Raw genomic sequence first — 69,140 nt, 5'->3', positions numbered from 1 at the left:
CTCAAGAAGCTGTAAACCAGCACTTAAAACAAATCTGGGAGCTGATTCTGTTAACCCCTCATTAACTGGAAAACAGGACAGAAAAACTTTGGAAGGGAGATAGAAGCCGATGCTGGTGAGGATTTTGCAAGAGACCATTTGCTCCTGAAGCTGACGGAAACAAGACCCAACACAGATTTTGATTATTGCTGTTGTGGAAAGCAGTCCCCAAGACCATGTAGGTATTAGAAAAAACAAAGCATTCTAGTACAAACTTAATATTTCCCTTCTGGGTAGTTCTCTACTCTTAAGGGCTGCCTCCACTGCTCCTATTAAGAGCAGTACTTGAAAGTTGGGAGCCACAGCACAGAAACTTCTAAGCCACTTGCAACAATCGGGATAGTACAAGGGAAAAGGTCAGCCTTTGAAAGCAACATCTCCTTCTCAGAATGACCCGTGTGTGTGTGTGTGTGTGTGTGTGTGTGTGTGTGTTTGCAACTGAGACTATCCCCGCCTCACTCAACATGAGTGTCTCTTGCTCTAACACAGGAAAATATGAAGTGGAACAGAATAAGCTTTCGTAGAGAGGTTATCTGCGGAGAGGGAGTCCTCAAGCACTGGCCAGGGTCATTCCGTGTTGTGTTCCCATCTCATTTCCATGTTCTAGCAAATCCAGGAAGGTCAAGATGAAAGCTGACGATGGGAAACATTTGATAAATAGTGCCAGTGTTTTCAAAAGGGCTAAACCAGTTTTTTCGCCTCGAAGAAGCTCTTGAGATGTCTCATCTGCCAAATACCTGTGAGGATGAGGATGACTGTCTGGGCGATGGACCACCACAACACCCGTTGATTGGTACTCTCACTGGTCATACGGAATCTCTCCTCTCGGTACTACAAAGCAAACACAGCAGTTAGGAGTCAGAACTGACAGCCCACCCTCCCCCATCTACAAAGCTGGGTCTGACTTGCAGATGTAGGGTGGGAACTAACCAGAATGATACTCGTGGATGCCCCATTCTGTCACTTCCACCCACATATATTCAAGTTTTATGAGAGCTTCTCACTCTTTGGTAGTTCTGCTCCTTCTGGATCTGCTCCACCTGGTCCAAAAGCTGCCTTGCTCTCAACTGCAGCTCTGTCAGTTTGTCCTTGGCTGCAATCTCAGGGTAATTATTGGTGTGCTCCCCAACTTGGATATCCAGGTGCACTCGCTGAACACAAAACAGCATACGGTCAGCAACAAGTCCCTGGTCACTGCCCTTGCTCCACAGTCCTATCTGGGCTCTTTCCTTCCCATCCCAATTGCTCAGTAATAAACAATACTCTGGAGGCCTTCCAGGATTTTTTAATTGTTCACTGCTCTGGAACCTATCTAGATGTGGAATGGTATACAAATGTCATAAATAAATAAGAGTGGCTAGAAACTGGATAAGGTAAAGAAAGCAAACCAATGAAACTGGTGTTCTACACCAACTTGCATAGCTCTGTCAAGCATCTCTTGCTTTAATCAAGAAATAATAAGGATGGGGGAGGAACAGAGTTGCTTGAGAAGATAAATGGTGTCTGAAAGTCCTGCTGTGACTGAGTAAGATTGGCATGATAAAGTGCACTGAAGGCAGGCGCTTGCTTACCAATTTCCCCCCTGCAAAAAGTGCCATGCGGGTAGAGTTGGAGTGGAGGCAGATCTGGTGCTCCCCGGGGGTGTGCGAAGTGAAGGTAAAACGGCCCTCTGAGCCATACTGTCTGGAAAGAATCACCTGAAGCATTGAAGGTCAGAAAAGAAACGTCTCAACTGCAGCCTCTTGGGAGTCACAGCAGCCTTCTCCCCTTGGGATCCTGGGTGGACCCATTTCCTCTGGGGCAATGGCTTACCCCCACCACTTGAGAGGAGGGTGGACAGGGGCAGGGCTGCAACCCAAGCCCTCCACGGCAGGCCAGCGGAGCGCGTCCACTCGCTTTTACGCTTCCACGGGACAGGTGTCGGTCCAGGGAGAAGGAGGCTGAGGGGAACAGAGGCTTCCCTACCGAACCAAGGGGGAGGGGGCTGATTTCTCCGGCTGGCAGCAGCCGAGGCCCTTCCTGGCATGTGTTGGGCCCGGCTCGGTTGGCAGCTGCCCTCACATTGCTGCAGCCGGAGAAACGCGAAGCGCTGCACGGGCGGCCGCGCTCGCCTGGCGGCGGTTTGGGCTAAGGCCGCCGACGCCGGCGCCCTCCTCACCTTCCCGTCAGGGTCCTTGACCTCCACAAACATGCCCAGGCCCGGCGTGGAGGGCAGGAAGGCCTCGGACTGCTTGTCCCACATCTGCGTCCGGTAGTTGCCTGCAAGAGGAGAAGGGGAGGCGAGTCAGCGGGGCCGGGGCCAGCCGGGGCCAGCCAGGGGCCACCCGCCCACCCGCCCGCCCGCCCGGCCCCGCCAGCCCCCAGCCCCTCACCGATGACCATGGTCTCGTCGGGGATCTCCTCGATGAAGCAGCGCTTCTCGGTCTCCCCGATGTGGAAGTAGAGCGCGAGGGCCCCGCGGCCCGCGCCCAGGAGCAGCAGCAGCGCCAGGCGCCGCCAGGCCCAAGCGGGCGCCGCAGCAGCCGCGCGGACCCCCGAGCGCCCTCCGCCGCCCGCCATAGAGGCCAGTCGCCGCGCAGGCCCCGAGTTGGGTGAGCGCCGCGCAAGCGCAAGCGCACGTCACGAGGCCCGACCCGGAAATAGAAGCTCGCGCTTGCGCGCCAGCTCGGAAAGCGCCGGCGCCCGTCCCGCGCAGGCGCAGAAGGCCTGGGAAAGCCGCTCCTCCAAAGCGCGCGCACCTGCCCTGCTGCGGCGGCGGCGGCGGCTCCGGTGCATCGCGGAGCGCCCGCAGGACACGTGCGGACGGCAGCTGGGGCGAAGCGCCCCCAGGCCCCGGAGAGGCCCCGGCCCACCCGCCGAAGGAGCCAGGCCTCCCTTGGGGCGAAGCCGGGAAGGGAAGGGAAGGGAGGAGGCGGCCCCGCGAGGCTGCCGGGGGCTCCCAGGGGAGCGGGGGCGCAGCTGCCTGCTTGGCGGGCCCTCGGCGGCTGGTCGGGCTGTTGCCGAGAAGCTGGAGCAAGGGCTGCTGCTGCTGCTGCTGCTGCTCGCGGGATGTGGGGTGGATGCTGTGGGGCAGCCAGGGCGGGCAGAGAGGAAGGGCCCATGGCAGCTGGTCTGAAATCAGACTGAAATGGGCCCAGGTAATCTGTTTCTTCCAAGAACGTCTGGAGTTGCACGGCCACCACACGCGCAAGCACCTTGCCCCAAAAGGGGATATTAGCGATGGGATGGTAGTTCTCACATACCTGGGTCCAGAGAGGGCGCACTGCAGCCTCTTTCAAGGCTGCAGGCACTGCTCCCTGACGGAGGCGTTTACCACCCTCTGGACCCACCCAACCAATCCACCTCTGCTAGGTCGAATTATTTATTTATTTATAATATTTATATACCGCTCCCCAATGAAAATTTTTGGAGCGGTGTACAAGATAAAATGGAAATAAAAACAGAATAAAACAGTTAAAACAAATTTTAAAAGAAGCAAATACAGAGATTCAAGGCTGCATATTAAGGAAAGGCTTCCTGGAATAAAGATGTTTTCAGGAGGTGCCGAAAGGAGTACAAGGTTGGAGCCTGCCTGACCTCCAGAGGCAGGGAATTCCATAGGAGGGGAGACATCACACTGAAGGCTCTTCCCCTGGTGGACTCCAAATGGATTAGCCAGGATGGGCAAGGGTCAAGCATACATGTGATGGGACGGACTGATTCAAGCGTCTTGTCCACATCATCAGGGCTGCAACAATATATGAATAACTCAAGGAGTTGACAGCCCCTTTTACTAATCTTAGGGGATTCTAGTTTGCTTTCCTGAACTTGAAATTGACACTGTCTGGTGACCTTAGAATCATAGAATAGTATAGTTGAAGGGGCCTATAAGGCCATTGAGTCCAACCCCCTGCTCAATGCAGGGATCCACCCTAAAGCATCCCTGACAGATGGTTGTCCAGCTGCCTCTTGAAGGCCTCTAGTGTGGGAGAGCCCACAACCTCCCTAGGTAACTGGTTCCATTGTTGTACTGTTCTAACAGGAAGTTTTTCCTGATGTGTAGCCGTAATCTGGCTTCCTGTAACTTTAGCCCATTATTCCGTGTCCTGCACTCTGGGATGATCGAGAAGAGATCCTGGCCCTCCTCTGTGTGACAACCTTTTAAGTATTTGTGGAGTGCTATCATGTCTCCCCTCAATGTGGTGCCCAGAACAGGATGCAATATTCTAGATGAGGCCTAACCAGGGCTGAATAGGGAAGAACCAGTACCTCACGCGATTTGGAAGCAATACTTCTATTAATGCAGCACAAAATAGCATTGGCCTTTCTTGCAGCCACATTGCACTGTTGGCTCACATTCAGCTTGTGATCTACAACAATTCCAAGATCCTTCTCGTTTGTAGCCAAGTATCCCCCATCTTGTAACTGTGCATTTGGTTTCTATTTCCTAGATGTAGAACTTGGCATTTATCCCTATTAAATTTCATTCTGTTCTTTTCAGCCCAGCACTCCAGCCTATCAAGATCACTTTGAAGTTTGTTTCTGTCTTCCAGGGTATTAGCTATTCCACCCAATTTTGTGTCACCTGCAAATTTCATAAGCGTTCTCTGCACCTCCTTGTCCAAATTATTAATAAAAATGTTGAAGAGCACTTGGCTCAGGACTGAGCCCTGCGGTACCCCACTTATTACCTCCCCCCAGTTTGAGAAGGTACCGTTGATAAGCACTCTTTGAGTCCGATTCTGTAGCCAACTGTGAATCCACCTAATAGTTGTTCCATCTAGCCCACTTTTAGCTAGTTTGTTAATCAGAATATCATGGGGCACTTTGTCAAAAGCTTTGCTGAAGTCAAGATATACGATGTCCACAGCATTCTCACAGTCCACAAGGGAGGTTACCCAATCAAAAAATGAGATCGAATTAGTCTAACAGGATTTGTTCCTGACAAATCCATGTTGGCTTCTAGTAATCACTGCATAGTTTTCAAGGGGCTTAAACCGCCCAGAGAGCTTCGGCTATGGGGCGGTTTATAAATGTAATAAATAAATTAAATAAATGCAGATTGACTTCTTTATAATCTTCTCCAAAATTTTCCCAGGGATGGATGTCAGACTGACTGGTCTGTAGTTCCCAGGTTCCTCCTTTTTGAAGATAGGGACAATGTTAGCCCTCCTCCAGTCGTCCGGCATTTCACCCGTCTTCCATGATTTCGCAAAGATAATAGACAGTGGTTCTGAGAGTTCTTCTGCTAGCTCCTTCATTACTCTAGGATGCAGTTCATCGGGCCCTGGAGATTTGAACTCATTCAAAGAAATTAGGTGTTGTAGTAAATACTCACGCACACATCTGAGGGTTGATGGTTGAAGTGACTTGAAGCGACCGAGGCCACTCAAGTCCCTTTATTGAGCATACACAGAGTTTAAGTAGGAAAATCCCCCCTCCCTCTCAGCCGAAACCCCTTTGATCACCGTGCTTGTATCCTGAATCCACATCTTTAATCCCCTCTGTTTGCTGAGCTAGTCTGCCTTGGTTGTTGATTCTATGTTAGTTACTGGAAGGCAACAGGACATGTCTAGCATTTGAACAATGGTCAATTAACAGGGAGGAAGATAACAGCAAAGCCCTGCTTTGCCCGGGCAGTCTTCTGTCAACGTAACTCCACAGGCCTGTGCTGTAATACTTCAAGGTGTTCCTTGACCATTTGTTTATCAATCTCAAACTGCAATCCTGCTTCCTCAACTTCTGCTTCACTTTTTCCATGGGGGTCACAGACCAGCTTTTGGGAGAAGTCTGAGCCAAAGTAAAAATTAAGCACTTCAATCTCTTGTACTTCTTGTTGCTGTTGCAGTTCCACCATTCTGTCTAAGAACTCGCCTTCTCTTATTCCTTGGAGGGTGGACACTCGCCGCTCAAGTCCTCTCACTTTTTCTTCCAATAGTACCACCAGCTTGCACTTGTTGCAGGTGTACGCCATGTCGATCTCAGGCAGGAACACGAACATTGCACACACTTTGCAGGTCACCACCACTAGACACTCCTTTCCGTCCATATTGTCGATTTCTGTTTTGTTTTTTCCTTTCTGATTATAGTGGAATTGTCTGTGCTTTGTCCTGTTCTCTCTGAAGATGCACAACTATATGAGTATGTCTTAAGAGAAGAAAAATATATATTTTGGTTTTTGTTAGAGACCTCCCCCTTGACCTCCCCTGCCGAACTCCACCTGTCAAACTCCTGTTTACCCGCCCTGCTCGCTCACTCTGATTGCTTGCTCTCTGGGAGCTGGCTTCCTTTTCTAGTTTCGAAGTTCGAACAGTTTGAAATTCCGCACCGTATATCTTGCTTTCCCTCTACCATTTACTTTCATAATCTGCCCTTTCTATTTTGTCAACATTGCAACCGCAAAGATCTCTCAGGGCATGATCTGGGGTGATTTTTGAAAGGGGGTGCTTATCTTCCTGAAAACTGATCTAACTGGAAATTAGCTCAATTCCCACAGCTCGTGTCTGCATTCCTGAATCATACAGGGCCATGAGTGGTGATGAAATACTTCTCAAAGCATCATGTACCCTCTCAGAATGAGCCAATCTCAAGTTCCTTTATTCTCAGAAGTGCAACTTCCTCTCAACTGAGCTCAGACTGTAGTGTGGGTAAACATACAGTTATTTGATATTCTGGAAAATCCTGAGGCCTCTGGCTTTTATTTCACCTTTCCCAACTTCACTAGATTTGATTCAGCTGTTGGCCATTGTTTGTGTGGCTGCCCAGACCTATGTGAGAGGCTGAGCTCAGACAACGTTCTAGTCAATGGTGGGTTAATAGTCAACTCACAGCTGGTTATTTTGCGGGTACTCCCTACGCAATGGCCAGGTTCGGATGACACGGTAATCCAATGGGGGGCAGGGAATGAGGCAACTGTCGGTTGAGTTGATGATTGTGTCGTGTATCAGTACCTTATTTTCTTAGTGCAGAAAAACAACAGGCTGCTCTGTTGCTTATCCATTAATCAATTGATTAAAATGTTGTTCGGAGGGATCCCTCTGCCCATCGAGTGCACTATTCCATTGATCATAGAATTCTCTGGGTGCTCCTGTACAGTTAATAGAACTCACAATGGCTGATGGGACATGGCCGGGAGGAGGGAGGGAGGAGCACCAGCAGTCCAGAAGGACGCCGGGACTTTCAGCCGCGTGACAGGGGGAGAGGCAACATGTCATGTGGGGAATACTAGAAAAATAACGCATGGTGATTGTGTTATTCCCCCCTCTGTTGCCTAATGTGTCATCCGAACTCCGCCAACATGTTCCTACACAACTTGTGAAGTGTTTGGGGCTGGCTTAGGCTTCCGTGTGGGAGGGATCTCTTAATTGCAACAGCATTCCTTGGCCTCCCTGATGAGGAAATAGAGTGCAAGGTCCAAACAACCTATCCTCACCAGCAGTCCAGCATCTGGGATGGAGTAGATCCTGGAAGGCAATTGGGCACTCTTTAAATGTTTTAGACTACTCTCATAATCCCATCCTCTAGGTAAATGAGGAACAGGTAAAATCCTGTAAAATAAATTGAATTACTAAAATTTGGAATACTGAGAAAGTGTTGTGGGTGCCATCACAAAATGGCACATGGAAAAGGTGTACCCATTTACAAAATGGCTGCCATGGTAGAAGTGGCCAGTCACAAAACACCCATTTCACAGAAGACAAACTGGCGATGCTTAAAGATAGCAACAAGCCCAAGAAGCTGGGTACAAGGCAAAGATGGGTTCTGAGCCCCAGAACAAAGCCATGCATTTGGACCCACTGTGTTTTCCTCCAGCAGAAGACCCTTTTCAGAAAAAGGTCCACCTCCCCACTACAGAGACTGGGCCATATTGCATGCAACTTTAATATGTAGTTCTGCCCTGAAGTGCAGAGGCTTTCTTCCTTTCTTCCTCAGTTGCCAGCACAGGCAACTTTTTTTAAGTAGTCAAAATATGGAGCCACCCAATGTAAGGAGCATAAATTCTGCAATCCAGAGGATTTAATCTCGCAGATTAAACGAAAGTACACAAGTACTTTTGCATATTGTTTTTTGCTGTTTCAAAATGATGTGTTCTGCTTTTGCTGGTCATGGGAATGGCCCAAAATGTACGTGGGGGACCAGACACCCCCACCCCCTGGCTGTTTGCCAGGCATTGCCCTCTAGTGTAGCTTTGCATTCTGAAGGGCAAAAGGCCCGATTTCTGTACAAAACAGTGCTGAGATTTCTAGAAGTGGGATTCCAAACCCAATGCCTTCCCCTGAGGCCATAGTTAGACCTAAGGTTTATCCCTGGATCGTCCAGGGGTCAAACCTGTTCATCCAGGTGACACACAGGGGATCCAGTGCTCAGGCAGAGGCAAACCCTGGATGATCCCAGGATAAACCTTAGGTCTAGCTGTGGCCTGAGTCTCTCCAGCCCAGTGCTCAGGCCAGGACCCTTCCAACAGGAGCTGGAACTGCAATGCATGTACTCTGCCCTAGTCCTCGCCTGGCATTTCAGGGTAGCCCCAGCCCTGGTTCTTTGGGATTTCTGGACACTGCCAAGGCCTCTTGAGCATTGCAAATGACACCGGCCTCTTTTGCAATGACTTTACTGCTGACAGCCCAGCCCAGCCCGGCCACTCCTCCACACACTTGTCAGGCTGCTGCACCATAAATAGCTGGGAGAGGCCCTCAGGCAGTCCAGTCCCAGTCCACAGGATCGGAACAATGTATGACTCGCAAAGAGAGGAGCTGCCAGCTAGTACTGGTATGGTAGTGCACTTGGAAATCCATCTCAATTGTTGCTTCTCTTCTAACTTCATTTGTTTATGACTGTGTTAGCTAGGCAAGACAACCACCTTTTTATGTTTCCATTGTTGTGGCGAGTTTGTTCACTCTTTGTCAATGGATATGCCAGGGCAGGATGGTTTGGGGGACCTTCTGAGTAGCTGAGGGTGAAGACTGGAGAGAGACCTGGAGTGCTTCCAGGCAGAGGGAGGGTTCCTTGCACCAGCAGCGGAAGGACCGATGCAGCTGCTCTGTCTTTTTCTCCTGAATGGGTTCTATACATTAAGGGAAAAGATGGAAGCAGGAGCAAGAAAACATGGGAGGGTCCCAAGCAGAAGAGGCAATCGTCTGGGCCCCCATAAATGTCCAAGGAAGAGGCAGGACAATGATGGTACCATAAACTGGAAGCTGTTGCTTTGAGGCTGCCCTATTAACTCTGGTAAATGTTCCTCTTCAGGGGTGGCGCGTTGCTTATTTTGCAGAGTAAAACTTCTGGAATATTTTGCACGTAACTTGAAATACAGTCTGTGTTTTCTTGTCCTAGTGTTTATGCGTTGCTGTTTCCTTTCCCCTTTGCATGCAGCAATAGGAACTTAAGCTCTCATTTTACAGAACTTCGGTTTCACCATTCAAACTTGCAACATGAGTTGCCACACACACAACATTTGTGGGCTTATATCACAGCCACATAAATGATCGCAGTGTCTGGCAATAATGTACATTCCCACCACGGGATCTATAAAAAGACTGCCTGGCTGATCAAGCAGAACCACTTAGTTCATGATGCATCATGGAGTCCCACAAGTGGCCAGTGGGTAACATTGCCTTCTTCCTTCTTTCTGTTCTCTGTTCAGATGGGGAGAAGGTCTGTGGCCAGACAGATATCTTCAAGTCCCGGTAAGTGTCCCGAACCACTGTGCAGGCTGCTTCTGCAGCAGGGCAGAATGGAGTGGCAATGCATTTATACCTCTGAGGATACAGAAATCATGGTGCCCACTTGAACTTCTCTATCCTAGGACTTTTGGCTTAGGTTTGCCCCAGCCTCCAGGAACTGAATGCCAACACTGCTGCATATTTGGCCAATGAGCAATACCAGCAGCACCTGTTTTCTGTGTTTTGCTTGTAGTATGATGATGTCATGTGCTCTTCAGATAGCAGGGGCTTCTGGTCTGAATAAATGAGTACTGACTCTGAGGGTGCATCCAGATGAGGATTTGATTGTGCAATCACACTGCCTCATTCATTGAATTTTATGGAAGAACTAGATGTCGTCTTCAATTTGTAACCATTCAATGCTTTCTACCACTTCTTCCATCCATTTCCTTACTGCAAAAAAATCCATCAAGGAGAAGATGAAATAGATGCATAACGCCTTTGGACTGGTAGCACTAGGAGCGGGAAGAATCCTCAGAGCTACTGAAGACAGAAAGTACGGAATGGATTCTTCTTCTATTTCCCTCTGAATCTTTGTTCTGTCCTGTTCAATGCCTGTGTTTCTGTTTCGTTGTTCAGTTATGGATACAGATGTTCATATGCAGCAGAGTTTGGCATCTGAGTCCCTTCTGATGAATTTGCCTGCTTCGGTAGTAATATTAGTACACTTATGTGGGTAAGGCTGACAAATCACTGGGGGAAGGCAGAGTTTTGGGGTTGACAAGTGGCTGATGATGGCATGCAATGCTAGGTGCTGGTGCATTTTGTAATGGCTGACCATGCCTGAAGAATTAGGCATGGGCAGTGGGACATCCATGCTGATCAGTCAAGTAGGAAGTAGCCAGATCCTCAGCATAGGTGTCTGTTAGTAAAGATCTGAGGATTGCTGGCAGGTTTACGGCCAAAGAGCGCAAGTCGCTGATTTGTTTTTAAAGTCAAACATTGATATTTCAGAATCTGGGATATTGATCAGAAATCTCTCTACCTGCAAAACAATGAGCTGGTAGCTGGACATCTGCAAGGCCCCAATTCTGTGCTAGAAGGTGAGTCAGCACAGAGTTTTGTTTTCCAGATGCTGTAGGTAGGAAGTTCAAGAAATCTTCCCAGTGGGATGGATGCAGCCAGTGCCTTCCTCCGAAAGAGCAGCACCCAGGAGTTGGATTCCCTATGATGCCTGAAAGGTGTCAAGATGGAGAGGTGTCCACTCGTTGGCCTTGTCTGTCCTTTTTCTTCTTCGGCCTTCTTGATGCTTGTGCCTGCCTCAGAACATGTGCCCTCCCACTCCCCTCTTGCCTCAAACCTTGTTGTCTTTTATTTCTCCCCAAGGTGGGAGGGGTCCCCTGCAATACTTCTGCTTCTTCCTGCCCTCCTGACCACTCCCTGCATCTTTATCCTGCCTCCTCCCCCACTCCCATCTCTGTTTCAGCTAGGTCTGTGCTCTTGCTGGATCCAGCTCCCAGTCCTTGGGAAAGGACACAGCAATTCCTCCACTCAGTCGGAGGAGGTGTCCTTCTGAGACGGAGGCAGGTTGTGTATGAAATGTCTCTGTTGACCAAGAGCTCTTGATGCTCCCCCACCATCAGCAAAAGGCAAAACCCTGGACCAGTTCCTGACCATCCCACTCCCATCAGCTATGAGGATGACCTCTATGAATGGGATCAGGGCTCCTTTTTCTCACCTGAGCCAGCATGGCATAGTGGATTGAGTGCTGGATTGGGGCTTGGGAGCTCCTCCCAAATCTCCCCTCAGCCATGAAGTTCACTGGGCAGCCTTGGGCCAGGCACTCTTTTCTTAGCCCAAAACAAATGATGATGATGATGACAGTGCTTCTCTGCCTTCTCTCTCCCACCCTCAGAGATGATTTACTGGATTCACAGGGATGCCTTTGACCGTGAGAAATTATCTGTCATCCTGAGTATTCAGGGCGGGAGGCGTTGCCTGGGTTGCTCCTCCGGGGCTCAGCCTGTGCTGCAGCTTGAGGTGAGAGATCTTCAGCAGCGTCCCAAGTGTTCGTGTGCTGCACTTGTGGTGGCCAAGCATCACCATAAACAACACATGGATCAGCCTGGGAGAAGAGCCTCTGTGTGTGTGTGTGAGAGAGAGAGAGAGGGAGAGAGAGAGAGAGAGAGAGAGAGAGAGAGAGAGAGAGAGAGAGAGACTTTACGTTGCAGCCTGATCCTGTGTGTGTTTACCTGGAAATAAATTGCTTTATTTACTTCCATGTCACTGTGCCTAGGAGTACAGCCTTAGTTGCCTCACGTCGTTATGGGCTTTCCAGAGGGAGGGGCTCCTAGCAGTCAGAAAGCACATGCAGCAATTCTCATGACTGGACTCCCTATAAAAGTCTGTGAATGAGGCAGGGGGGTTGCTCAGGGAGGGGAGGAAGCAGAAGCTGCCACTGTGCCCCCCCCCAACCCCTGAATCTTTCTGTCCAGTCCTCAGTGGCTGCAGGCTGCAGTTCTCTTGGAAAGAAGTGGTCCCAATCCAGCAGCAGCTGCTCTCACCCTTGGGCAAAAGTTTCACCGTTTCTTTCTTTTTATTTTATTTATTACATTTTTATACCACCCAATAGCCGAAGCTCTCTGGGCAGTTCACAAAATTTAAAATTATTCTTCTCCAGGAAAGAGAGCAGTGTCAGCCTCTCTTCTTCTTTTTGCCTTTGGCAGCAGGAGACACAGGGGAGAGAAAAAGGCAGACAGTGGCCCAGTTCGTATGATGCGATAGTGTGGTGGGGATTTTGCCTATCCAACCACGACTTGGGGTAGTGCGAGGTCCGTGACGGAAAGAAGCTGCATTATGGATGGGGACTGGGGGAGACCCGGGAGAGGGAGAGGGAGATTCTTCCATGGTCCATTGATTCGGTCAGCTTCAGAGAGTAATTGCAGGGTGAGGTTGGAAGAGAGGAGCCGTATGTGCCCTCCCAAAAGGCCCCTCTGTATTAAAAATGGTGATTGTTTGGCATTCGGACTGCTCAGGAGGCAACTCCAGAGCGTGGCAAGTGGCTTCCCCCCACCCCCCGCCGGACTCCACCTTCCCAGGCAGGGCTGGCCTTAAAGGGGCCCTTATGCTTCTGCAGCACCAGCCCAGATCCAGCGACTGTACAGATGGGGAGGGAGCAAGGAAGCCCTTGTGCTCCCTTTGGCTGCTGCTTCGTTCCGCTTTGCAGCCAACTCCCCAGGCACCATCAGTGCAGGTTTTCAAGCGGCTTCTTCTGTAGTCAATTTCACTGAGGAGAAATGTACTTTTTACTGAGCATAAGCAGATTTGTGAAGTAGTTAACTTGTTGAGTAATAAGGGGAAACAACTGTATAAGATGCCAGCAGAAAGCGTTGGTGAGTATTGCAACTGGAGATGCACGTTAGCAGACTCAAAAGTTAGCATCCCTTTCTCGAACTGCCAGCTCCCCAAATCTCCCCAAATCAGAGCACGAGGACAGCAAGTGAGGACTCTTCCACACAGAGCAGGCTCCTCATAATACCTTCTGCCAAAGGCTGCAAAATTGGCCCCACTTGTCTACTGAATGAAGGAGAACCATTGGGGACTGTTGTCTTCATTCTGAAGGTCCCCCTTCCACCCATCCTTTCGCAGTGGGCATGGAGGCTGTGTCCTTGGCAGCTGTCACCCGATGCAGCAGTATTAGCCATTTCCATGAGCTCCCTTGATAACTCCATTTCTCCTCACCAGCCGGGAGGATGTAAGCCCCCATGGGATGGGGGATCCACCCTCCTCGCCCCCTGCTCCCACAGGAAGACAGCAGAGAGTGTGCCTCTCTAGGGGTGTCCCCTAGCCCACCCTAGTCAGCTTCTCTCTCTTCCCTCCTCAGAGCATCAACATCACAGATCTGTACAAAGATGGCAAAGAGAAGCTGGACCGTTTCACATTCTTCCTGTCTAATGAGGCCGGGAAATGGCAGTTTGAGTCAGCCGCCAATCCAGGCTGGTTCCTCTGTACCTCTTACAGACCCAATGAGCCCATTGGCCTCACACAGACCCCAGGAGCATCTCACCTGGTGGACTTCTATTTCCAGCCCTGCTGAACTTTGAGATACGCCGAACGGGGAAGCCCCTCAAGTGCTTGGCACAACCTCACTGAGGGCTCTGCAAATTGCAGCCAGATGCCCAGGATTTCTACCCCTCCTTCAGTCATTCTACAGCCCTGCCCCCAAGTCAGATTTCTCCACTGGATCAGCTGTAAGAGTAACTGAGCATGGAGGTTACTGTCTTCTCAGAGCATCTGGGACTGAAGGGTCGCCTTGTCCTTCGGGTGCTTCCAGACGGAGGGCATTCCCACTGTAAGCTAAAGACAGAATTCCCATGGACCGTCCACACTTCAGGGGATTGAGTTTTATTTCTTTGGTGTGTGCATTTCACTATGGGAGCGTCTAGAGAAGGCTTTTATTGTGCAATCATGTTGCTTCATTTAATTAAAAAAAGAGAAAGGAATGCCTGCGCCACAGGGCAAGAGGGTTGTACCCTTACTTCTGACTAAACATTGTTACAAGAGGGCTGATGGATATCTCTATATCTCCATACATCCATCAAGTGACTGTCAGAGGACATCAGCCAGATCCTCCAGATGAGCATTCAGGCGTAAGCATTCCTGTGTTGAATGGGATGTCTCCCTGCTTTGGAAGCTCAGCAAAGCCTTGGGAGAGGGGAAAGGGCTGGTCTTGTGGGCCACAAAATGGCCCTGCAACAAGCCCTGCACAGCAAGTGGTAAGGAAGAAGGGGCCTCCCACCAGGTTATCCATTTTCCCCAGGAAGACCTCCTCTTGCCCACACCTGCTTAAAAAAGGGTGTTTCCATTCTGCTCTTGTACTCCTTACCCAATTTTTCTGATTAGAAAAAAAATGGGAAAACATGTGCTGATCACGGATCATGATGTCATCTGAACACTCTGAAAAATTCTGTGAATATGCATGGCAGTTGCATAATCAAAGCCTCATCTTGGAAAGGTCAGGAGCAGGTGAGGTGTTGGTAGACACCCCCAGTCACTTGTCCCCGGGGCTGGCCATCTGGACTTTTGAAAGTGCAGCTTCCTTTCTGAAAGCCTCACCCCACGTACACTTTTGTTCTGGTTTACCCTCGAATTTTCTCATTTTGCTTATATAGTGCTTATATAGCATATGAAAACTTGTAAACTTACACCTCTGCTGTAGTGTGTTTGGGGAGATCCGTTGAGGTTCACTCATATGTGTTCTTATCCCATCCACCCCCAGATCTTCTTTGTACCTCCTCCTACCATTTACTGGTTGTTTGAAGTGGGGACAACTCCCCCTCAGACAACAGGGATTGGGATTTGCTTCTCTTGTTACTGAACACCAAAGTAGAATGTTACATAAGACTGCAGTCAACTCTTTTGCATGCTTACTCAGTAAATAAATCCCATTGAGTTCAATGGAATGCAGTAGAGCCCCTCGGATTGCAGCCTTAATTTTTGCAACTTTAAAAAGGAAAAAAACCCGGAGTGGGTGGCTGGAGTGGGGGAGTGAAGTGAGGTAGGAAGTGGCCATCTCAACTCCCAGTGTACAGAGGAGGAGACGTCAAATGCAGCACCAGGACCTCCAATAGCAGAGAAATTGAGAGGCAAATCACAGTTACTGAGAGGATTAAGCCATCCTTTCCCATGTGGGGGCTCCAAATAAAAACTGGACCCCCCATTGTTAAAAAAGAAAGAAAAAGATGGGGAGATGCGGGATCCCCCTCCCATGGAGAATGTTTCCATCTCTGCTTCTCCGTTTGTGTCTCCTGCCATCCCCAACTCAGCTTCAAATGCTCAAAGGAATGGAAGATCTGTGTCCTTCCCCCACTAACTCCCATTCAAATAAGAACAAGAGCAACACAAAGTAGGATGGGAAAGGACCAACACAGACACACACATATACAGATTCAGAAGCAGCCAAAGGACTTTGCCTGAAACTGACAAGACATTTTGGGTGAAACTGACCAACCTTTGAAGAGCACTAACACACACAGATCTAAAGAGTCTCTCCCCCCTCACCTTCCTTTCTTCCCTCGCGGTCCAGTCTACTTGATTTATATATATATATATGGATGAGCGTTGCTGCTGCATTGATTTCAACTGCTGCATGCTGCCCCTTGGTCTGTGCTTAGGAAAAGGGCGCAGAAAGAGGGGAAATTTTTCCAGCCCCCCCTTTCTCTCCCCTCCAAGCACAAACCAAGGGGCAGCAGGTCACAGCAGTTGAAATCAATGGGATTTACTTTTGAGTAAAGTAAATCCCCTAACCCTGCCTGGAGGCTCCCTCCCTCCCTCCTGCTTAGGAAAAGCTCCCAGGTGTGGAAAGGGGAAATCTTTCCACCACCACCCTTCACCATTTCTCTCCCCTCCAAGCACAGACTAAGGGGCAGCAGTTGAAATCAATGGAATTTACTTTTGAGTAAAGTAAATCCCATTGAAGATGCACAGTTTTGGATGTTCAAAGGCATGGAAATGCAATCCTAAATTCTTTCTCTTTCTCTCTCTCTGACACACACACACACACACAGTCGCCATTGTAATGTTTCTGAGCGACTGCAAAGTGTATTTCCCATACTGCTGAGAAAGGCTCAGCCCTGAAGAATGTCACACCCCTCTCTTATGTCAGCAATACCGCCCCTTGAGAACACACCCACAGTACGGCGCATTGAAAATGGATAAAAAATACACTTGAAATTTCAGCGATGCACTTTCGCATGCTAGGAAGAACCAGACATTTCCTGCACCTTTATTATCCACTATAAAGGGGGAAAGACCCACAATTACAGCAGGACATAATCACAGAAGAGATCAAGAAAAGGTGGCAAAAATATATGGAAGATCTGTATAGGAAGGATAATAATATCGGGGACAGCTCAGACGGTGTGGTCAGTGAGTTAGAGCCAGACATCCTGAAGAGTGAGGTTGAATGGGCCTTAAGAAGTATTGCTAATAACAAGGCAGCAGGAGATGATGATATCCCAGCTGAAGTGTTTAAAATATTGCAAGATGATGCTGTCAAGGTGATGCATGCCATATGCCAGCAAATTTGGAAAACACAAGAATGGCCATCAGACTGGAAAAAATCAACTTATATCCCCATACCAAAAAAGGGAAACACTAAAGAATGTTCAAACTATCGGACAGTGGCACTTATTTCACATGCCAGCAAGGTAATGCTCAAGATCCTTCAAGGTAGACTCCAGCAATTCATGGAACGAGAATTGCGAGATGTACAAGCTGGGTTTAGAAAAGGCAGAGGAACTAGAGACCAAATTGCCAATATCCGATGGATAATGGAGAAAGCCAGGGAGTTCCAGAAAAACATCTATTTCTGTTTTATTGACTATTCTAAAGCCTTTGACTGTGTGGATCATAACAAACTGTGGCAAGTTCTTGGTGGTATGGGGATACCAAGTCATCTTGTCTGCCTCCTGAGGAATCTGTATAACAAACAAGTAGTAACGGTAAGAACAGACCACGGAACAACGGACTGGTTTAAGATTGGGAGAGGAGTACGGCAGGGTTGTATACTCTCACCTTACCTATTCAACTTGTATGCAGAACACATCATGTGACGTGCTGGGCTTGACGACTCCAAGGCTGGAGTTAAAATCGCAGGAAGAAATACTAACAATCTCAGATATGCAGATGACACCACTTTGATGGCTGAAAGCGAGGAGGAGTTGGAGCCTTATGACAAAGGTGAAAGAAGAAAGTGCAAAAGCTGGGTTGCAGTTAAACCTCAAAAAAACCCAAGATTATGGCAACCAGCTTGATTGATAACTGGCAAATAGAGGGAGAAAACATGGAGGCAGTGACAGACTTTGTATTTCTGGGCACAAAGATTACTGCAGACGCTGACTGCAGCCAGGAAATCAGAAGACGTTTGCTTCTTGGGAGGAGAACAATGACAAATCTTGATAAAATAGTTAAGAGCAGAGACACCACACGGACAACAAAGGTCCGCATAGTTAAAGCAATGGTATTCCTCGTAGTAATCTATGGCTGCGAGAGCTGGACCATAAGGAAAGCTGAGTGAAGGAAGATAGATGCTTTTGAACTGTGGTGTTGGAGGAAAATTCTGAGAGTGCCTTGGACTGCAAGAAGATCAAACCAGTCCATACTCCAGGAAATCAAGCCAGACTGCTCACTTGAGGGAATGGTGTTAAAGGCAAAACTGAAGTACTTGGCCACATAATGAGAAGACAGGATACCCTGGAGAAGAGGCTGATGCTAGGGAAAGTGGAAGGCAAAAGGAAGAGGGGCCGACCAAGGGCAAGATGGAGGGATGATATTCTGGAGGTGACAGACTTGACCTTGGGGGAGCTGGGGGTGGTGACGGCCGACAGAAAGCTCTGGCGTGGGCTGGTCCATGAAGTCACGAAGAGTCGGAAGTGACTGAACAAATAAACAACAAATAATTACTGAAATCCGAGTCAGCGAAACCAGACTATAACCCCTGGGTCATTTGAGTCTTTTGCATGGATTTTGCTGCAGCAGCACAATATTCGGCTGGTGGGATGAAGCTGTGAGGCTGAAACTACCCAGGACATTAATCTTGGGTGGTCTCCCCTCAAGGGTTTCTTTGTTTACTGTCCATGCTGCAGTCACAAGTGGGAGGCTGGTATGGTGGGAGAGGCATTCAAGCTCTCTTCTCTGTTACTTATTCTTCCACTACCTGCCATCACACTTGTTTTGGGGAAAAGGTATGGGGAACAGACCCACAGATGAAATTCAAGTTATTCAAAATTGTAGGTATTTACTACACAAAATGTGTACAACACACAAAACACTTAGAGCACAATAGAACTGATCATAAAGAATTCAGTTGTTAAAAGGAAGAATCCTGAATGTTTTACATAATTCCACAGCCATAACTTGGATGAAAAATTAAGGAAAAGGTATCTTTGCGCATACCCATGGGATTAATTAATTTACTTCAGAACCAGATTTAAAGGAGGTATAGGCAGTTTGGGCAAACATAGCGAAGGCAGAGAAAATGAAATGCAGATATTCTGGCTGGAAGTGTGTGAGCTCAGGATGGGAATGTCCTAACTCTCAGGCCCTGTTCAGAAGACACCTTAAACCACCGCGAATAAGGCTTTTGCCTTATTCACCATGGTTAAAGCCATGTTTTAAGGAGGTGCCTTCTGAACAGGGTCTCATCCTCCTATGAGGGTATGGTCTGTCACTCAGTGGTCGAGCATCTGCTTCGAAGGTCCCGGGTTCGATCCTGGCAGCATCTCCAGGTAGGGCAGGACTCCGTTTTGTCCCTCCCAAATCAGCCATGAAGCAGTCAGCTCAGTTTTTCCACTACTAACATGGAACTGCTGGGGAGGGGGGGGGTGGAGAGGTGGTGCTGGATAATCATCTGGAGGAATGTTGTAGTTCCAAAAATGCTGAATTCCCAACCATTTAAAAATAATCTGTCAAGAATTATGTGTCTGACTCTTCAGTTTGGCCAGATGGGAATCAGGGACTCCAGACAATGAGGATTTTATTGTGCTGTTGCTTGCGTCGTTCACAGAATTTTACGGTGGGAGTCAAGATAATGTTGTCTTCCACTTGTAATCCACCTGTGTTTTACTTTTGTCTGTCTTTCCTTTCACAAAACATCTGTTAAGGAGGGAAGACAGAAGAATTGCTCCATGTTGTTTAATGGGTAGTTCTGGGACAGCCCTCCATTCATCTGGAAGCACCATTGAGTTGTGAGCATGGGAGACCTACCAGAGGTTTGGCAGAGACTGCTAGAACGGTTTCTTGCAATTTGCATTTGGGTAGAGACTGAGAGATGTCAGTGGGTTTTTTAGCTCATGTTTGGCTACAGTGCCAGTTGTGGCCTTTACTAGAGAAGTCAGATCTGGCGTCAGCCATTCAATGCTGTTTACCTGGGGTTACCTTTAAATTGGTTTGGAAACTGCGGTTGATCCAAAAATATGGCTACCAGAGTTCAAGAACGGGAACTTGATGATCGATGCATATCACCTCAATCTTATTTCTTATCCATTTCTTTTAAAATTCAGTTTAAAGTGCAAGTGGTGGCCTTTAAAGTCCTAAATGTCTTAGGACCACATTTCCTGAAGAACCACCTCCTCCCATAGGATCTGCTCAAGTTTTAGGGTCAGCATTGTCCTATTAGATGCAAAATGAAGTTTAGGATTATAAGAAAGCCTTTTCAGTGGTGATACCAAAACTATGACTCCCTCCCTGCCAGATTGCCTCTCTTTTTTCTTTTAGGGATCTATTTCAATACTCTTTTATGGTTTTTACAGATTTTTATAACTGCTAATTTTTAAGTATAGTTGCTACTTTTATATTTTATGTATTATTTTTGCTTTTAATTGTCCTGTAGTGTTTATTGATTTTATTGTTTGTTTCTGTCAGCCAATTGGAATGTTTTTTATAGATACTAAAACAACAACAACAACATGGAGGCACCCTTGTGGTACAGAGCAGCTCTCTTTAGGAATCAGCTGCACTGCAGGATCCGCAGTTGTGCTCACCTGCTGAGAGGCATCTGTATGCTCCCACTGGAGTCTGCGAGTATATTTGCCAGTGAACATGGGGCTCAGGGTGCGACCAAGGGCTCACGAGAGCATTGGCCAGACGTGCCTCCTCCGTCGTGGGGACCTCCCTCGGAGCTGTCCCTTCCTCAGAGCATTCCCACGCTCCAAATGGCAAATGTGGAGGGGCTGGAAAAGGACGCATTTTGTGGGACCAAGCAGGAGCACAGTCTCCCTAGGAAGTAGCCAGACCTACTTCTGTGCGTGGATGTGGCCTCCACCTGGAGTAACTAATTGTGACCGTTGTGTGGGGGAAGCTAACCTCTGGCCCCCCGCTGAGCTCACAGCTGCCCACCCACATGCAATTGGCAGCAGCCAGAATATTTTGGAACTGCAAAACGATCTGACCCATCACAATGGCCTAATCCTTGCACAGACCCCCCCTCAATAAAATAGCCCCCCAAGGTGCCCATGGCTCAGATATGCCCCTTTGCTTTACCAGGGCAGCCACACACTACACACATGAGGGGGAGGAGCCATACTGCACTCAGTCGTGGAGGGAGGGGCTTCTTGGCATTTTGCAGCTAAGCAACCAAATATACAGCTTAGCCCTGATCACTGGCTACCGCTCATCTGCAACAAATGTGCTATGGCGCTCCGGACACAGGGACTCAGCCACAAGCGCTGGACTCCAAAGCTCAGGGACAGCAACCATCTCAATGCACAGGAGAACCTGTCTTGGTGAGTTCCCTTAGACCATGCAATATGCCCACCACACCCATCGAAGTATGGTGCTCTATGAATGTGCAATCCAACACATATCTCCTCAGCAATAAGGCACATTGAGATCCACAGCCCAGGCAGACAGATCACTGTGCACGATCCTTTTGGCTGCCCAAAGGGATCAGGAGCAATCCACCAGAGTCAGGCTGGAAGGGAGGGAAAACCCTCCCTATGGAGCCACAGAGAGCCCAGAGTGGCTCCCGCTCCTCTGCCTGCCCCTTGAAGTCTGAAGCAGCAGCAAGGTCCACACACACCAGCTGCTGCAGATCCATCACACTGCTGCCACCTTTGCCAGGTAACCTGCATGCTTACCTAGAAGTAAGCCAACCCCAACAGTTCTAAATCGAGCGTGCTCCCAGGGGAACGTGATCAGAATTGTAGCCCCTGCTAACGGCAGGCTGCTCTCAGAGGAGTCAGGAAGACATCGCAGGCCACGTTCCACGGCACCACAAACCTTTGGCATGGAGAAAGTAAACAGGTGGCACACACACGCTCCCTCCCTCCCTCCGGCAGCCTTCTGTCCATCACCAACAGCACTCTGGTAGTTCAACGCTGGAATGATAAATCCCACTGAATACGCGATCTTTCATTCTGGGCAATCGATATTGATTGCATACAGATAGACAAGATTCTTTTAGAAAGGGAAGCCAGATGGATTCCGAGGTTCCTGGCTCACACGGCACAGTGCAGTTTCTGTAAGGTGGCTTGTTTTTCATGAACCCTGAAGAGCAAGTCATGACCAAAGCCTAAACCAGGAGGTAGGGTCAATCGTGAGCTCAATGTTGCTCAAGCAATACAGGCAAAACTCCAAGTCTAATAATCAGACAATCCACAGGCAATTCAGCACACAAGGAGAGGAGATGAAGTATGGGTCAAACAACATATATTCTGCAGAATAAAGAGGCACTGGAGCTAACTGCTGCAAAGCATGTGCCTACCTCGCAAGGGAGACAGCTAGGTATTTATACACTATCTTCTCTGGTGCTGCATACGTAGGCACCATCTAACAGGAAATTTCTAGCTGTGGAAAGAAAGTACATGGAAATACAGTCTCTGTTCTGTTGGCAAGCATTTACTAAAAGAGATAGGTACTCACTGTTCTAATGAAAGAACATTCACTTGATTTTGGTTATCTAGGAATTTCTTGGCTTCTTAGACATTTCAATTCTGCAACATTTCGTTAGCAACTCATCATGGCAACTCTAGTTCAGAGCTGGGCACTTTCCCAACAATTCCCCCCTCAATATATAAAAAAAGAAAGGCTTTCTTCACTTTATATCTCATATCTTTGTCTATTTAGCAAGGTGATCAAGGAAGGAATGCATTGCAAACAGCAACAGGCACAGATACAAAAACAGAAAATAGACTGTTACTAAACTGTGACAAGTTACAGGACAAGTTACTAAACTGTGATGTCAACCAAGACCTCTATGGAATCCTCATATTGTTTCAAGTGTGTCACTTCTTTCCCTTGTCCCCATCTCCCCACCAGGACCAGGAATACAACAGCTCCATACATGTTTGAACAAAGAGTTAGCGACTTGGGTTTTTTGAACAACAGCATCAGTCCTGTATCCCCTTGTTGTACAGTCCAATCCACCACCACCCTTGCTGGTGCACCAGGCTGATCCTTCGGCAATGCCTTTTCGACTCATGTGGTGGATCCACTTATTGCCCCCAGCAACTTTTATAGCTGTGTGTGTAGCCAGGAGCACCTGGAGCAGACCTTTCCACTTTTCCTCCAATGGCATGTCTTTCCAGGACCGGATCAGCACCCAATCACCAGGTTGTAAATTATGGACAGGAACATCAAGCTGCACACGCTGGGCAGGTGCAGCATACCTGCAGAGGGAATACAAAACAAACTGCAGGGCAATAACATATTCTTGGATTTCATTATTTCCTAATTCACTATTTACATCCTGAGCTATGGTCAAGGGTAAAATCCTGGGGGGCCTACCATACAATTACTCAAGAGGTGACAGTTTTAACTTTCTCCTGGGGCTACACCTGATCCTAGCCAAGGCTATTGGAAGTGCTTAGGGCCACTTCAATTTAGTTTCAGTGCAAATTTTAGTCAGCATAGTTTTCAGAGTCCAGTTCATTCTTTCAACATGTCCTGAAGACTGGGGTCTCCAGGGGAAATGCAAGTTCCCATCAATTTGTAGGGCTCTGAAATGGGTAATGAGCCCATGGTCATCCTCCCATTGGTGCAGGTGGTCCTGAGGGTTTTGGATTAACTCTCAAGCAGGTTGTGATGGGTTCAGGAACTTCTCTCTAGCCACACCAAGGATCTGTGGAACTCCATGCGGCATATGCACATCTATATCTGCACCCATCACGATTTTCTGGGCATCTTCTACCAGCAAGGCTGTTGCAGCCACAGCCCTTAGACCAGCAGGCCAACTTTTTGCTACTGGATCTAGCACCTTGGAGTAATACCCCACCGGTCACCAGGTATTTCCCATTCTCTGAGTTAACACCCCTGAGGCAATACCCCGATTTTCATGGGCATACAACCTATAAGGCTTGTGAGGGTTCGGGATGGCCAAGGCTGGGGCAGATAGCAAGGCTTGTTTCAGTTCAAAGAAAGCCTTTTCCATTTCTTTATTCCATCCCCAGCTACTGATATTTTCCTTGGTAAGGGACTCATATAAAGGCTTAGCTTTCCCCCCATAATCTGGAATCCACAGCCTGCAGAAACCAGTAAGTCCTAGGAAAGCTCTCAGGGCTTTGGAGTTCTCTGGGCGGGGCATTTGTTGAATAGCTTCCACCCTTTCACTCCCCAAAGTCAGAGTCCTGTTGCATAAATTATGCCAAATTCGAGTGTGTCCAAGTCCAATATTGAAACACTCGCAAAAGGTCACAGGCAAGGCATTGGGCTCCAAAGGTTTATTCTCGAGAATAGGGTGATGAACTGGTGCTCACACAGCAAAGACAGGGTTACATCATGTTGCATTCAAACCACAGCATATCTAGTCCAGAAGTTACACATCATTTGCCCACATCCCATTGGTCCACCTCATCTATTACATCACTCAGGCATGCCCAGTTGCGCTCAAGCAGTGGTCAAGAGAGGAACTGCAGCGGGGAAAACATCTGGCCGTCGCCATCACCAAGTGTAAGATACCTGCTCCCAGGTGTGCTTTGCAGCACATACCTGCACATAGCCCTTCCATTATATGGTAATGTCTCAGCAGTTAATCAGTGGGTTGGATTCGGCAGGGTTAATTCAATCAGTATCCTCTGACTAGGCTAGGGGGCTGGGTAAATGCCTACGTGCCACTTGCATGGGGGTAAATGGAGTTCTTACTGGAGGGGGCATCTGGCCACTCCCCTTCCCTGCCTTGTGTACCCGTTCACCCTTTCTAGGTGCTCCATGTGCTTTCCTGTGCAGACTTTCAATGGCGCTCTCGCAGGGCCGGCGCTACCATTAGGCTAACAAGGCAGCCACCTAGAGCGGCAAACCTCAGAGGGGCACCAGCAGGATCACCGAGGCGGGAGCACGGAGGCACGTCCTGCAGCATGCTCGGCGCATCTTTACTCCGGAGCTGACGGCGTCATTCCTGGCCTCTTGGACGCAGGTTTGGTTGGGGCCAGTTGGTCCCTATCCACCCCCACGGATGCTGGGAAGACTGGCCTGACCATCTGGATGGACTTTATTAGCAGGGCATTGAGTGAGCTGCGGCTCGGCCAAGCTTGGGACATACCTTCCAGCCTCTTGTTGTGGGTCCTGGTCGGCTCCCCCTGTCAACACCCGCGGACGCAGGGAGGATTCTCCTGCCTACCCAGTAGCATTTGCAGGGCCGCGTTTGGCACTCTCTCTGCTAGCGCTAGGCACCGGGTGTGGTAAGAGCGCCCACACTGCACCCATCAAATAGACCAGGGAGTGGGATCCACGGGCTTTTTTCCTCTTGGTAGATGGGGTGCTCCAGGAGCGCAACCTTTGGTGCAGCCTGTACACTCGAGCGCCGGAGCGCCTGGCCTATCAGCCCATTTAATTTAAAGGAAAAAGATCCGTGGGGATTCTAGCCCTTCTCCCTGCCCTGCCACGAGTAGGCCTCAGCATTTGGCTGCTGGGCTCGGCCTGGGCGACTACAACTGGGCAGCTTCAAGCAGCCTCCTCACGAGGAGGATGAGATGTCATCAGGCCTAGTAGGCCCATGGTTTAGTTGGAAAGGAGCAGCGATCGGGTGAGACAGGAGCAGCTGCTCTTCGCCGCCCCCTTTTCGCCCTCTGCAGCAACTTTCCTTTCCATTCGAGGGGTGGGGAGACAAAAGTACCCGGTGGCAATGGTGGACTTGCTTAGCCTGCTCCCTGCCTGGTTAAGGACTGTAGCCACTGACCGTAAACAAGCCATTTTACCTCCCTGTATGGGCAGCAACGGCAGGCCTTCTAAGCCCATTTCTGGCCTTCAATGGGCAGAGCAGTTTAGGCAGCAGTTGGGTCTCCTCACTCCCTGTGGGGATTCATATCAGCAGACTTTATTAAGTTAGGTTTAACCCTGCTAGCCAGTGCAGTCTGTTTTCTAACCATATTAATTTAGTCACATCAGTATGCCCCATTCAACTCAGTGGAATTTCTTTCTTTCTTTCTGAGTAGACATGTCCAGAACTGCTCTTGTTAATTTATACAGTATCAGCATTGTACGGCACATAGTTAAATTATGGAACTCAAAAGGGGGTTGGATAAATTCCTGGAGGGGAAGACTATCAATAGCTACTAGCCCTGATAACTTTGTGCTACCTCCAGTATCTGAGGCAGTAATTATGTATGCATCAGTTGCTGGGGAACATGGGTGTTGCACCATGTCCTGCTTTGTTGGTCCCTAGCTGACAGCTGGCTGTCCACTGTGTGAACAGAGTGTTGGACTGGATGGACCCTTGGTCTGATCCAGCCTCAGGGCACTTCTTACATTCCTTCTGCACAGTCTGATGGAGCTTTGTGTGCCGAGGGTCCTAGATTGATCACTAATTTGTCCAAAAGAGGCAAGGAGGGAGTCCCACCTTGGGACAGCCGCTGCCAGTCAAGGGACTGGTCTGACTCTGTATCAGGCAGACATTTTTTAACTCTGTTTGTCTGTTTTTTGTATGTTTCTCTGTCTGACTGTAAGCAAAATATTGTGGTAACGTGACGGGTTGGTTACGTTAAGTAACCTTAAATAGTATATATACTTAAAGGTGTGTGAAAAAGGTTTTAATGTTGTGTTTCCAATGGCAGAGGTATGCATTATACCAAGTGCCTCTTAGTTCAAAAAGATTTGTGTACCAAAATATTTTCTTTTGTATTTGTGAAAGATAATCAAAAATTGATTATTACTTATCTTGCAATTTTAAATAAATTTAGCAGTTTCAAGTTTTGTGCTTTTTATTTTTTCTACAAAACATCTGTTCTTAAAAATCGAAGTTGGCAATTTTGGGTGTGTGTGTGCAAGTAGCTCGCCTTGCCTAGGGTACAAATAGTCTGGCACTGGCCCTGCACTCTCGTTTGGGTAGACCGGGTCCTCTCTGAGGGTTTCTCGTGCCTCTACAACTGAGCTAGCTGGGCAGTTTGCAGCCATGTGTGTCTTTGTTTACATTTCACAGTTAACTGACCGCAGCGCTGTTCCTAAACAGCACATAAGGTGCGTGTGATGGGAGGGTACAATGTAGCAGCTATGTTATTGTTGGAGGGTTGCCGAAAACTCGGCAAACAGGAAGCCAAGGAGACGAATCCTCCCCGCAACTTCCCTCCAAATATGGGTTCCCCAGCCTAAGCCGAAGTCCCCAACCATACCCGAGGTTCAAAGAGAGCTCAGCAAATGGGAAGCTAAGGAGACTAATTCTCCCCTCCTCCTCCCTTCCAAATGTGGGTTCTCCAGCCCAAGCCAAGGTTCCCAACCAAACCCAAGAAGCCTACAAACGGAGTAGCTAGATTCCACCAGACCCAGTGGCTTTTAAGACACTGGCAGTCATGGGAGTTATCCTTGTACCAGGCTCAGGGTGTCTTGATCTGGTTTCCTCCCAGACTCCTGCCCCTGGCCAAATGGAAAAGGGAGTGGGCATACCTTGAGAGGAGGCCAAAATGAATCACCGGTGTTCCAAAGACCGCACATCTCCTTCACTTCACCTACTTCACTGGAGTCCCTTGTTTGCTGGGTTACTGGGGCAGCACTGGATCAAGGTGTGGTGGCGATCCCAAAGTCAGTCCGGCAGCTGCTCCACTACAGTGTTGATCCTACGTTGCTAACGGTTCCCGGATCATTCAGGTCTCCTGGCTGGCTCACTCTCAGTCCTAAAATCCTAACTCTGACCTAACCCCTCTTGCAACAATCCCTTTCTCTCTCCTCTCTGCCTCGGTCCCTTTCTGCCTCCCACAGGCCCAGTGCCCTGTTTATACAGCACACTTCACCCCCCTCCTTCTCACTTTCTCAGCCAATCAGCTCACACCTGCAAATCCACCATTCTCACCCTAGAGATAATTATCAAACCACAGATCTGTAACAAGAACACACAGTCATAAATGTTAAAAATGTACTTTTAATGTGTTTTTATTCTATTTTGTTTTGTCCACCACGCTAAAATTCTGAATGGGCAGTGGTATGTAATATTATAAATAAATAAATAAAAACTCAGTAGGTACAGGCGTCTAACATCATATGCCCCCTCTGGAATTTGTTGTTTTTGTTGATTATGAATCACCAGCTTGCTGCTGCTATGTATTCTGTAGGGCTTCAATCAAGATGTTATTCCTCTGTGATTCCCATAAAGGTCGTCATGTTAGTCTGTGACAACAGAAACAACAAGAAGCCTTCTGGCACATTTATTATGACATCAACAACACACAGGCACAAGGTGTCCATCTCAAGGAAGGCAGAGCAGCCAGCCATCAAAGACCCCAATTATACACCAGGCTGGAATAACATTTCCAGATGCACCTAAACATAACATGGGCTGAAGCAAAGCCACAGATATTTTAACTTTGGCTGCAGTGCACTTAAGATGGGAGCTCCCACCAGAGCATCTGCTATCCAAGAAGATGAAATCCTGCAGCATGTACAAGGAAATTCAAGAATGGTGTCAAAACATCACGGGACTGTGTATGCAACTGATGAAAATAATCAAATGTCTTGAAAGAGTCACCAAATATAAGTGAAGAAGTTTTCAGTCCAAGTTAAAATATCTGTGGCTTTGGTTCAGCTGTATGGAGTCATTTGTGCCTGGAAGTGGTTCTTGGAGCAAGCTTCCAACTCCTCCTGCTCTTGCTACTGCAGCAGGGGAAATGGACACACAACTGGAGAGAAACTGTTTGGATGAGATATTCAGCCACGGCCCCTTCAAACACCTGCAGGTGAAGCTACTCTGCTGCCAGGAGGTGGCTGCAGATTGGGCTGGAGAGCACATTCTTTCCCAGGATCCTGAGGTGAAACACATGCCAGTCCTCTCTTGCCCTCTACTTCCTAGACTTCTCACTGGAACCTTTTGCCAACAGCTCTGCAGCCCTGGCAAAGACTAGTGCATGTTGTTGTGGCAGGGAAAGGCAGCTGGAAGCGGGCTACCTTGCTTTTGCCTGGCCCACGCGCTGCCTGCGTTGCTGCTAAACCTGTCCTACAACCTGGCAGGTTCCTCCTTGACTTAGCTGGATTTCTTTGCTTTCCTTTTAGCTCCATCTTAAGACGTTCACTTCTGTCGGAGCCCTGGCCTCCATGTGGCTGTTCCTGGTGAGATCATGGCAAAATGGCCCAGCTGCTGCTGTGCTGTTTTGGGGAGAATCAAATGGTAGGGGCCTATTTGCACTGACTTGAGCCCAGCAATGAAACGGGTAAGGAGAGCGGGGGTGGGAGAAGGTCTGATTGAAGCCATGGGCCTGGTACTCTGACAGAGGGAAGAAGGAAGGAAGGAAGGAAGGAAGGAAGGAAGGAAGGAAGGAAGGAAGGAAGGAAGGAAAGGAGCTCTAGACATAAGAACATCTGAAGAACCCTGCTGAATCAGACCAAGGCTCCATCTAGTCCAGCACTCTGATCATACAGTGGCCAACCAGCTACAAGTAGGAAACTAGCAAGCAGGACATGTTGTTTGTTTGTTTGTTTATTTATTTGTTTTATTACACTTATATACCACCCCCATAGCCAGGGCTCTCAGTTGTTGTTACTACTGCTACTGCTACTACTACTATCAACTATTTTGTAAGGAACTCAACATTACACTTTCCCACTCAAGTTTCCTAGCAAATGGTATATGCAGGCATACTGCCTCTGTGGGTACATCTCAATGAGGGGAAAGCCCCAGGGTGGATCTGCAGTGGTGGCAGGTCATTTATATAAGCTCTGCTTTTAAAAAGACGGGCACCTTTTACCCCGACTTTTTCCACTGAGCAAGGCGCAGACCCGCATTTGCCATCTGTTGCCTTGCACTGGTATTACAGCGGAGGTATGGCTGGGCAATGGCGCCCCCTGATTGGGTGCCATCCACCGGGGAGGGGGCGGTCCAGCGAGCGGAATGGCCTCTGGACTGCCTCCATGCCTCCAGGGACTTTGGTGAGCTTCCCTTCAATAAATAAATAAGTACCAAAAAAAGTGAAATACAAATGGACCACAGGTACACAAGGAAAGTGGCGGGTCGTCTCCATGCTTCTCTAGAATTGTGCAATTACAATTTTTTAAACAACAACCCCAAAACACTGGTAAAAAAAACCAACCCAGGGTGAGGAGCCGACTTCCCCCTCCTTGACTCCTTTGTTGTCAGATGCTGGAAGCAGGAGGAGGCAAACCACGTGTGTACGTGTGTGTGTGCGTGTGCAGGAACAGGGGGCACTAGGGGCGGCAGTGGCCCCCGTGAGCCTCCAAATCCCACATTTGCACTCCTTTCCATGGGTATTACCCTGGAGGAGTGCAATTGTGGGATGTCGGATACTGAGGCACCAATGTGACCTCGTATAGGCATGGTCTGATATTGGAGGTATCATATACAGTAGCCTTTCGTTGCCTTATCCTCCATGAATTTGTCTAATCCCCTTTTAAAGCCAAAGTATTTTATTTATTTGTTTATTTATTGCATTTCTATACCATCTAATAACTGAAGCTCTCTGGGCGGTTCACAAAAATTGAAACCATAAAGTACAATTTAAAGTATAAAACTTAAACCACAATATAAAAACACAATATAAAGGTACAAACATGAAGGGATTTTTCTCCTTGAAAAATCTCATGTAGGGGGACAAAGCTCATCCCCACTTCTGCTCCATCCCAATATGATATGGGGGTGGGGCTGCCCCTCTTTTCGGCATACAAAGTCTTCTGTCCTTATGAGTCTCTTTTATGCCCTCAACTTGTTGTGCCACTTTTCTTTTCATGTTATTCCTTCACATGCCTTGAGAAGATGGTACAATAATATGGGGGACTGGATTGGGGCTGGGGAGATGGTTTGGAATCAACCGCGTTGGGCAGGGAGGTGAACCAGCAGTGACAAAAAACTGAATAAAAAGGTCACGGGCCAAGATCTCCTTGAGTTTCTCAAAACCTTCAACAGATCCAGAACCAGTACAGGGAACCACATCTGTTCTTGGCAACAAAACGGAGAGCCCTCTCAGACTCCTTCCATTTACTTGCTCAAGAAAAGTTCCTATTTGTGTCACTGGGACTTAAGCCTGCTTAAGAGGGAAGGGCTCTGGCCCCAATCCCCCTTCCGTTGTTGGCTCACAGTGAGAATGGCCCTTTGTTCGTCATTAATCTGTGTGCAGCACAGCCATGGTAAGCCTCTGGGGCAATCCGGAAGCCTGTCTATGGGCCCTGGGCTGCAGCACTGCCCACGCTGCTCTCGGGCTGGCAAAAGCCACACCGAGAGTTCAGTTTCTGCCACTCACTGGTTGTTTGGAGGCAGGAACAAAGCTCAGAGAGCAGATTGCAATGGATCTTGCGGTTTTCGGCTGCTCCCTCACAGCAGTGGCTTCCTGTCAAGACAGCAACAACAGCAGCTGCAGCCATGTGTGGCAAGTGCAGCACTTCTGCGTGTGATCAGCAGTCCGCCCTGTTCAAATGGCAGCAGAGAGAGCCGACGTCCTTCCTCAGGCTTAACGTCACTTTTTGGGTCCAGGTGCTCATTCTCGGCAGGAGAGAAGCCCTTTGGAGAGAGGCAGCAAGGAGGGCAAACCTGGCTGGCAGGGACTGCATCTGGAGGGCCAGAACATGTTGCTCCACCTGGCAAATCTGGAAGTCTTGTGAAAACACAAACTGGCCGAAGATAAAATGACCAAGTGGGAATCTGGCTCCTATCTCTGCCATTTTGTGCTCTTGGGAAAGTCCGCCTGATCCGTTTGGACCCCGTACAAACTCAGTCAGGAGGAGTTTGGCTGACAAAGCTGGAGGTAAGGAAAGGAAAGCAGCTGTCACTTATGGGGGCAGAGCAGGGAGCAACTCTAGGGGCCCCATCCGACTCTCTCCTCTCCACGCTGTGGTTGTGGAACCTGAATACCCACATGAATGGCAAGATTTGGAGAGAAAATGCAGCACTTCTTGACATTCCGATGGGTCCTTAGAAGTTACAATGCAGAGAATTGCTCAGCCTGCAACTCAGGGCGGTGTCTGAGTTGGGCCTGTGTTTGTGCCAATTGCAGCTTCCCTCCCAGAATGAATAGCAGCAGCCACCCCAGTCCAGATCAGGACCACGGTGCATAGGCACTACTAGCCTTAAAGCAGCTTCGCCTTCCACCAGTTCCAGTTGGGGGTCTCCATTGCTGTTATTTAGGGAAGAAAAGCGTGCCTGCAATGTAGCCAATCACGTGATCACACCAGGTAGACATCAGCCCTAAGCATGCAATCCAATAAAAATCAGCACAATGCCGCTTGCTTTGGACATCTAAGAGGTCCAGATTTAGCTCAGCAAGATACTTGCCTTACTTTTCCAACTGGACTTATTATTCCGCTGCATTTCAGCTGCTGGAATAACTCCTTATGCAAATCCTAGGGTGGGATGTGGCCATTGGTGACTTGCCAAAATTGCTTGATAACCCAGTGATGAATGCAGAAATGCTGAGTTCCAAGTCCCAACCCAGTATCCTTAGCGCCACAGAACCCTTCCATCCAGGGATGACTCCCCACCCCCCGTTCACTGTGCCCTCACTGAATATGTTGCAGACGTCTTAAGGAAGTGGCCTGTCTAAAAAGCAGGGGGACATGATCACATTATGGCTTAATTTATTACGGGCACAACCCTATGCGTGATGAAAAAGAAAAAAGCCATACAGCTACCAGCATTCCCCATCCGGCCATGAAGGCAATACAAAGTCCAAGATGAGGCTTTCATTGGGCCATCACCCTGCCTCATTCATGGAACTTTATGGGTGGTCCAGACATCATCGTCTTCCACTCATAACCCTCCTACGTTTCCCCATAGCTTCTCCCATCCTTTTTTTTACTAGGAAAAAAAGTGTTAAGGGAAAATAAAAGACGGAATGGCTGCATAATGCCCTTTGATTGTCATCTGGAAGCATCCTAAGAGGCCACACCGCCTGATTAATAAGCAGTGCCAAGGAAGCTATTAGGGAAATGAAGGTTCCTTCAGAAACAGCAAGTCCTGCCCAAACATGGAGGACAAAAAGGAACACAAATTGCACAAAGGAAATGTAAGCAGGGATAAGGGATGCAAGAAAGAGTTCTGGGCAGCATATTGCTAACAACTTTAAAACCAACAACACACTTTTTAAAAATACATCAGAAGCAGGAAACCAGCTAGGGAGGCAGTTGGACCATTGGATGGCAACCGAGTTAAAGGAGTGCTAAGGGAAGATAAGGAGATTGCAGAGAAGCTGAATGAATTATGTTCGTCTGTCTTCACTGCAGAAGATGAAGGGCAGATTCTGCTTTGTCTCATTTCTGCTGCCCGATCTCCTACAGATCTTGACAGCGGCATATTGCTCACAAGACCATTTTCTGCTTCAGTCAGTCCTCCCTTTCTGACTTATCTGCATTGTTTTCTTGGGATGTCTCCTTATGGGTTTCGTAGCTCACCCTGGGATGCAGGGTGAGCTAGGAAAACCTCATAGGCATTGTTTCCATTATGTTGGGAGGAAGGGGTGGCAACAGTGAATCAATCATTCCCCCCCTCCACCCACTACTGTTCTTCCTCTGTCTTCAGCAGAGTAGGAACTCTCCTGTCCTTAAGGCCAGTGATTCTGTCCCTGGCAAGGACTCCCCAGCCCCAGGAGTGCTCTACCGCTGCAGGCCAATTTCTTCCTGGCATTGTAGAGGCAGGTGGGCGTAACCTTACAAACAAACAGGAAAGAGTGTTTGCACCATCTCACTTGCTCAGGAAATGGGCACAGACCTGGCAAACGGACAGCTGTTGGGTAAGTATGTGGTGAAATCTCCCAATCTGTTCTCTTGGGGAAGTAGCTCAGATGGGACCTAACGGCACCCCGGACTGAGCTCCGCTGTGGGAGAGTGGGAAGATGAGGCCAAGGGCAGGTTGGGATCACTGGCTCTCTTCTTGGAATCAGCATGGCAGATCTTTCTGCTCTACCCCAGGGGGTCAGTTCTGCTGTGAACCAGCTTATATGCCAGCATGACTCCCCTGTGCTGGCTTCAGGGGGCTTGAGGGAGAGGTGTGCTAGCAGAGACCACAAAAAACGGAGGGAAATGCTTCCAAAACCCAAGCAGCAGAGGGCAGAAAGCTCTGCCTGGATCTAGTTCCATGTGAGTAATAAGAATACACAATCTGATCATGGGGACCTTCCGGAGCATGGAGATGAGGAGGGGTCAGGTGCACAAGCTTCCCCCAGAGGCCCATCTGGGCACCAGTCAAGCAGCCTGCCAAGAGTTGCCCTTTAAGTGCAGCTGGGAGAAGTTACAGCAGTGAGGTGCTGCAGGCCAGAGGCATGATCCTCCCCCATCATGCAATCAGCTGAAGGAATTTTGTCTCGAGGTCTAGAAAGATCTCTCAGAAAAGTACGGGGTGTGGGGAGATTTCCAGGTAGTTCCATGATGTTCTCTGGCTGCAACATTCAAAAAAGAATATTGTCTCATGATGGGAAATTATGCCCTGTGAGAACAGGCCCTTGGAGGAGATGCTGGACAGCTTAATTTTGGGTAGTTGAGTGGAGGATCAATAGGTGCCTTTGCAGAGGGAGAAGGCAGCCATCTTGTATAGTATAAAAACAACAGTATCCATTTAAAAACAACAGTTCTGGTGTCCATTAAAAAACAAACTTAGCGTTGTTAAATGCTGTTAAATGCCTGGGAGAAAAGTCTTGACCTGGCGCCTGAAAGATAACAGTGTTGGCAGCAGGCAAGCCTCATCAGGAGATCATTCCAGAGTCGGGGGGCCACCACCGAAAAGGCCCTCTCCCTTGTTGCTGTCCTCCGAGCTTCCCTCAGAGTAGGCACTCGGAGGAGGACCTTAGAGCAGTGTACGGGTAGGTTCATGTCGGGAGAGGCGTTCCATCAGGTATTGTGGTCCCAAGCCATGTAGGGCTTTATAGGTTAAAACCAGCACCTTGAATTGGGCTCAGAAACGTATAGGCCCGCTTGCATTGGCTGCCTATACGTTTCCGAGCCCAATTCAAGGTGCTGGTTTTAACCTATAAAGCCCTACATGGCTTGGGACCACAATACCTGATGGAACGCCTCTCCCGACATGAGCCTACCCGTACACTGCGCTCAACATCTAAGGTCCTTCTCTGAGGGATGCTCGGAGGATGGCAACAAGGGAGAGGGCCTTTTTGGTGGTGGCCCCCTGACTGTGGAATGATCTCCCCGATGACTCACCTGACGCCAAACTGTTCTTTCAGGCACCAGGTCAAGACTTTTCTCCCAGGCATTTAACAAAGCTAAGTTTGTTTTTTAACGCACCCCAGAACTGTTGTTTTTAAATGGATACTGTTGTTTTTATGTTCTTGATGATTTTAAATTTTGTATACTTTTAATGTTTACTGTTTTTAACTTCTGTAAACCGCCCAGAGAGCTTTGGCTATGGGGCGGTATATAAATGTAATAAATAAATACATAAATAAATTGATAGCACAGGCAATGGCGGGTAAGGAAGCTTGCTTCTGGCTCAGGCTGTAGGTGGCGCAGAGAGGCCCGGTGGGACTTCCGCCCAGGCGCAGGCTGCGTCTTAAACGTGGGAATGCCGTTGCCCTTATGCATCAGGCTGAACGGACTCCCAAGTCAACCCTAAGCCTCTTGTGCAATGGACAGTCTTGTGTAATGGACAGGATGGGGCGGGGCGGACACGCGCGCTCTTGCTCGATCTTCCCGTCTTCAACGTAGGGGAGGTGCGCGCTACAGCCAGCGCTGCTGCGGGGGAGGGGAACCGCTCCACGGTAGAGCCCTGCTTTGCATGCGTGCAGATGGTGACGCGTCCCCTCTCCGGCATCTGCAGCCTGGCTCTGTAGGCAGACCCACCTGTGCTGGGCAAAAGGGCGGCTCTCCTACTCAGCCGTGGCCTCACCGGGCTCCTGACTGCTGTTTGCCGGGCTGCGGGGGAGTGCGGTTTTGGCGGGAGCGGGGGGAGGGCGCACAAGGAGAGAGCAAACCGCCCCCCCCCCCGCCGCCGCCGTTCCCCCTAACTTCCAGCACAACCCGCCGCGCGCTCCCAGCTACCCCTCGCTCCCTCCTGCCGTCCCTGCGTGCCGAGAGGGGCTGTGCGCTCCGGCTCGGCTGGAGGCGGCTTCCCACGGCCGGACAGGGCCAGTTTTGTTTTCGCGCCCACGTTAAAGAACTGGCGCGCGCGGTGGGGGGGGGTCCCTTCTAGCGTCGCCGTGTGCGGAAGGTTTCTCAACGGCCCCTGCCGGACGGGGGGCAGCCGGGCGGGCAGGGGCGCGCGGCATGACCCGGCCGGCGCCACGAACCTTCCTGGCGGGGCGGAGCCTCCGTGCGGGCCGGGGACCTCCGCTTGGTCCGCGGGAAATGGTGCCCCGTTGCCTCGGCCGCCCGAGAGTGGGCTGGGGCGGCCCCGGCACCTTCCTTTCGACGTGGAGGAGCCGCGTCCGGGGCAGCCCAGGGCGGCCTCGGAGCTGCGCGGGCAGGCAGGAAACGTCCGCTCGTGCCGACCTGGCCGCCGCGCGAATGGGGAGGGAAGATGAGGGCGGGCTACACCTCGGGCTCGCCGGGAAGCGACAACTGCCCCGGCGGCGGCGGCGGCGTGGAGGAGGCGGCCCGGGCACGACCCAGGAAGGAGCTGCGCAAGGCAGGTGGACGGGCAGGCGTAAGCGGCAGTCCGGTGCTCGTGTGAATGGCCCGGCTGGAGGCGGCCCGGGGTTTGGGCGGCGGCGGCGGCGGCGGAAGGCCGGGCGGGACGGCGCTCTGCTGGCCGCCTGGGCCCTTCCTGGCGCCGCCCCGCGTACCTCTCCGGGGCTCGTAACGAGGGAGGGGGCGCCTCGGGTGGGGGGCTCGTTGCACCAGGAGGACGCGGCAGTGCCCGCTTCGGGAGGGAGGGAGCCTCTGGTGCCCTGTTACCGGACAGAGAGGCGCCGCCGCCCAGACCGGCTGAGCTCGATCTCCCCTCAGCGCTGCCTCCAGACCGGCGCGACCCGAATCCAGAACCGGTCCGAGTGACCCTTCGGGTTTTCGAATACGTCGCCTGCGCCATTTCTCTTGCGCGAAGGCAGCGCTGGCTCTGCTTGCGCGCTGCGCCACGTTGGTCACCGGATCCTTCTTCCTCAAAACTCGGGGGAATGACTGGGTGGCCAGACAACCCCCCGCCCTCCTTGACGTTGGGAAGGAGCGTGGCCTGGGCACACTCACTTTTTCTTCACTCCCAAAAGGGTCTGAAAGCTTTGTCTGTAGTGCAAAGTTTTGTTGGTTTATTTTGAAAAAAATATGCTGCAATTGTTCCGTAAAACGTGGAGGTCAGTGTATAAAATAATAAACTGTAGAATGATAAAATAATAAAAACAGTAAATGTATGAAACACTAAAAAAAAAAAAAACCCCGGAAAAAAAGCAGAAACCATAATGAGTAAATCATCATAAAATTCAGATGAATTTGCTTACAATGGAAGGAGCACTTACATTCTCTGCAGAAGCATATGAGGAAATAGAAAGGTCATTGTTAATGTCAGTGTTAAAATGCTGGCTGAGCTTCTGGTCCTGGTGTGTTCCACACTGGACACCATCTCCACCCACCTGGCCTCAGGTGAGAGGGGGCGTAGGAGGACCTCAGGTAATGACCACAGCATTCCAGCAGGCACTATCCAGGTCCCAAGTTATTTAGGGCAACCTTTCCCAACCTGGTGCTCTCCAGATGTTTTGGACTTCAAGTTCCGTCTGCCCCAGCCAGCATGGCCAGTGGTCAGGAATGCTGGGAGTTGTAGTCACAAGCATCTAGAGGGTACCAGGTTGGGAGAAGGTTGGTATAGGGCTTAATCACCAGCACTTGGTGCTGGAGATGCCTGTGCAGTCATTTAAGAATTGGCAAGACACAGTCCATAGCTGGTCTTAGTTTGTAACCTTACAAAAAGCTTTCAGGAAGTCTTCAAGAGCAGCCCCACATAGGTTGCGTGTTCACTCATACACCACCTCAATGGCTTTTTTAGGAGATAAGGTGGTATATAAATGTTAATAATAAATAAAGTTAGCAACCAAGTAAGGCCAATTATCTTCATGTGGGCTTATTCCCAGGTAAGTGCCCGGGAGACTGCTGCTGGAGATGCATTTTGAAAGCCGTGCAGATTTTGGGTGGCTGTTTGAGAGTCCCATCCCACAATCATGAAGGGAAAAGGAGCCATTGCCCCATGAGCCAACACGGACTTTTAACAGAAAGTAAACTGACAGACGGGGAAGCAGCTGCTCTTCACTGCCACTTAGAATCATAGAATCATAGAATAGTAGAGTTGGAAGGGGCCTATAAGGCCATTGAGTCCAACCCCCTGCTCAATGCAGGAATCCACCCTAAAGCATCCCTGACGGGTGGTTGTCCAGCTGCTTCTTGAATGCCTCTAGTGTGGGAGAGCCCACAACCTCCCTAGGTCACTAGTTCCATTGCTGTACTGCTGTAACAGCCAGGAAGTTTTTCCTATGTCCGGCCGGACATTGGTTGCTCTTTCTCAACGGCCCCTGCCGTTGAGATGTCACAGATATGTGACATCTTTGGTTGCCAGGACTGCATAATGGAAGAGAAGAGAGGGGTGCAGGCAGCCTTGGAAATAAGTTCCTTTTTTCTTTTCTTTTTGCTGAGTGCTTCCGTCTGGCTGGGCCTCTCCACTACTGCAGCTTTTGTGAAGCTAAGTGCCAGACACTAGGACGGCTACACACACACACACACACACACACACACACCAAAAAACACATTGAATTGACTTTTAAGTTTCCTTTTCTTATTATTAAGTGCTTTTTGCAGGATATGGTCATCTCTCACCAGCACAAGTAAACAGGGAAGTCTTGCTTCTTGGAGCTAGAGTTTCCCCATCCCCATGTATGCATAGGATATAGCCCCTCCCTTGCAGGATTGGGAACACCGGTAATACACTGGGTCTGGTATCTGGAAAGGCCTGTTGAGAATTCTAGGGGGAGCAGCACGGATGACAGTGAGGGAGATGGGGCTACCTTTGCACTGCTGTTTGTTGTTGTTTATTCGTTCAGTCGCTTCCGACTCTTCGTGACTTCATGGACCAGCCCACGCCAGAGCTTTCTGTTGGCTGTCGCCACCCCCAACTCCCCCAAGGTCAAGTCTGTCACCTCCAGAATATCCTCCCTCCATCTTGCCCTTGGTCAGCCCCTCTTCCTATTGCCTTCCACTTTCCCTAGCATCAGCCTCTTCTCCAGGGTATCCTGTCTTCTCATTATGTGGCCAAAGTACTTCAGTTCTGCCTTTAATACCATTCCCTCAAGTGAGCAGTCTGGCTTTATTTCCTGGAGTATGGGCTGGTTTGATCTTCTTGCAGTCCACGGCACTCTCAGAATTTTCCTCCAACACCACAGTTCAAAAGCATCTATCTTCCTTCGCTCAGCTTTCCTTATGGTCCAGCTCTCGCAGCCATAGGTTACTACGGGGAATGCCATTGCTTTAACTATGCGGACCTTTGTTGTCAGTGTGGTGTCTCTGCTCTTAACTATTTTATCAAGATTTGTCATTGCTCTCCTCCCAAGAAGTCAACGTCTTCTGATTTCCTGGCTACCTTTGCACTGCTGTTGGGGAGAGCCTTTTGTGTGACTATGACTGATGTAGCAGTGTGAACGCTGCCATAAGACAAGATGGGCCTTTCAGAGAAAGACAAGTGCGGACAGCCGTCCTGGCAGGGAGCGTCCTGCAGCAGCATGAGATGCCTCCAGTGCAGTCATTTCCTCTAGAAGAAGAGTGGCTGACACAAATTCTCAGGCTTGGAAAAGGATCCCCCTTTTTGTGCCAGTTGGGCAGGAGTAGGGACCTCCAGGGTTCCCCTTTCCTCCCAGACTGCAATCCTTTGGTGGGTTTCCAGCTTTTGCAGAGTACTTTTCCCTGTCTTAAGAGGTTGCAATCCCTCTCTTGAGGCTTAGTTACTGGCAGTAAAGAGCTTTAAGCTGAAATGCATTGATGTTTTTGCTATTTTAGCCCCACCTCTTACCTTTGGCTTCCACTGCCTCTGAAATGCTGCCTCTCAGAACTTCACCAAAAATGGGATTCCACCTTTGGGCTGAAAGAGGGTCCCTAGTACTGCAGTAGGAGAAGGAGGTGGCCATTGGGGCGGGGGTGCGCATAGGGACACTGTCGTTCAGCAACTCTCCCTAAGTGTACATGGGAATTATCATTGCTTTAGCCTGCCAGTTAGTGGCCCTGGGCAATCTCACCCCCATGTCACAGCAAATTCAGGAAGCCCTATTACAGTTGGCTCTGCAGCTTCCACATCTCCAACTGAAGTGCCCCATGATGACTTGGGGATTTTAATTTTTAAAACCTGTCTTTTCTTCCCGAACTCTGTGGCAGGACCGCTTTCTTCCCACCTGCACATGGCTTATGTTTTCTGTTCTTCTCTTGTGCCCCTCCTACATTATAATCATGGCTTGTGGATTTAAAAGGAACCCAGTGGATCACCCAGATCAGGACAGTCTCTGCAGGAAGCCCTGCATGCCTCTGCATTACTGATTAGGAAGGAGGGTGCTGGCCTTCTGCAGGGTTGCACCAATGTCCTGCTTGTGGGTCCCAGCTGGTTGGCCACGGTGTGAACAGAGTGCTGGATTAGATGGACCCTTGGTCTGACCCAGCAGGGCTCTTCTCATGTTATGTGTTTAGCAAGCCAAAGCAAGCTTTTGAACTGGGTTGCCCGGGACCAGCCTTGGACCTTGGACCTTGGTGCAGCTTTGGTTTTCATGTTAATAGTGGACTAGTTTTTCGGCCATTGGGGCATTGAGAATGGCTTCAACAAATGATAGTGTGTATGGCAGTATCCTTTCCCCGTAAAGCTGTGGGAAGAGATGCTGATGCTCAATGAAATAATGGATAGCAATCGGTTGGCTCCATGAGGGTGGGCCCTGGGTATAAGCCATTGATCTTTGTTAGAGCTGCTTCCCCACATTTCACTTCCGTCTCTGCCAAAGGCTAAATGGCTTCTTCCATGGTTTCAGTGAATAAGTGCATAGAATGTTTCATGAAAGGCACATGGTATTTAGAAACTTGCTTTGCGCTGTTCTGGTAGAACAGATATTTATGGTCCAAATTTTTATGAACCACCCCAAGAGCTTCAGCTATTGGGTGGTATAAAAATGCAATAAATAAATAAATCATCCCAAATGAAATAATTTCTTCAATTACTTTGTATCCCACCCCCAGATTGGATAGTTGGGTTCCTCTGTAGTTAATTTATCCCAAATTAATTTTGTCCATAAATGGATCTGGTTCAAAATAAATTGTTCCTTTCATAGAATCATAGAATAGTAGAGTTGGAAGGGGCCTATAAGGCCATTGAGTCCAACCCTCTGCTCAATGCAGGAATCCACCCTAAAGCATCCCTGACAGATGGTTGTCCAGCTGCCTCTTGAATACCTCTAGTGTGGGAGAGCCCACAACCTCCCTAGGTAGCTGATTCCACCGTCGCACTGCTCTAACAGTCAGGAAGTTTTTCCTGATGTCGAGCCAGAATCTGGCTTCCTTTAACTTGAGCCCGCTATTCCGTGTCCTGCACTCTGGGAGGATTGAGAAGAGATCCTGGCCCTCCTCTGTGTGACAACCTTTTAAGTATTTGAAGAGTGCTATCATGTCTCCCCTCAATCTTCTCTTCTCCAGGCTAAACATGCCCAGTTCTTTCAGTCTCTCTTTGTAGGGCTTTGTTTCCAGACCCCTGATCATCGTGGTTGCCCTCCTCTGAACACGCTCCAGCTTGTCTGTGTCCTTCTTGAATTGTGGAGCCCAGAACTGGACACAGTGCTCTAGAATAGGGCCGAATAGAGAGGAACCAGTACTTCACGCAATTTGGAAGCTATACTTCTATTAATGCAGCCCAAAATAGCATTTGCCTTTTTTACAGCCATATCACACTTGTTGGCTCATATTCAGTTTGTGATCTACAACAATTCCAAGATCCTTCTCATTTTTAGTAGTGCTGAGCCAAGTATCCCCCATCTTGTAACTGTGCATTTGGTTTCTATTTCCTAAATGTAGAACTTGGCATTTATCCCTATTAAATTTCATTCTGTTGTTTTCAGCCCAGCACTCCAGCCTATCAAGATCACTTTGAAGTTTGTTTCAATTAATAATGATCCCCGTTTGTCAATCATTACTATTCCCTTCCAAATTGATTTCAAAATAAATTGGGTGCCCGAATCCGGGGTTGGGGGTGATTTGCCATTTATTATTATTATTATTTATTTATATAGCACCATCAATGTACATGGTGCTGTACAGATAACACAGTAAATAGCAAGACCCTGCCGCATAGGCTTACAATCTAATAAGTTGTAGTAAACAATAAAGAGGGAAGGAGAATGCAACAGGCACAGGGAAGTGTAAACAGGCACCGGGTGGGGAGAAGCTAACAGTATAGAGTCAGAACAAACTCAATATTTGAAGGCTATAGGGAAAAGAAAAGTTTTTAGCTGAGTTTTAAAAGCAGTGATTGAGTTTGTAGTTCTCAAGTGTTCTGGAAGAGCGTTCCAGGCGTAAGGGGCAGCAGAAGAAAAAGGACGAAGCCGAGTAAGGGAAGTAAGGGAAGTTGAGTTGGCCAGATAGCAGGTGGTGGCCTCCCGTGGCCAGATAGCAGGTGGTGGCTTCCCATGGCCAGATAGCAGGTGGTGGCTTCCCGTGGCCAGATAGCAGGTGGTGGCCTCCCGTGGCCAGATAGCAGGTGGTGGCCTCCCTTGGCCAGATAGCAGGTGGTGGCCTCCCGTGTCCAGATAGCAGGTGGTGGCCTCCCGTGGCCAGATAGCAGGTGGTGGCCTCCCGTGGCCAGGTAGCAGGTGGTGGCCTCCTGTGGCCAGATAGCAGGTGGTGGCCTCCCTTGGCCAGATAGCAGGTGGTGGCCTCCCGTGGCCAGATAGCAGGTGGTGGCCTTCCCGTGGCCAGATAGCAGGTGGTGGCCTCCCGTGGCCAGATAGCAGGTGGTGGCCTCCCGTGGCCAGATAGCAGGTGGTGGCCTCCATTGGCCAGATAGCAGGTGGTGGCCTCCCGTGGCCAGATAGCAGGTGGTGGCCTCCTGTGGCCAGATAGCAGGTGGTGGCCTCCCGTGGCCAGATAGCAGGTGGTGGCCTCCTGTGGCCAGATAGCAGGTGGTGGCCTCCCATGGCCAGATAGCAGGTGGTGGCCTCCTGTGGCCAGATAGCAGGTGGTGGCCTCCTGTGGCCAGATAGCAGGTGGTGGCCTCCCGTGGCCAGATAGCAGGTGGTGGCCTCCATTGGCCAGATAGCAGGTGGTGGCCTCCCGTGGCCAGATAGCAGGTGGTGGCCTCCTGTGGCCAGATAGCAGGTGGTGGCCTTCCTTGTCCAGATAGCAGGTGGTGGCGCACGTGGCCAGATAGCAGGTGGTGGCCTCCTGTGGCCAGATAGCAGGTGGTGGCCTTCCTTGGCCAGATAGCAGGTGGTGGCCTTCCGTGGCTGTGCTTTTCTTTTTCTTTCATGTAGTTGCCTCTGCAAGGTGGCAGCCAGCTCTGCTGCCCTGCTGTGCAGCATGAGGCCTTGAGCCTGACTCCATCTCACCCTGAGTGCTTTGCTGTTTTCTCCCCAGTTTGCTCACAGAGTTGAGAGAGTTGAGAGAGATCCATGGACTCAGGGCGGGGGGGGGGGGGGAATGCCCTGAAACATCGGAGCGTACAGAAGTAAGTTGGGGGTGGGGAAGGCGGGTTTTGCTCCTGTCCCCTCCATGCCTAATTTAGTTATAAAAGTAAGACGACCACAACATCCCCTCTGCTTTATACCCAAAGCCATGGGAGACATCTGCCTGTCTCTCATGGCAGGCAGATGTAAGAGGTGGCAGAGGCGTATGGGAGAAGGGTTTCCTGCCAATATGGGCTTTGCCCAGTTGCCCAGAGGCAACACGTTAACTGTCAGTGTGTGGCTTGGGAACGCTGTGCAAGGATGTCCCCCTTTCTCTCCTGCTCTGTACATTTCTGGTGCAGGATGTACAATAACTGCTCAGTTACTCCTTTTCTGAGTAGCTTAAATGAAGAGAGCAGCTGAAGCTGACTTCTAACAAAAGGGAGGCTTGTTCGAGTTGGGATGAAGGCCGGCACAGAAGCCTCCCGATTGCCGCCTCGTGCTGTTTCTTCTCAACTCACTCCATATCACAGGGGCCCTCTCAGATTTCCGCTGCAGAGATGGTTCCCTTAGCTAAGTCTCTGACTGATTGGTAGAGTGGGCTGGGAATAGCAGCAATGGCTCAGTCCTCTTGCCCCTCACTGTAGCTATCAAGCAAGAGCCTTCTTGATTCTTCTTTGATGCAGGGTGAACCCAAAGCCAGAGCGATGAAAAGGACGGCAGCTGGGGAGAGAATTCCCATTTGGTTCCCTTCCCTTCCCATCCTCCTTCTCCTCTCGTTTTCCCCTTCCCTTATCACTTTCCTCTTACTTTCCTTTGTTTTCGTAGATCTGTGCTTTGGAAGAGATTCAGTTCTACCACCAGGACAGGGCTGCTGTCACTCACAGTGGTCATCTGAGCCCTTTGTGTGCAAGATGCCAGTTCAGCAGCCCCCGGGGCACCTGTTGGCCCCTGCAGAGCCCTTTTCCTAAGCAGCTGGCTGGCTTCTCAGTCTGGGCAGAAGCCGAGGGTTTCTGGCTTCCCTTTCATTAAACGTTAACTCCCATGTGCATATTTGCTTTCTCTTTTCCAGGGTAAGCAGGAGATCTGTGGAAATTGCTCAATCTTTTGCAAACAAGATGAAGGAAGGGTTGGCCTCCCTAGACCTTCACAGGACGTTTCCATGGTGAGCCCTAGAATGGAGCACTCTGGACCTTCCAATAATCTGGACCTAATGGACTTAAAGGCTGATGGTGGTGGAAGAGGAGAGTTGAGCTCTGACCCTGGACAACTCTTGGGAGTGGCTCAAGCCTTGCTTACACCTGAAGCCTCATCTCTCCCTTTCTTCACGTGCCCAGAAAATGTAGGTTCCTTGCAGGACAGGTTGGAGGATGTTTGCAGTGGGACAGGAATATCGTCTGAGAAACCCCTTCCAGCTTCAGCTCAGCTGCTGAGTGAAGATCTTCAGTGCCCAGAAAGCCTAAAAACCCAGGACAAGAGTAATCATGACACTACTCAGGCCCTCTTCTGGGCCAGTATCCTTCAAGCTCAGATGTGTGTCCTGGACCTTCAAGGGGAGATTGACAGGCAGAAGGAGCCACTGAAGATTTCCTCCCTGAGTCCTGAGAGAGTGCCAGTGATGGCCGTATCTCGGGACTCAGTCGCCTCCTGTGAGCCTCTGTTCCTGGACAGTGATAGTGGGGAGGAGCCAGAGGAGAGCTTAGAGGGGCAGGAAGAAGAAAGCTCATCAGAGGAGGAGGAGGAGGTGGAATATATATTTTACAACAACCCACTCTTTCAGGACAGTCCTCGCCCAACAAGAACCATCAGTTCTGAAGGATCAAGCCTCTGGGGCCATCCAGAGGGAAAGGTTTCCGCAGAGGAGGATGAGGGCATCGTTGACAGCGCTCTGGTCTTTAGGGACCGTGGTGATCACCTGTTTTGTCAGACATGTGTAGCAACAAGCCCTGAGGCGATGGATTTTTGCTCTGAAGTTGAGCCAGGTGCTAGGGATGACCTGCCTCCAGGCCCTTTCCCAAGCTACCTGCCCCACTGCCGCTCCTTGTCTCCCTTGGTGATCACAGAAGGGGATGTGGAAGGTGCCTGCCCTTCAGCGGAGGTCCTGGAGGTAAGAGAGATGTCTGCATCCAGTGAGTCAGGAGCTCCCAAGGCCTGCCTGGCTTGCTGCTGTTCCACACGAACCCCTCTTGCATCCAGTTCCTATGGTTAAAAGGCTGGGGGCAGGCAGGCGGGGGGGGGGGCATGCAAGGCTCAGATCACACTAACCCTGGGCCTGTCAAAAGCACCCACGTTGGCTCCGCCCCTGTGTCCAGCTGTTCATGTGCAGGCCTCATCCAACTTCAGGCGCTGGGCAAACCCTGACGCGCAAATGGCTTCCTCAGCAGGCAAAGCTGCTTCTCATGGGAGGCCTCTGCCTTACGTGGTTCCCCTATTCTGTCTTCCAGGCCCAAGGCTGCTTCCCAGAGCAGCTGGCCTACAATCCCTCCAGAGGACTTCTGGAAAGCAATGCTCTGGGTAAGTTCTGCTGTGAACAGGAATTCATTTTTCAGGCGAGAGCTTCAGCTATTGGGTGGTATAGAAATTCAATAAATAAATAAATCCCCTCCAAGAGCAAAGGATCTTTTCAGGTAGCAGCAGGGATGCCCAGGGCAATGGAGACTGTGCCAGTGGGCCCTGTTCATGGTCAGATCCCGCCCTCCCCTCTCTTGCAGAGTGCACTGCAGCTACCGTCCCAAGGTGGTGGTGGGGAGGTTGTTGAAGGCCAGTGGGAACCTTCTTGGACTGTTGAAGGCAGACACCGTCTTAGCTATGGCTGTTTTTGGATGTGGCCATGGAAGAGTTCAAGAGCTACCAAAGTAAATCTGCAAACTCAGGCATTCTCTGAACCTCAGGCTTTCCCTTTGTGCGTTGGAATAGTGTGTGTGTGTGTGTGTGTGTGTGTGTGTCCCTGCTGTCAGGACCTTTTGCTTGCAGATCCCTGTGACAAAACAGGGTGGGTGCAGGGATAGGGCTGCTCCACAGGTTTGAGCTTGTTAGTCCACCTGACAAGTACAGGCACTCTTAGGAGGCTGTTGAGCCCCCGTTCCATATGGCTTAGCTTTTGGAAGCTTTAAGCCCCCGGCCAGGATTCCAGCTGGATCCTTGATGCCCTTGCTGTGCAGCTCATGACCCATGGAAGCCCTCCAGCTGGCCAGCCATGTGGGCTGAGATCTGTTCCCCATCCCTGGAGAGGGAGCTAATGCAGAGCCCTGGCGGAGGGCTAAAGGTGGGGGTGGGTGGGCTGCTGTGCCACTGACTTTTCGCCCCACCTGTCCCAGGTGAAAGCCACTGCGTGGACTCGCCACCCGCGCAAGGCCTGCTGTTCTCTGCCTCCAGCACTTCCCTCCTGTCGGCTTTGGTGCAAGAGCCACGGGAGACCTGCCCTCCTCCCCAGCCTCCCTCTCCTGCAGAGATCACCAGGAGTGCTGGCAGCTTCTCAGCCCCTGCTGCAGAGCAGACTCTGTGGCAGGAGAAGTTCAGGCCACAAGTCCCATCGCTTTCCGGCGCATGGGCTGGGCAGCCCGAAAGAACTTCCTGTCTGCAGGAGGAAGTCGCGCTGCCAGATTTGCACTCAGTCTCGCTCGGTGGTGTAGACCGGAAGCTGGAGAGCTCAACGGAGGGGCTCGAGATGGTGGACTTGGCCCCTGCACATGGCAACAAAATCCTGGAAGGCGAGCAGGAGGAGCCTCCTCTGTGGTAAGTCTGCGCCGCTGAGGGTCTTCTCGGGGTCTCAGCTGCCTTTCGTCTGCTAACCACCCACGACATCCTCCTACTGTGGTTAGAGGCTGGGTTTGGGCGACAGAGAGCAGACGCAACCCGGCAGCCATTTGGGGAATGCTGCCTTCAGCTAGGAAGCTGCTATCAAGCTGCCCCCTTGGAGTCTTGATGGGCCCCAGCTAGGCTTAGGTTCACCACCTCCTTCCTCTCCCTGCTGGCGCCTTGGCCCTCATTTGTGGCTTCTGGCCCTCTTGGGCCACGGCAGCTTTCTGGTCTCAAAAGCTGTGCTGAGGAGGCAGGAGGGGCACCTTGCTGGCCAGACTTGTTGGCCTTTGGGTGTTGGCATGACAACAAGTCTGTATCCCTGGGGTGCCCCCCTCCTAGGAGAGGGCACAGCGGTGCAGGCCGGCACGTGGCCCACGTGGCTGTGTTCCCACTTGACAGCCTGCCAAGAGAGCGGGGCACTGTCAGGCCAGGTTGCTGGCAACCTCAGGGCTGCCTCAGTAGCCCGCGGGAGTCGAGCGCCCCAGTTCAGCAGCCGGGCTTGCAACATCGGCTGTTGCCCTAGGCTGAGTCAAGGGTGCAGGGGAGGAGGGTCCCCCAGCCTGCAGAAGAAACACAGTTGATAGAACTCCCAAACCGTGTGCAGTGGGTATATTGCTAATAGAAATTGGCAATACAATAGGTTACAACAATGATACATGAGAAACACCAACTGTTTTTCTTGTACTTTATTCTTTTAACAGTTTGTAATCTGCCCAGAGAACACTTGTTATTGGGTGGATTAAAATATAATAAAATATAAAAATACAAAAATTCAAGTAAAAATGACATATAATGCCCAAAAGTCACTACATAGGCTGATCCTATACAATTGTAAAGCTGAATCTGAGATGAAAGTATAATAGAATTGTTGTTGATGAGGTCTCTCATTTCAGTACTTCATGAAAGTCGATTTATGAATGGAATATTTCTCAGGGGTGGTAGCTGAAAATAACCCTCTGGTGTCATTATTTGTTTATTTATATAGCGCCATCAAAGCACGTGACGCTGTGCATAGTAAAACGTTCTGATAAATTCACAATAAAACAACAAGAAAGGGAAGGGAATGTGCCAAGCAGGCACAGGGGACAATGAAACTAGCATTACAAAACAGTAAGATCAAACTCATGTATATCTTTTCCAAAATACTTATTTTCTTATAAAAGAATGTAAACACAACTAGTTTGAGCAGGGAGCCTTTATCTAGCTGTACACGACCTGCCAATACAAATGAAACATCTGAAGTAAAACTTCCAGACTCTTAATGGGAAGAACTTCTCCAAAGGGGGTTTAGCCTTCCCCAGAAGCTGAAATATAGAATAAACTCCTGGGCCAGATCTACACCAAGCAGGATAGGACACTCTAAAAACAGTTTGAAAGCTGTCTGTGGTGTGTGCCCTAAGTCCCAATGGGTGTCACTACTGTTATAAACCATTTTGAAGCGGTTGTGTTGATTCTGCCCAGGGCTGTGGCCTTCCCGCCTCCCATTCTGCCAAGATTTAATTCAAGTTCAGGCCGGACCTTCTTAAAGAGCAAGAATCTGTTGTTTTGTCTGGCTTTGGAAGGTCTCACGATGCCAGGTTGGCACCAGTGGTACTCAGTGCCATGATGTGTTACTCAGTAGTAAATGATTTAAGTGAGCAATTAGGTTCTGTGGGCTGCAGCCTGAGGAGGCTGGACCCAGCCTGCTGCTGATGCCGTCTGCTTTCTCGCCTTCTCCTCTGCAGCTGCCCTGAAGAGCTCTGGGTGGAGCCCAGCAGCGTGGCGGAGTCTCTGCCTGAGAAGGGGCTGGTGGAACCAGGTGGCGAGCTCTTTGCAAACGGCACTTCTGGGGACCAGGCAGCTGCGCTAAGGCTGGCGAACCGTCTCTATCACCTGGATGGGATCAAGAGGTCACAGGTGGCTGCCTTTCTCCGAAAGAAGTAAGGGGGTAGAATGTGGACATGCTCTGAAGCCTCCTGCCATCTCTGCCTCTTCTCAGCGAGGACGGGAGGCGCAGGTTTCCCCCCTGACTATTTGATCTGGTCCGACTCTCTGCCTCCCCCTGCTGGGTTCCTTATGCTCAGCCCTGCTCTTGACTCTCTCAGCTAGAAACCTACGTCTCTGGAAGAGCTCGAAGGCAGGAGGGGCTTTAGACAAGCCAGGTCTTCCTGGCCTGGAGCTTTGGAGGAAACCGTGGCCCCTCCCCAGGCTGAAAAGCAGTAGTGCAAGATGCTTTGAATTTTGCACGTGCTGGTATGGATTTGCAGCGAGTGGCTTTTTTCCCTTGGGAAGAGCAGGTTGCCCTCACCGCATATCTGTCACACAGCCAAGTGCAAAGTTTGAGGGATTTAAGGAAAGGGAAGCCCACCGCCGCAATGGGATTTGGGAGGCCCACAAGGAGAATGGGGTGTCCTCTTTCAAGCGCTGGCTCGAGGCTGGGGGAACGGAGGCTTACCGCAAGGGGACCTCTTTGCCGGTAAGCTGAATTTTCCCTGTGTGTTTGTCTGCAGCAATGACTTCAGCCAGATGGTCGCCGAGGGGTACCTCTCCTTCTTCCATTTCAGCAGACAGACTCTGGACCAAGCCCTGAGGTAATACTTCTTCAGCGGGGTTGTTTTCTGTTTTAAAAGCTGAATTGGAACATCACAGGAGATTGTGGGAGTGAAAGATGCCAGCCTTGCTCCCAAGAGGGAAGCAGTATGGCGCGCGCGCACGCACCCCCCCCCCCCCCGCCCTGGGCCCATTTCCAAGGAGGGCCTCTCCTGGCTGTTTTAGTTCCAGGAGCCATGGCTGCAAGCCCATGGGATTCATTTTGGATCAGGCGTGGAGCTGAAGCTCTTTTGCCCAGTGGAAAGCCAGGGCACGCGCGATTCGCCCAGCCCCTTCCCAGGATAGAGCTTGAGCTGCTAGAGCAGGGACAGGGTGGGGCTGGGGGGCAGGGCTCTTCTTAGGGCTGTTTTTCAGGAGCTGCAGAAACAGGCAGAGCCCAGAGTTTCAGGAATAGATGCTTGTAGCTCTTAGGCCTACAACCTGCTTTCTCAGCCCTGGTCCCTCCTGGCTTATTCGAGGTAGCTGGGAGACATTCGCTGAGTCGATCCAGGTAATGGGAAATGCGTCTCTACACATTGGAGTCGTGGCCGCCGCCTTGAAGGAGGCAGAGGTGCATTCACTCCTGAAAAAGCCCTCCCTAGATCCAGAGGTTTGAGAGGTTGGTGCAGACGTTCTTGGAGGACATGGATTATCTTGACCAATTTCAGTGTGGGTTCAGGCCTGGTTTTGGTACAGAATCAGCTTTAGACATCCTGGTGGATGACTTGTTGTGGATGGGAGACAGGAGGAGTGAGACTCTGTTCATCTGGCTTGATCTCTCAGCAGGTTTTGATACCATCGACCACAGTATTCTTTTGGATTGTCTCAGTGAGTTGGGAAATGGAGACACTGGGCTACAGTGGTTCTGCTCTAACTGCAGGGTGGTTCCAGAAAGTCGCATTGGGGGAATGTTATCCCTCGGTTCCCTGGCAATTATGCTCCGTGGTGCCATTGGGTACTATTTAACATGAAGTTACTGGGGCAGTCATTAGAAGATTTGAGTCCAAGAGTCACCAGTATTACACCAGCTGTATTTCTCCATCACGTCTGAATCAGGAGAGGCTGTGCATGTTCTGAACCCATGCCTGGACACAGTATGCCAACAATCAGACTGAATCGTAACAAGGCAGAAACTCTGTGGGTGGGTGGTCCCCTGGTACAGGAAGAGGAACATTTGCCTGTTCTATTTGGGGTAGCACTCCTCAGAAAGAACAGGTACCTAGTTAGGAGGATGCTTCTGGATCCCATCATGGTCACTAGAGGCCCATTGCCTATTGCCAACGCAGGTCCTCGCCACAAAAGCCACCTGGGCTTCATCCTTTCCTGGACAGGGATAGCACACAGCCACTGTTGTGCATGCATTGGCAGCCTCACGTTTTGATTATTGCAGTGTGCTTGACGTGGGGCTTGGTCCAGAAGCTGCCACTGGTGCAGGACGCGGCAGACAGGCTGTGGGGTGGAGGGCCCGGCTGTGCATGTATTGCACCAGAGTTGAAGCAACTCTCAGCTACCAAGCCAAGTCCAAGGTTTTTCTGTTGCCAAATGAAGCCCTGAATAGCTGGCAGATGGGCATCCGCAGTGCAGGTAACCAGAGGAGGCCTTGCTGGGGGTACCACAACCCACAGATCGCAGAAACAAGGAGATGCGCCTATGGCCAGCTCAAGGTGGTGGCCCCTGAGCTGGCAATAGCATTTAGTGGCATATGATGGGGCATTTATGCCAGTCATCTAAACAGGTGTAATATTTCACTGAAACTTTTTTAACGGTCTAAATTGTTTTAAATCTTACATATATAATTTTTTATGCTGTATTTTATTGTTTTATGAATTGTTATAAACTGCCCAGAGAGATTTGGCTATTGGGTGATACCGAAAGGAAATGAATGAATCATCTGTGGAATACCATAGATTGAGCAGGGGGTTGGACTCGATGGCCTTGTAGGCCCCTTCCAACTCTGCTGTTCTATGAATTCTATAACCCCCTGCCCTGGTGTTTGGGAGGCGGCAACTGTCGCCAGCCAATCAAAGGCCCCTCTCTTCACCTGGGCCCTTCCCTGAGTGAGTGTGTGCCAGTCTCTTTGTCAATTACCTTGAGTACTTGGTTTTAAAGATTTTACAAATGATTTATGTTAATGTAATTTCTTTGAAAACAGCTTAGAGTTTATTATTTTTACATATAATAAGTGGCAAATAAATTTATTAAATAACAACAACAACAACAACAACAACAACAACGTGTAAGTGAGTCATGCTGGGGGAGTGGAGCAGGGCTCTGCCTGGCAATCCCAGGTCAGGTGAGGCATCGCGTTGCTCGGTCCTCTCCCCTCCTGTGATCTCTCTGGGTGGGCTGGGACCCACATCACCCACTCAGCAATGGGCAATTTGCTGAGTGCTGCACAGGATTCAGAGACCATCCTGAAGGGAAGGGAAGGGAAGGGGGTGGCTGACACTCACCACCTCACGATACCAGCTGGTTTCTGTGCCTTCTAATATCCTGATGTGAAGTTAACTGGAGGTGGAAGCAGGTTGAGGGATTCTTGCCTCAGATCAGAGCTGACCCTGTGAACAAGCCCTCAGGTAAGATTCTGGAGGGGCTTCGCACTTCACCTCTGCCTCAGGAGTTCCCCTTCTCTTGCTCTCCCATTGGCAGGTCGTTCCTGAAGGCCTTTGTCCTCACAGGGGAGTCCCAGGAGCGCGAGCGGATCCTCCGGCATTTCTCCCAGCGCTATCACTCCTGCAACCCCGAAGCCTTCATTAGCCCAGGTGAGGCAGCATTTAATGAGGTGGGGTTTTCCCCTTGCAGCCACAGGCACCTTTGGGGGGAAATAAGGGGTGGTCACCGTGGATTAGAGCGGCTCCCGTGATGCCTCACCATTGGCTGTGCTGACTGGGGCAGATGGCAACTGGAGGGCCACGAGCAGCCCACCCCCGGCTTAGACGTGGAGAGCCCACAGCTGCGGCTCCTGACTGGCAAGGCTGGGTCCAAGTTGCCTCGTTGTGGACCAGGCCGGGAAGGTTGGAGCCCAAGAGCCACCGCGGCGGGATGCCATTGGCTGTGAGGAGCCCCGCCCCCAGCTGCGTTGGAACTTAGGGTGCTTCCGGTGAGGAGGAGGAGGGCTCCTTGCACTACCAGCCCAAAGGCAACTGTGTACATAGCCCCTCTTCTCCCTAACTGTCTAGTAAATAAAAATAGGGAAAGGGCTGTGGGAAAACACGGGAGAGTTGTTTCCTTAGTAGCTCCCGCAATGAGAAACCAGTTCGACTCTGCTCCTCTCAGTGCCCTCCTCTGGGCAAAGGGAGGTTGGGGGCTTGGTTGCGCCACGCCTTATTGACTCTTGCTGGGCTGGAGATGTGGGGAGGGGCTGTTGGGAAAGGGAAGATGGAAAGGGTGGGGTCTCTCCTGGTGCCCCTCATTGATCTGCCAGTGAAACACCTAATTTAAAATCCAGATTACTGGGGGAGTTTCTCCACTTCAGTGTTTGATCTCTTCTGGATCGTCCCTCCTGACTCCAGCAACAGGTTAATTAAATGGACAGTTAACAGAACTGCAGATGATTAGGGAGCATTCCATTTCTCTGTATTTCCCCTGCTATGACTACAAGCCTACGCCCAATTACTTGGGAGTATGCCCCATTGAATATAGTGACATTTACTTCTGAGTAAATGTGCATATGATCAGGCTGTAATTGTGCACCTTTTTGTTTTTGGCAATGCATTCCCTCCTCCAGTGGGGATGAAAGGACGGAACAGACTTAAAGCTGTGATCCTGACCAAAAAGGCATGTAAAAATGCAATCGTACTTTAGAATCATAGAATTGTGGAGTTGGAAGGGGACCACAAGGCTTATCTAGTCCAACCCTCTGCAATGTGCAAGAAAACCAATTAAACCATCCATGAGAGGTAGCTGTCCAGCCTCTTCTTAAAAATCTCTCGAGATGAGAACCCACAACCTCCATTCCACTGTTGTACAGCTCTTACCATAAGGTAGTTTTCCCTTATATTTAATCAAAATCTTGGTAGCTGTAACTTCTATCCATTGTTTTGGGTCCTAATTTCTGTGGCCATGGAAAACAGCTCTTGACCATCCTCCCTGTGGCTCTCTTTTATGTACCCGAACAGTGCTAAAATGTCTCCCCTCAGTCTCCTTTTCTCCAGACTGAACATCCCAAGTTCCTTCAGCCTGTCCTCACAGGGCATGCCCTCAAGTCCCTGTATCATCTTCATTGCCCTCCTCTGAACCTGTTCTAACCTGTCAACGTCCTTCTGGAAACGTGGTGCCCAGAACCGCACACAGTACTCCAGGTGTGGTCTCACTAGTGCCGAGTAGAGAGGAATAAGGACTCCACGCGCCTTTGATACAATGCTTCTTCTAATGCAGCCCAGATCTGTGTTCGCCTTTCTAGCGGCCGTCTTGCACTGCGGACTCATGTTCAGATTGCTGTCGACGACCACACCCAAATCCTTCTCCAGTGTAATGCTCCCAAGCCATCCATCCCCCATCTTGTATCTGTACCCTACATTTTTCCTCCCTAATATTTCTCCTGGATAAAGAACATATTGTTCCTCTCAGCCCAGTCTTCAAGCTGTCCAGATCAGATTGCAGTCTCATTCTGTCATCATGGGTGTTAACCAGACCTCCCAGTTTTGGGTCATTCACAAATTTAGTAAGAAGCCCATCATCCAGGTCATTACTAAAAATGTTGAATAATAGTGGCCCCAAGACAGAACCCTGTGGTACTCCGCTGGTTACTGCTCTCCAGCTCAGTGTAGAGCCATTAATGCTGACGCTCTGAGTGTGATTAGCCAGCCAGTTGTGGACCCACCTTACTGTAGTGCCATCCAAGCCAAACTTTGACAGCTTGTCAATGAGAATATCACATGGAAACTTGTCAAAAACTTTGCTGAAATCGAGGTAGGTTGTAACCACAGCATTCTCCTTGTCGACTAGAGTAGTTACCCTGTCAAAGAAGGAGACAAGATTTGTCTCACATGACCTATTTTTGACAAAGCTATGCTGACTCCTAGCAATCACAGCATTGTCTTCAAGATGCTTGCAAATGGACTGCTTTATTACCTGCTCTAACATCTTTCCAGGGATTGATGTTAGGTTCACTGGTTGATAATTACTGGGATCCCCTTTTTCCCCTTTCTTGAAGAGATGGACTACATTTGCTATTCTCCAGTCCTCTAGAGAATCCCCAGTTTTCCAGGACTCCTCAAAGATAATTGACAGGTCCTGGCAGCTCTTCAACCAGCTCCTTTAATACTCTAGGGTGTATTTCAACAGGGCCTGGGGACTTGAAGGCATTCAGATTAGCTAGAGGTTCCTGTACCACATCCTTACTGTTTCGCACCGTCCCCTGTAGTGTTCGTTCCCAGTCTATTCCACTGAACTCATCATTTCCTTTGGATCTAAAAGCAGAGGCAAAATAGGGGTTGAATTCCTCTGCTTTCTCTTGGTCCTCTGTTAAGATTTCTCCGTTTGGTGTAAGCAGTGAGCCCACCGCCTCTGTTGTCTTGCTGCTGTCTTGCTGCTGACCTATTTGAAGAAACCCTCCTTGCTGGATTTTGCCTCCCTTGCTAGCCTTAGCTCATTTTCTGCCTTTGCCTTCCTGACCTGGTCCCTACATTTCTGGGCTGAAGCTTTGTAGGCTTCCTTCCTTCCATTTCCAGCAAGCATCCTTCTTTAGTCTCAACCCCTTCGTGAGGTGCCTGTTCAACCACATTGGCTCCTTTTGACGTCTCCTCGTTTTCTTCCTCATTGGTATTGTTTGAGACTGCGCTATCCTTAATTCCCTTTTCAAGAGGTCCTAGCTGGCTACAACACTTTATTTTTCTTCCCATGGTATCTTCCTTACTATTTCTCTTAGTTTATTAAAATTGCCCTTCCTAAAATCCATGGTTTTGTTTTTGACAGCATTTTACCAAACTATTTGTCAAAATCACAAACTCTTAACTAAACAATGGTCACTTGTACCCAAAGTTCCCACCGCTTTAATATCTTCAATCAACTTCTCCCTGTTAGTAAGAACCAAATCCAAGGTGGCAGATCCCCTAGTGCCCAGCTCAGCTTGTTGAAAGAGAAAATGATCACCAATACAAGTCAAGAACTTTTCTGACATCTTGTGTATGGCTGAATTAGTCTCCCAACAAATATCTGGGTAGCTGAAATCTCCCATCACAACCACTCCATGGTGTTTCGAGGCTTCCGTTATCTGCTTTAGTAAATCATCATCTAGCTCTTCTGACTGGTTTAGTGGTCTGTAGCAGACACCAAGCAAGGTTTTCCCTCTGTCAGGCTGCCCTTTTATCTTACGCCAGAGGCTTTCAACCCTCGTATTACCATCAGTTCAGTGCAGGTAAGGTCCTTCCTGATGTCCAGCGCTACGCCACCTCCTCTCTTGTGCTGCCTGTTTCTCTGGAACAAGGTGCGCCCATCAAGCCTCATGTTCCACTGGTGGGATTCATCCCACCACGGTTCCGTAATTTGTATGATGTCATACTTGCCTTGGCGGCTTTTGACATCCAGCTCATCCCGCTTGTTTCCCCTACTTTGGGCACGAGCGTAGAGACATTTAAGACAACGCGTTAGACTCCCTGTGTTCAGTCTTCTTTTCCCTTTATGCATGTCTTTCCTTTGTTTCTCTGTTAAACTAGTAATTTCCAATACTAGTAATTTAGTGATGACATGAAATAAAATATGATTTTATAAAGTTTGTGTCACCCTAATTGCACTAATATAAGCTTTTTAAGAACAAGAAAAAGGCAAGACTTAATTATATAGTTGATTTAATGTTGATCATTGCACACATAGGATTTTTGGATCTTGTCTGTGGAACAGCATTGCACTACAGTAGCAGAAAAGATCTTTTTATATACACTCCCACAGGAAACCTTCTATTTCAGTTGCTCTTCCAGCAGATAGCAGAATAGTGACTTCTCAGCAGGGTTAAACGGCCCTAAGTGTGGAAGCAGCCTGGTGGCTGGCTGGGCTCCTCACTTCTCCCGGGTGGCGCAGTTTCCGCTTTCCTGAATGCTGCACGGATGCTGGTTGTGTTGTGCTGGTTGTGTTGTGTTCCTGAGCACCATTATCCCTCTGGAGTCCAGGAGCTCCCCACTTCCATGGCAGAATGCAGACAGTTGTTGTTGTTGTTTTCTAAGAGAGCCAGCCAGCCTGGCTATTGCTCCCCACAACGGCGCGTGAAGAATGGTGCAATGATGCCATTTCAGTGATGGGGTGTGTGAGAGTCCTGTCCCATGAGTGAATGGTGTGGCCAGTGAGAAGGCAGCCCCCAATTTGCATGCCTTTCCTCTTCCTCCAGGGCCAAAGGTGATCCCCCCCTCTGCCGAACCATTTCCCCACAGGGAGTGCAAGAAAACGCTCCCTCCCTTCCTCTGTCCGTCCGTCCGTCCGTCCATCCATCCATCCATCCATTCCCTCCCATACCTTGCAGCTTTTGACTCCCTTATGATGAATAAACATTGGAGAAAAAGTTAGCTGTCAGAGTTAAAGGCCCCATCTCCCTTTTCCAGACAAGTTTGCATGATTTGGGGCTCTCTAAATGTAGATGGTGAAAAGAAAATGTCCATCCTGAGCAAAAAGGACCCTACATGGAAGAGACTATTCTGTCCAGAATATTGGGCTTTCTCCAGTAGAGATCATGGCACACAATGAAAATAGGTGGAAGGCCGACAGGTGTATTTTTTGCCTGGGCAAACCCTCTCCGGTTGCCTAATGCCCTCCCTGCTACTTCTTGTTCTGGGCAAGGTCCTGGCTGCCGCCGTGGCCATGGGCAAGGAGAGGAACCTCATTTCCCTCTCTGAGCGCCTTGGCCTTCTTCTCCCTCCGCAGATGCTGCGCACACACTCACCTGTGCCATCATGCTCCTCAACACAGACTTGCATGGGCAGGTAAGGCCCTGGGGGGCAGGGCAGGGCACAGGCCTTGAGGCAGGGGTCCTGGCATCAGTTGGGGCTCTTCCAGTGTCTGAGTAGAAGGGCTCCCTTTGTGGAGGTGGGGGAGGGCAGGGATTCACTGGGAGAGGATTCTTGCTTAGGCACGATGGAGTCGATGGCCTCTAGGTCCCTTCTGGGTCTTCGTCTGTGTGTAGCAAAGGAAGAGCGAGGCGGTGGAGTCTTGCTTGGGTAGCACAAGGTAGATGTTGGGGCATCTGCAGCCTGATGTGCCCCCTTCTATTCCCCCCCCCAATCTGCATGTGCCTCCCTCCCTCCTTTTCTCCTGCTTGTGGGAGCAGCATATTGGCCGGAGCATGACCTGCCAGGACTTCCTTGCCAACCTTGATGGCCTGAACGATGGCTTGAACTTCCCCAAAGAGCTCTTGAAGGTATGTGCAGCACCTGCTCCCCTTCCATGGGCCTCCCCAGAGAGAGAGAGAGAGAGAGAGAGAGCGCATCCCTGGATTATCCTCTGGCATGTGAGGGTGGGGAGGGGAGATTGACGAGAGCCGTCGTGCTCTCCGGGAGGGGGGCGGCCTGTGTCTGGGCTGTAGCCTGTAGCCCTGGGATGGGGGCTGACAACACTGAAAGCATTTCCACATAGGAGACATGTGGAATCACCTTCTCCTGGATGCTCTAGTTTTTTAAATCTAGAAACATGTTTATGGTGAAGAGCACTGCATCATATGTGCTTCCATCAGCTATCCGGAGTTGTGCAAGGCAGGCACAAGTTGCACACTTCCAGGATCAAGCTTAGCATGAGCTTAATTTCACCAAGGAATTGCGCAATTTGGGGAAAGCTGGAATTCCATGCTGCAAGGCAGCTGGTCCCTCCCCCCATCTCCCTGCACACATTCTAGGGGGGTGGGGTGTCTGAGGACAGGGCTCAGGCCTAGGCTTGCTGGCATCTCTTTTGGCAAGCACTTGGGCGCAGCTCTGCCTTTGTGAGGTAAGGGAAGGAACCAGGTGGCTCTGAGCTGGGTAAGGCACAGCCTGCCCTTGAGGAGAACATCAGAAGAGTCCTGCAGCTTGGACTGGCCTCTTCTGGTGGTATTTCAGGTTTACTGTGCTAGTGCGTGATCTGAGAGAGAATTTCAGATTTTCAGGAAGTCTTAACGCCTTTCCCTCCTGGTTTCAAAGCCAGGTGTGGCAGCAGCTGCAGCGTTTGGCACAAGCTCAGTGATGCGTAGGGCTCTGAATCAGGGCCGTGCGCTCCCCTCCCAGACCATCTAGCCCCCTCCCCTCCCAACAACTGTACATTCTTGGGAAACTTAAAGCTTGCTACATCCTGCAGGCCACTTTGTGGTTCCAACCCCATTACACACTCCCAGGGGCTTGTGCAAATTTTCCTTGTAGAATCCTCTATGGGAGCATCCTGGATTTGTAGCCATCGGGGAGAGACAGGGACCTTGAAGTCCTCTTTGAGCTCTCCTTAGCCTGGAAGCTTTCAAATAATTTGTTGCTGCCATAACGTCTGGATATTTCTTCTATAACATGAAAGTGGAGGTTGTCCAGGAAAAAGAGACACCTTGTTCCAGAAGCAGAAAAGGCTGGACATGGTGGCGGGGCTGCTTTTGAGGGTGGACTCCCAGGTGAACGGCATGCTCTTCTAGTGGGAGAGGGGAGGGGAGGGGAGGGGAGGGGAGGGAGGCTTGGGGGTGGGGTGGGGAATCATCTGACCTCTTGGCTCTTTGCTGTCTGTCCAGGCCCTGTATTACTCCATCCGCCATGAGAAACTGGAATGGGCTGAGTAAGTAATGACACCGTGCAGAGAGCTTCTGAGGGGGCAGGAAGGGGGGCCAGCACTGCAGTCTGTCCCCTATGTGGTTAAGAAGGGGCTGGAGCCTTAGAATCATAGAATAGCAGCGTTGGAAGGGGCCTACAAGGCCATCGAGTCCAACCCCCTGCTCAATGTGAGAGAGCCCTTGGAGATCTCTCTCACAGGGCCAAACCCACGTGGTGTATGTGAACAGGGTGGCTGCCATCGCTTTATTCAAGTATTGGCAATTTCTATGGTAATTAAGAACTCTACACATTACAACGTAACATTACAGAAGGCAATTGTGTGTGTTTATCGGGCATATAAAAGTAATGCACAATCTGACAATTTGAAAAATTGTCCATAGCCTCTGAAAAATGCTGTGCAGTATAGTGGTTAAAGTGCAGGACTATGTTTGAGGAGACCTGGGTTCGAGTCCCCACTCAATCATGAAGCTCCCTGGGTGATGCTGGGCCAGCCACGGACTCCCCGCCTGTCCTCCCACACGTGAGGACAAAATGGAAAGAGCCCCGGGGTCCTTGCAAGAGTGGGATACAAATGTAACGATGACAACAACAACAGCAGGAAAACATCATCATCATTCTGATAATACCTGCTTTCCAAGCTATTTCAGAACCGATGCCATCGTTTTGGATTTGGGCAGCCACACGGCTCCCTTTTTCTTCCACCAAAGCCCTGGGCACACTGCAAACAGTGTAAAGTGACAGTAGAAACCCCAAATTTTACATGGTTGGTTAGTTTAGTTTAGTTTTCCTAAATAATTGGAGCCCAGAAGCGGGCTGTGTTGTTATTTTTTATTATTATTTTTATTTATTTATTGCAGTTCTATACCGCCCAATAGCCGAAGCTCCCTGGGCTGTTCGCAAAAACTAAAACCATTCAAGGTATAAAACAATAGGGCCTCCAAGGGCCACAACCACCCATGAAACCCCCAGGAACTTGGAAAGCATAAAAGAACTTTCCCTAAAAGAAAAATCTGAGCTACCTGAGCTGAGTTGATAAACTCTCCGCCTGGGCTGGTCTCTGCAGGGACCTGAGCAAATCATCCACTTGTTCACCTGCGCAGAGGATAAACATTGCCGCCCCTTCCTTTTTGGAGAGCCTGTTGTCCAAATAGATACCCTTCGCCTTGGACTCCTTTTCTCTTCCAGTGCCCTTTTCCTTCCTGGGTATTCAGGAGAGTTGAGAAAGCACCAGGGGATTGTTTGATATCTTTGCTGGCTTGTGTCAGTTTCCCTTGTTAACCGTTTTGTAGGCTGTGGCCTTTTGTTCTTTATATTTTATACTGAACAGATTATTTTTAATAATTAGCAGTTTAGGAATCTTTTAAATGAATATTATTTATTTATGATATATCTATACTGCCTTTCTTAAGTTTACAAACAATCTAGAAGATAAAACAATCAAAATACAACAGAGTAAAACACTAAAAGCAACCTTTAAAACCTTAATAACAATTTTAAAAGCCAAGTTCAAAAGATGCGTCTCAACCCCCTTTCTGAAGGCAAGGGAGAGTGAAGTCCGGTCACAGCTGCACAGGGAATGCAATGCCAGAGTTTGTGAGGAGCCCAGGAGAGCGGCCTTTCCCACACACCTAACATGCCGGCCTCTGCAAGCCAGGGCTTCCCCTGCTATCTCAGTAACTGAGCAGGTTCATACAGAGACAGGCGGCCCCTCCGATAGCCAGGCCCTAAGCTGTTTAGAGCTTTAAAGGTTAAAACCGACACCTTTAATTGACCCTGGAAAACAATGGGCAGCCAGTGCAGATCTTTCAGTATTGGGGTGGTGCGACCTTGATGCTGTGCACAAGTTAGCAGCCTAGTTTTGCTCCAATTGCAACTTCTGGGTACTTCTCAGGAGCAGCCCCACTTCGAGCACATGGTAATCATCTGATGCAACCGAGGAATGCCAGATCAGACTGACCCAGGAATGACCACAACTGGTGCACCAAACAGAGTTCAGCCACTGCGCTCTTCGCCACTGCTGCCACCTGAAGTTCTAGGGACAAGCAGCACCCCAGCTAGGAACCCGTTCTTTCAGGGGGAGTATGGCCCCATCCAGAACAGGTTGAATGCCAATCCCCAAGCCAGACGTCTTTCTAACGGTCCCACCTAGTTTTAATCTCAATTTGTTCGCTCTCGGAGTTGGTTGACAAAGCGCAATAGGACTAATAGCATATTGGTGACACCTTACTCCAAGACTCCAGATGATCTCTCCCAGAGGTTTCATGTAGATGTTAAACAACTTAGGGGACAAAAACCTGTGGGACACCATACGCCAACGGCACAGTGCTCAACGGTAGTCCCCCAACACCACCTTCTGGACTCAACATGAAGGAGTTGAACCACTCTGGTGCCCACAAGGTCCAACCCCACCAGGTGATCCAGAAGGCTGATGTTATCAAGTGCCACTGAGAGGTCCAGAAGAACTAGTAGGGATGCACTGCCCCTGTCCAGTTCCCAATGAAGGTGACCTAACCAGTTTTAGTCCCATTATGCCAACCGAAAGCCAATTGAAGTGGGACCAAATAAATAATATCTCCTGGGAGGAACAGAGACATATTGAACCACTTTCCACTTTCTGGGATGAGGCAGTTTTGTGACCTATCCTGAAGAAACCCACTCCGGACCCAATGTTATTAGACAACTATCACCCAGTTGCAAACACCCCCTTCTTAGGGAAGGAATTGAAGAGGGCTGTGGTGGAACAACTGTAGGCACTCTTGGAGGACACTGATTGTCTAGACCTATTTCAGGCTGGGTTTTGACCTGGTTACGGGACTGAATCAGCTTTGCCCTGATGGATGACCTTTATTGAAAGAGGGACACGGGGAGTGCTCAATCTCTCATTGGTTTTTGATACCATCAACCATGGTATCCTCCTCGATGGGATGGGCTTTGGAGGCATGGTGTTACAGTGGGGTCGGTTTCAGAGAATAATATTGGGTGACCATTCCTCGGCCCCTTGGCAATTAAGCAGGGCACCACCTTGTCCCCAATGTGGTTTAACATCTTTATGAAGCCTTTGGGGGGCAGTCATTAGGGGACTTGGAGCAAAATGCCATCAGTATGCTGATGACACGCAGCTCTAACTCTGAATGAGGAGAGGCTGTGCAAGTCCTAGACCAGTGCCTACACTCAGTAATGGGCTGGATGGGGGCCCATAAACTGAAGCTGAATCCTAGCAAGACGGAAGCCCTGTGGGTGACTGGTTCCCGAGCCGGGGAGAGAGGCTCATTGCCTGTTCTGGAGGGGCTGCACCCCCTCTGAAAGATCAGGTTCGTAGTTTGGGGGTACTTCTAAATCCACCTCTGTCGCTGGAGGCCCAAGCGGCCACGGCAGCTCGGAGTGCCTTTTACCAGCTTGGCTGGCTCGCCAGCTAGGGCCTCTCCTGGACAGGGATAGCTTGGCCAAGGTGGGACAGGCATTGGTAACCTCAAGACTGGATTACTGCAATGTGCTCTATGTCGGGCTGCCCTTAAAGCTGCTCTGGAAGCTAGAGCTAGTGCAGAATGCAGCAGCTCGGCTGTTGTCAGGAGCTGCCTCTTTTCAGCACATAACTCCTTTGCTGAGGGAACTGCACTGGCTACCGATTGGCTAGCAGGCCAGGTTTAAGGTTTTGGTACTAGTGTACAGAGCCCTAAACAGCTTGGGACCGGGATACCTCAGAGAGCGCCTTCTCCCCTATCAACCTGCTCAATCACTGAGGTCATTGAAGGTCATGTGCCTGGTGGTTCCCCACGGACCTATGAGCCTATAGTGCGGTGGACTCTTCTGCCCCTTGAGGTCAGGCAGAAGCCAGCACTAGGCTGCTTCTGGCGTCTCCTGGATTTTTACCCCCAGGAAGCCTTCCTCAGCTGACCAGCCACTGTTTTTATTGGGCCTTTGTTTTAAATTGCACAATTTTAATTTGCTGTTTTAATCTTCCTTTTTACTGTTTTGTTTCTATTTCCGGAATCTATTTTAGATATGGAATGGTATATAAATATTAGAAATTAACAATCTCCCCAGTAATATGCACAATTTGAGTTGACTCCTAACACACACACACACACACACACACCACATTCACACACACACACATCCTACATCCGGATTGGCCGTAATGCCTGACAGAACCCAGAGGCCTAAAAGAGGCCTTCTGCTGCCCTCTCCTGCCCAAGGACGCTGGGGTGGGGGGAGAGGGGGCTGGCCTCCTGAGGTTCTGCCCTCCACTGCCCTCCGGCTGTTTGGAGCCTTGGCATTGAGCCAGCTAGAAGGATTAACGAGCATTTTTAATTGTCTGGCTGACATGTTAGATGCGTGTAGGAAAGCATCTGCTACTGAAGCCGCTGTTGCAGCTGACTCGGAACATGCCGCTCCGTTCCCTTGTCTGAAGAGGGCCATCCAGGCAGGCCCACGCAGTGTCTCTCTCCCCTGCAGGGATGACGAGGAGCCGGTGGGCAGCCAGACGCTCCAGGCCTCTGCATCCAGCAGCAGCTTATCTGGCCAGAAGAAAAGCAACCCTTTCCTGAACCTGCTGCATGACCCCGGTGCGAAAACGTACCGGCAGGGCCTCCTCTCGCGCAAGGTGCATGCCGAGGCTGATGGCAAAAAGAGTGAGTGCCGGGTCTTGGCCGTGGACTAGCAGCCCCCTGATAGAGAGGGGGCTGGGTGAGGGCTGTGATCATGGCCTGGGTGGGTGGAGGGGGAGCTTTCAGACCCCTCGCAGGCCGGGATTCTCCTGTGGGGAGGGCTGGGTGGCCTGGAGCCCAAGAGCCAGGTGGTTGCAGGGCTCTTCGGCTCAAGAGCCTCTCCCGTGCCAGAGGGGGAAGAGGGCCAAAGCTTCCGAGAGGCTGGGCTGACCCGCTGTCCCTGCTCCACAGCGCCCTGGGGCAAGAGAGGCTGGAAGATGTTCCATACGGTGCTGAAGGGGACGGTGCTCTACTTCTTCAAGGTAACTGAGGGCTGGAGCCAAGTGTCTCCACAGAGGGGCTTCCATCATCTTGGGGTCAGAGCCACATCTGGGGGAGCCGTGAGGGGGGCTGCACAGGAGAAGGAGGGCCCGTGTGGAGCCCCAGGGCAGCGCTTGGGGGCGGGCGGCCTGCCTGCCTGCTTCCATCGCTTTGGATACTTCCTCAGCAGCATGAAGACTTACAAAAGCCTGCACTGCACCTGGACTGGCTCTCGCTCCAGCTCGCTCCGTTCTGTTTGGAACGACCAGGCCCCACCCCAGATCTGCCCAGAGCCTAAGACTCACTCCAGGGCTCTTACTCCCGCTGCCGTTGACACTGGCTTCTAGCCACCAACTGGCAGCACACCGCACTTCACCCGAACCCCCCTGAGCTCAGGGTCTCTTCTGCTAGGACAGGCGGTGGCCTCAGCTGTTCTACTTGGAGAGTAGGTTGGGGACGGGGCCAGGGGCGTGTCGGTGGTCCCCCTCTTCATCTGTCCCCAGCAGTTCTGGGCTGTTCCTTTCAGTTTGCATCTGTCCACACAGGACGAGGGCCGGCCGGACGCCTCAGGCTCAGAAGAGCCCATCGGGGTGCATCACGCCCTGGCGGAGAAGGCTAGTCAGTACACCAAGCGGCCGCACGTCTTCCGGCTCCAGACAGCTGACTGGCGCATCTTCCTCTTCCAAGCCCTGTGAGTATCTGCACGGCTCTGGCCTTGCCATGAATTCAGTTCAGCTGGGGCTGCTAGCATCCACCATCTCAGGCAGAACCATTTCCAGGTCACAAGGCGGCAGCCCTTCCTCTGGCTTCTCTTGTCCAGGTCTCCTCATCGTAGCCCAGCCCTGGGGGCAGTTTCAGCGGACAAAAAACAACGAGTTTGGAGAGTATAGTGGAAAATATAGTCATTAAAACTGAAAACCTGGAATTATATTAGTCCTATTCAAATGACACACTAAGCCATGGTAATTAAGCATTTTAAGCTAAACTTTATGGTTTAGCACATCATGTGAACCATGACTTAGTGTGTTGTGTGAGCCATTCCTAACCATAGTGGCTACATAACCATGGTTTAAACATTTATTTATTTATTACATTTTTATGCTGCCCAATAGCCGAAGCGCTCTGGGCGGTTCACAGAAAACGTGGTCCCTAACCGTTTGCTGCAAAAGGGTTAGTGGCCTCACTATGGCTTAGCATATCGTCTGAACTGGCCCATAGGTTCTCCTAGAGAACCAGTGACCTAAACTTAACTGTTGCACCATTAGCTGCCCTTAACAATGCAGCTAGTTCAGCCTCTGTAGAGCAAACACTTTAATAGTTTAGGTGTACAGCCTAAACTGAGAGACGTGCTTGATCTCGGGCATGTCTCTGTACCTCTGACAAATTGCTGTCCTTATGGGTCAGTGATATTGCATTTTAAGTGTACAGGCAGGTCCAGCCCTCCCAGCAACACTGTGGGGTAGCGCTTGCTGCCCTTTCCATTTTACAGATTGGCACAGTGGTAAATTTATTCCCTAGTAGAGGTAGGGGTGGTATCAAAACCAGTCTCACCGGGTCAAAATCCAGCTGTGCCCACTGGGGACACACTCTAGGGATAGTGTGGTTTGTAGAACTTACCTTGTCACTGGACAACTGCAATTATATTTCCTTCCTGCAGTTTGAGATGAAACTTCTCCTTAACGATGTGCGCCCAACGCTGGCTGGATCCAAAACGGCCCTGCTGTGTTGCTCTCCGTAACCCTTCCCTCCCGCGTGGTGCAGGCTGAGCTCCTCCAAGGCTCCCTGCTGCTACTGCTGGATCTTCCTCAGTAGCTCTGGCAGACTGGAGGCCGCTGCTGCTGCTGCTGCTGCTGCTGCTGCTGCTGCTGCTGCTGCTGCTGCTGCTGCTGCTGGGGAGGTGCAAACCCCACTGCAGGAGGCGTCTTTGAGCAGGGCGGCAGCCTGTGGGGCTGAACTGTGTGCTTTGGGCTCCGGGTGAATGAGCTCTCTGCCCTCCCACTTCCTTCCTTAGCACCTCAGAGGAAATGAGCTCGTGGATTTCCCGCATCAACCTCGTGGCTGCCATGTTCTCCTCCCCACCGTTCCCTGCGGCCGTGGGCTCCCAGCGGAAATTCGTGCGGCCCATCCTCCCAACGGTGCCTTGCAAGACCTCCCTGGTGAGATCATGTGTCGGTGGGGTGGCAGTCCCTCTCAGGCGTCCTCTCCGCCTCTGAACCAGAGAGAAATGGCAAGAGGGGAGCTACGGATGTCTGAGAGCCCACCCGTTGCAGCTCCTAGCCCAAAGTTCCCTGGCTGTGGCCTCAGGTACAGTCCCTGCAACTGGCTGAGAGAATCGGGGTATGACATGTTTCCCTTGTTGCAGGAGGACCAACACCTTGCCCACGAGAGCTGCATGGATAAGGTGTCGGATGAGCTCCTGGAGCACCAGCGGAACCTTCCGGACAAACGTGGCCGTGGCCGGGACCTGGAGGAGTATCAGCTCAAGAAAGAGTACTTGCTCTATGAGGTGCACAAAGGGAGAAGCAGTCTCCCTCCCTCCCTCCCTCCCTCCCTCCCTCCCTCCTTTGCAGTAGCAGAGCTTTACAAATTGTGTTTTGGGGGGAAGGTGGTGTGGGGAGGAGGGTGCCCCCAGGAGTGCACTAGCACTGCTTCCCCCCACAACAGGGGAGAGGAATACGTGAAATCTCCCACATCCAGTTTGCAAACATGGCTGTGCGGCCCTTTCTGGGGCAAGGCTCTGTGAACGATCGTTCGCCTTGGCATACAGTTTTGGATTGTAGCTAACTAGTTTGTGCAGGGAGCTATTTACCGTCATTCCTCGTTTGAAAGGACTCCTAACAGGCTTGCAACTGTTCAGAGCCACTGTTCAGAAACTATGCCACGTATGTGCAGTTGTGAATGTTTGATTTTACATTCCCAGAACATATTCGTTGCATCTTTACTCTTGGGGGAAGAGAGAAAGGGGCAGCCTGGGAGAGATCTCTGTCTCCGGACGCGATCTGCCCCTACCCCGAACCCCATTGCTGGGCCAGGGACCTCCCTCTGCTGCTTCAGATATAGAGGGTGCACCTCCTTTTTTTTCTTGTGCAGAAGCGCCGGTACGAGATGTATGTGAGGCTCCTGGAGCTGAAGCTCAGCAGTGCCACGGAGGACCTGGACCAGTGGGAGGCTCGGCTGGGAGAGGCTGCGGAGACCGACCCTGGCCTGCACAAGTCCCATTCCAGCCCTTCCCTGAATGTGGAGGGGCTGCCCACGGGCGTCAAGGTGAAGCGGAACATCTCCGAGCGCAGGACAGTCCGCAAAATCATCCCCAGGCGCAACAAGCATTTGCTGTGACGGTCTCCAGCGCTGCCCTGCCTTGGGACTCACGCCTGGCGTCCTGTGGGGTAGCCGTTGGAGCAGGGAGAACAGGGTGACGTGACGTGACGGGAAGGCGCTGCTCTTCCCCACAAAGGCAGCAAATGGCACTTGCAGTGCGTGGGCACCAGGTGGCGCCACAGCACACAGGAGAAGGGAGCCCTCCCTGAACCCACCCTCCTCGCTGCTGCGTCCAGAGGCCGCAATTGGATCGTCTCTGCGCGGGACTTGGCAGCGGCCACGAGCCAGACCAGCTTCCAACTATGAGCCTCGGGGAAAGTGTCCTGGCTGATGTGGGGCTCAGCCTCCCAAGTGCTCAGTTGTGGCCGGTGGAGCTGCGCTCTTGGTGCAATAAATGGAGGCAGAGCTTGGACTGCATGGCAGGGGCTGCTGGAAGTCCTTCCAATGGTACACACAGGCAGGAATCGTCCGGCGCCCAGGGCTGCCTGGGCTCTGTGTCCACTGCGTCTTTGAACCAGCCAATTTGGGCAGCAGACTGCCACGTGTGGGTGTATTCCATCCCTTGAGGTGCACCTGCTTTTCCTGCCTGGGGGCAACAGACAGTGAGAGGGCAGGAGGCGTAGCAAGCACGTGGGGCACAGGGGAGCTGCAGCACCCCAATTGCCCAAGCTGGCGGCATGCAGCTTCCTGACTTCGTCCCCATCTCTGCTCGGCTGCCTGTCACAGTTGCAGTCCGGCCCTCCAGCAACCCAAAGGGCAGAAGGCAGCGTGTGGCCCAGCTGCGGGCTTCACTGGCCGCTGGCCGTGCCCCGCCTGTCCTGTTGCTCATGAGTGGCCTCAGTGAAAGCACGGCCGCTCCTTCCTCTGGAAGGGGATGCCTGTCCGTGAACAAGCAGAGCACTGCAGCTGCCCTGGGAAGGAGCATAGAGGGGGTGGGGTGGGGGGTGAAGGCAGAGGAGTCCTTGAGCAGCAGGTGATGCTGTGTGAGCAGGGGGCAAGAAGGGCAGTTGCTACCAGGCTGGAGAGCCTGAAACACGGCACCCGCTGCTTCCAGACCAGCAGCCAGGATTCCTAAATGTACATCTGTATTCATACCCTTCAGAGTAAAGTGGGCTGGCATCACTGGGAACGATAGTTGGGCAGCTACTGAGCGCCCCCAGCAGAGCCCCACCGGCAAGAGCCCACCCCCCCTTCCCCGAGCTCGCTCTTCCTCACCGTGGCACCCTGGGCTTGTTCGCCTGCCCCACTCTGGCCCTGACAGTAGCCCTGGCCTGCTCGCTCCCTGGGCCTCTGCCTTTCTGGCAAGTGAGTGGCAGCTGGGGACGATGGTAGGGGCGCACTGAGGGAGGGGTGGTGTGGAGGGTGCCCAAGGGCCCTCCAAACCATGGAGCCACTGGGAGTGAAGGAGTTCTTGCAGCCTGCTCCATGCCCCTCACAGCAGCTGCTGTCACAGCTGTAAATTATTTATTTAGAATATTTGTATACCCCTCCCCATTGAAAAATTTCGGTTTGCTCCAAAGTTGCAGCGAGAAGAGAAAGGAAAGGAGTGCCTAGAAGAACACGGGGTGGGGGAGGCCATTGATTCGGCAGGGCGGAATCCATCAAAGTCTCTGAGCCCGCGCAGAGTGCTTTCGGCCGAACAACGGTGCAGGA

At 50.4% G+C, this 69,140-nt stretch overlaps 3 protein-coding genes across 3 annotated transcripts in view; 2 read left to right on the top strand and 1 right to left on the bottom strand.

Annotated features, from left to right (window-relative positions):
• The window catches only part of TMED4 (transmembrane p24 trafficking protein 4), a 3,094-nt gene extending 513 nt beyond the window's left edge, over positions 1-2,581 (bottom strand). The window contains exons 1-5 of the mRNA XM_063139452.1: positions 2,412-2,581; positions 2,198-2,298; positions 1,611-1,736; positions 1,044-1,190; positions 1-870 (exon numbers count right to left, since the gene is read on the bottom strand). The exon at positions 1-870 is cut by the window's left edge and continues 513 nt beyond it. Of these exons, the coding sequence (XP_062995522.1) occupies positions 721-870; positions 1,044-1,190; positions 1,611-1,736; positions 2,198-2,298; positions 2,412-2,421 (534 nt within the window). The 5' untranslated portion in view covers positions 2,422-2,581 and the 3' untranslated portion in view covers positions 1-720. The remainder of the gene's footprint in view (positions 871-1,043; positions 1,191-1,610; positions 1,737-2,197; positions 2,299-2,411) is intronic.
• Positions 2,582-8,730: 6,149 nt separating this feature from the next.
• Positions 8,731-15,148, top strand: LOC134407299 (interleukin-1 receptor antagonist protein-like). Its single transcript, XM_063139007.1, has 5 exons — positions 8,731-8,784; positions 9,659-9,701; positions 10,692-10,780; positions 11,593-11,717; positions 13,561-15,148. The coding sequence occupies exons 1-5, from the start codon at positions 8,745-8,747 to the stop codon at positions 13,771-13,773; spliced, it is 510 nt and encodes a 169-aa protein (XP_062995077.1). The 5' UTR covers positions 8,731-8,744; the 3' UTR covers positions 13,774-15,148.
• Positions 15,149-36,039: 20,891 nt separating this feature from the next.
• On the top strand, positions 36,040-67,904 carry PSD4 (pleckstrin and Sec7 domain containing 4). Its single transcript, XM_063139397.1, has 16 exons — positions 36,040-36,180; positions 44,205-45,239; positions 45,577-45,646; positions 46,450-46,867; positions 48,658-48,852; positions 49,423-49,503; positions 52,151-52,263; positions 57,353-57,411; positions 57,756-57,845; positions 59,163-59,206; positions 63,658-63,833; positions 64,101-64,171; positions 64,715-64,860; positions 66,181-66,325; positions 66,532-66,675; positions 67,260-67,904. The coding sequence occupies exons 1-16, from the start codon at positions 36,055-36,057 to the stop codon at positions 67,503-67,505; spliced, it is 3,159 nt and encodes a 1,052-aa protein (XP_062995467.1). The 5' UTR covers positions 36,040-36,054; the 3' UTR covers positions 67,506-67,904.
• Positions 67,905-69,140: the final 1,236 nt, after the last annotated feature.

This window comes from Elgaria multicarinata, chromosome 12 (genome assembly GCF_023053635.1).
Source record: "Elgaria multicarinata webbii isolate HBS135686 ecotype San Diego chromosome 12, rElgMul1.1.pri, whole genome shotgun sequence".
Taxonomy (NCBI): Eukaryota; Metazoa; Chordata; class Lepidosauria; order Squamata; family Anguidae; genus Elgaria; species Elgaria multicarinata.
Note: the sequence above shows the minus strand (reverse complement) of the source record. Positions and strands in the feature narration are given on the sequence as shown.

Coding starts and splice junctions, on each gene's coding strand:
- LOC134407299 (XM_063139007.1), top strand. CDS start 8,745: ATGTATGACTCGCAAAGAGAGGAGCTGCCAGCTAGTACTG. Junction 9,702..10,691: donor ACAGATATCTTCAAGTCCCG/GTAAGTGTCCCG, acceptor TTGATATTTCAG/AATCTGGGATATTGATCAGA. Junction 11,718..13,560: donor AGCCTGTGCTGCAGCTTGAG/GTGAGAGATCTT, acceptor TTCCCTCCTCAG/AGCATCAACATCACAGATCT.
- PSD4 (XM_063139397.1), top strand. CDS start 36,055: ATGAGGGCGGGCTACACCTCGGGCTCGCCGGGAAGCGACAACTGCCCC. Junction 59,207..63,657: donor GAGAAACTGGAATGGGCTGA/GTAAGTAATGAC, acceptor TCTCCCCTGCAG/GGATGACGAGGAGCCGGTGG. Junction 66,676..67,259: donor AAGAGTACTTGCTCTATGAG/GTGCACAAAGGG, acceptor TTTCTTGTGCAG/AAGCGCCGGTACGAGATGTA.